Source organism: Euprymna scolopes, chromosome 33 (assembly GCF_053919585.1).
Source record: "Euprymna scolopes isolate OS-2025 chromosome 33, ASM5391958v1, whole genome shotgun sequence".
Lineage (NCBI taxonomy): Eukaryota > Metazoa > Mollusca > Cephalopoda > Sepiida > Sepiolidae > Euprymna > Euprymna scolopes.
Genome location: NC_136514.1, coordinates 56,157,808 through 56,229,896, shown reverse-complemented (window position 1 = coordinate 56,229,896; position 72,089 = coordinate 56,157,808).

The window sequence follows — 72,089 nt, the reverse complement described above, 5'->3', positions numbered from 1 at the left end:
CATATATCAACCAATTTTTTTTAATCCCAGGCGTCGCCGAGTGTTCTGCTAGGAAAAATTCCATGAACTTTATCCAATCCCAGACCATACCAGGTAATCAGCTAGTATATAGTCGTGCTAGTGCTATGTAATACAATTCCGGGCGACGCTGGGTATTTTGCTAGTACATATACACCAATTTTATCCAATATGCATCTTTTTTTTACATGGTCTTTTGGCTTAGATCAAAGTGTAATATCTGTTCTTAGAAATAAAGCGGTTTCATCTTTCGTCCCCTCCCACTAACTTATATTATGCCTCCCACCTTCCCCCCTCTAAATAGAATATACGAAAAATATATAATACGCATCCTTTTTTTTATTTGGTCTTTTGGCTAAGATCAAAGTGCAGTATCTGTTCTTAGAAATAAAGCGGTTTCATATTTCGCCCCCCTCCAACTAACTAATATTATGCCTGCCACCTTCCTCCCTCTAAATAGAGTTAGTTAATATACGAAAAATATATAACACGCATCATTTGTTTTACTTGGTCTTTTGACTAAGATCAAAGTGCAATATCTGTTCTTAGAAAAAAAGCGGTTTCATCTTTCACCCCCCACTCCCACTAACTCATATTAGCCTGCCACCTTCCTCCCTCTAAATAGAATTAGTTAATATACGAAAAATATATAATACGCATCTTTTTTTACTTGGTCTTTTGGCTAAGCTCAAAGTGTAGTATCTGGTGTTAGAATTAAAGCGGTTTCATCTTAGGAAACATTCAATGTATTTCCACCTACATCGGCTAATTATATCAACCATTTTTTTCCAATCCCAGGCGACGCTGAGTGTTCTGCTAGGAAAGATTCCATGAATTTTATCTAATTCAGGCTGGAATATGACATCTTGTCTTAATTTAATATACGAAAAATATATAATATGCATCTTTTTTTTACTTGGTCTTTTGGCTAAGATCAAAGTGTAGTATCTATTATTAGAATTAAAGCGGATTCATCTTTCGCCCCCTCCCCCACTAAGAAAATAAGGAGGAGGTCATACCTGAGATCTCAAGCTGTAGAGAAAAAAAACGTTACTCGAAAATAAGGAGGATTTATGCCTGGGATGTCACCAAATCTATTAACTCTCATTTCGTATTAAAAGTAAACAAACGCTGATTAACTCATATTATGCCTCCCACATACCTCCCTGTAAATAGAACCAGGTCATAATGTAACTAATATAAAAAAAGAAAATGACCGGTTGTTTTTGTTTTGTTTTATTATGAAAACAGACATCGGTCGTCTCATGCTAAATTTTTTTAAGCGTAGTTTTTTTATTTACTTATTTTTGCTTATTGTTTTTAGTTTAAGTCTCGGATTTTACTATTTTTAACCTGCTAATAACTTTGGTAACGTTTACATAACGTAAAAGTTCATAGTTTAATTTGTATGATTGTTCCCTTTTTTAACCGATAAAAAACCAATATATGCAATGTTTTTATATACAGACTGCCATTACAGCTTGCTGACGTCAAGATCACGTGACATGATTCAACGGTTTTTGAATACAGGGTGACTAAAAAAACGGGCCCCGTGTACACTTTATGTGGTAGAGTTGTGGCCCTTTTTTGGGGGCACTTATAAATCGAATTTAAAATACGTAATGTTTAACATTAAAATGTCACTTTTTTGCCCCTCCCCCTGCAGAAAATCGGTGAGCTGACCCACTTCTAGTTGTCCTTTTGGGCCAAAATCTCGATATTTGTCGTCCGGAGAGTAGAGCTTCAATATGATACCAAGTTTGTTAATTTTTGTTTTGTCTGTCGAAAGCTTTTAGCGTACACAAAAACATACACACATACATACATTTTCGCTTTTATATATATAGATACCCGCATATACTAGTTCCTCATGTTTACACAATAATCAATGTAGAAAATGACAATTCCTGTCGATCGAGAGATTCGAACCAAGTCACGAAGCGATCTCTGACTCCAGTTTCTAAACCTTTACCTCCGGCCATGAAAGAATTGCAACCAGAGTGAATGGAATTAACAACTAGTAAACGCACAATTCGAGCGTAGACATTAGATAATCACAGAGTGGTCAAACGAGCGAATATATATATATATATATATATATATATATATATATATATATATATATATATATATATGTATGTATGTATATATATATATATATTGTATTAGCAAAAGACAGGCACTGTTTCAAGAAGTATAATCAAATAAACACCGAACAGAGTTGAACAAGTGCTTTTCTTACCACGGCTAAAAAATATTTTTGGCTACATATTATTTGGTTTGGGCGAAAGGTGGCAAAAACGGCTCCTTTTATATCTTCGATAAACCATTAATTATTCCAAGAGTTATTTCTGGTGCATTAACGCCAAAACTTGCACTGCAATCTGACACTAAAAAGAGAAACAAAAACAAAAACAAAAAAAGATAAATAAATAAACTAAAATACACAATAAAAAAAAGTGTAAGGTGAGAAACTAAATTCAAATTCTCATACAATGACTGCTTTTCAACATTACTAGTGGACGTATTCACACCTGTTACATATATTGTATTTTCTGGGAGTCTCTGCGACTTTTTCTCATTTTACTTCGCTTTGATCTGTTTTATTCATCCGTTATATAATTTTACGGTCGATGTATCCGTCGACCTTCTTAAATTGCGTTTTCTTGGACCCGGAGCGCAGTGGATAATGTGATTGATAAATTTATTTGTAAATTTCAACTCTTCTGAAGGTTTAAAATTTAACCCTCACTGCGGGCGATAACTAAAAATAAACAATTGCGAATTACGTAGAACTTCTACTCAGTCATGGCGGACGGAACGAGAGAATGCAACCCCCGTGGTTTGACTAATAGGTTCTGCTCTAAATTCCGTGCAGATTGCTATGTTCAGCATAAAGATTCTCGAGGTTGATAAGATACATGTGAAGAAGGTCGGAGAATTCATCGACCAAAATGTTGTGAAAATAACATCCAAGAAGAAAACAATAGTCCGACGAATACAAATAATACAGATGATCAATCCTCATCTAAAAAAAAATCAAAGACGCAATATACTTGAAGGGTTCAAATGCAAAGGGAAATATATTTAAATTGTGAAATTAAAAAATAATATCAATTCAATACTTTAACCAATTCAAAGCAGAAAAATATGACAATACCACATTCTGCATAACATGATTTAGGGATGTGGCAGAATTTTCGATAGGATTGAGGTTTGGAGATTCAATTAAAAGTAAAATATGAACAGGGAAAATTATAGAGGAATAAAATACGAATCAAATGAGGTTGTCTAAACATTTGCATTCGATTTAGATTAACTTTGCGGTTTTGGAAAAAATAACAAGTGCAGACTTTCTTTTGGCGGCACTAGTTTCTGTTTCTGCCCCCCCATTTATTTATCAATTAATTAGTCCTTGGTCTCGTTCCCCTCTCAGTCATTGATTCTATCACCCTTAATCTTTCTCGTTGTTTATCTCTTAGTCTAATACTGCCTATCTGTCTCTCTGTTTCTGTCTTCCCCAATCTCTCTCTCTTGTAATGTCTTTATTCAGTGTATGTTCGTTTACGATTTTCTAGACAGAATCTATTGTCCTGCACTACATGTAATAAAACAGGTATCATTTGTACTTCAGTGTCATCAAATTCAGACTGTGAAATTGGAACCGGCCAAATGACCGAGGTCAGTGCTTTAACATTCTTTCTGTAACTGTCAGTTCAGCTGTGCAAAACGGTCGCTCCGTGATAATTAAATCTGATTCCAACGATTGCAGAAATAGGTTCAGACAGTCGCACAAAAGGGCAAATAATAAATATCCCGGCTAAAAAAGAAACGTAATCTTCTGTCCATTATATAAATCACGTGAAAACTAACGAAATTATGGCCTCTAGTACTATATATATATATATATATATATATATATATATATATATATATATATATATATATATATATATAACTACTTAATTTACTCACATAAAATTAATATACGAAAGTATAAATTCATGCGTAACTTATTTACTTCAAAAGTGCTCAATACGTAGGTAGAGCTAGTTAGTAATTTATAAAATATGTATGGCGATTAAGCTACACTGAATATTCGGCGTTTCATCCACCCTAGGACTCTTCAGGCTTATGCGCTGAAGAGTCCTATAGTGGATGAAACGCGGAATATTCAGTGTAGCTTAATCGCCATATGTATTTTATAACTTACTATATATATATATATATATATATATATATATATATATATATATATATAACACACTCTCTCTCTCTCTTTCACACACACACACATGCTTACACACACACATACACACACGCGGCGCGCGCGCCTTACATTTCCCATCCTGTCATCGCTTACTTACTTCCATAATCAGAATCTTTAGCGTCGGTTACTATTTAAAAAAATTGAAATTCTGTTAAAACGCCCTTTTAACTTTTTTTTCTCTGTTTACAAATACAAACCAGCGGAACTGAAATGTTTACCCGATATAATCAAAGGTAAACTTCAATTTAATATGATTATCAATATTAATATATTAATGAATTAGCAGGCCGCCTGGCGATGCTCGGTCATAAGAGACGCTTAAATATGATAGTTTGATTAATGCAGATTTCGTATTTATTATTATACTAGTCTGGATGCCCGACGTTTCCCGGGTGTGTGGAGGTGTGTTGGGCTAAAAAAAAAAGTTGTAGTAGGCAAGCAGGCTCGAACCTGTACCGCGAAGGAGGAAAAGAACATGAAAAGAAAACATGACATCTTTGCGTCCAACATGAGGAGTTTGGAAGGCAAAATCTTTTAAACAATGATATATACGTATACATAAATATATATGGAAACAATTTTGTGTTTACTATAAACTTTATACGCAAATATTATGCAAGTATAAAGCATGTACAACATCTGCATTAATATAATTACACGTAATAGTTAACTAAAGATGATCATCCTATAAGAAAACCGGAGAAACTAAATGGGGAATTAATTAAAATGAATGTTTAAAAGAATAAGCAAATTAGCTAGATCTTCTGCTAGTGAATGCAATTCCACGTTCCATACATGACAAAATATTATTATCTTTTTAAATAAATGGAGAAAGGGATTTTAATATGAATATGAATACGCACGCTTAAAAAACGAATTTATAGGAGTATAGATAGATAGATAGATGTGTGTGCGTGTGTGTGTGTGTGTGTGTGATATAAGTCTGATCTGTAATTATATGCATACAGTGTGTGTATTGGTTTCTTAGATGGTGATTCAGGAAAACTTTTATTGTTTATAAAATAGAGCTGCATCACTGAATATGTTATTTATTTATCCAAACAGTATTGGCTGCACAAATGCATACATGTATCGGCTGTGAATTCTTTTTTTAAATCCAACGTCATCAGACCACTAGTCTCAACAAGGTAAAAATGAACCAACTATGATTAGTAGCCTGATGTATACGTTGTTATACGCATAGTAGCCTGATGTTTACGCATATTTTTTTGTTTAAAAAAATTTGCCTACCAAACTCCTCCTAGAGTTTTTAGTCTACAGACATGAAACTTCATATATAAGGTATTTGAATACATGCGAAACTTTATATTTGGGTTTTAGCCCGGAAAAATCGGCGCAAAAGTGCGAAAAAAAATGAAATTTGCCAGGTGATGGTCGAACGGCATCATTACGAAAGCATAACGAAGTAGCTATTAGTTCGTGTTTTAATTTTTAGCCTTGCAGTAAATGTCTTCATGGCCCAGTCATAGGCGCGGAGGGAAAAATAAGTTGTAAGCTGTGTTTTGGTTTCTATTCTCGGTGGTGGCGCACGAGTCTTTATTTTTTTAAAAACTTTTTAAATCACTACTATATATTGGGTCCAATATAATATATCTATCTATCTATCTATCTATCTATCTCTCTCTCTCTCTCTCTCTCTCTCTCTATATATATATATATATATATATATATATATATATATATAAAAGTGAAAGTGTCTGTCTGTCTGTCTGTGTGTATCTGTGTGTCTGTGTGTGTACATTTCCCTACGCAATAACTGTAAATTTTAAGTCTACAGACTCGAAATTTGATATACTGATATACTGAGATTTGGCAAAATCGATGTGATCGGTTTTCACCCAGCGATTAAGGGGTCAAAGTTCAACGATTTGACCTTTGAGAACTCTACCAAACTCCTCCGACAGTTTTCGGTCTAAACACTTGAAATTTTAGTTATAGGTTCATTGCTTAATAACTTGTTTTGACCCCAAAACAATAAATTTTAAGGGGTCATAATAGGGGTCAAATAAAAAAAAAAATTACCACTTGTTTTTGCTCAACATACATCTCCAAACACCCGGACAACACCGGGCACCCATGTTAGTATATCTATAAAAGTGAACGTGTGTATGTGTGTGTGTATGTGTCTGTCTATCTGTGTGTCTGTGCACATTTTCCTTCGCAATAACTCTGTTAATTTTCAGTCTACAGGCTCGAAATTTGATATACAGAGTACTGAGATTTGGGAAAATCGATGTGATCGGTTTTCGGCCAGAAATTTGACTGTTAAGGGGTCAAAGTTCAACGATTTGACATTTGAGAACTCTACCAAACTCCTCCACCAATTTTGGGTATAAACACTTGAAATTTTAGAAATAGGTTCCTTGGACTTGTACCTAACTTAATAACTTGGTTTGAGCCCAAAACAATAAATATTAAGGGCTCATAATAGGGGTCAATGTTTAAATAATTTGACCGCTGCGGTCTCTGCCAAATTACTCAGACAATTTCTAGTTTAAACATTTGAAATTTTACATGAAGGGTATTCAGACATAGGGCAAGCTTTTTAATATGTTTGGGTCGAATATTTGAGCTACAAATATATAAATCTATGTATGTCTCTTTGCATGTCTGCCTAAAACTTTCGACAGAGGCGACGGATTTTCACAAGATCAGTATCGTTTTTAAGCTCGACCTTTCAGACGACAAATATCGAAACATTGGCGAAAAACATTAACTTCTTCACCTTCAATTTGCCACTTTTCTACAGGGAGGGGTCGTGTTTTTCGCCGATATTGTCGAAAGTCATCCCCTCTTTACGATTGTCTAGCCTTAATTTAAATCTACGTCCCTTACAGTTTGGCGGTGGTCGTAACAGCAAAGACGTCACGTTTTTCCCGTTCTTTTCCTTCTTCGCGGTACGGGTTCGAGCCAGCCTTCTTACTACCACTTTTTTTTGTTCAACACACACCTCCAAACACCCGGGCAACGCCGGGTTGAAATGCTAGTATATATATATATATATATATATATATATATATATATATATATATATATATATATATATATATATATAAGTTTTTCGAGTGATGAAAGAAAGACTAGTGTGAGAAAGTGAATGTCTAAACGTGTTAAGATTTGCTGAGGTTGAAGCGTTAAGCAGCAACGTTGGATGAATAATGCATCGCAGACATAAGTGTCTCGTTCGAACAATAGCGCCCGCTTCAAGATGGTATGTTTGCTCACAAAACAAGAGAAAGTTAATTTGATTGAAAACCCACGTGGAGACATTCTTATACATATGCACGCATAGTCACGCAATCTACACAAAGGATTCACATTTCAAACGCCCACACACACACACACACGCACACACACACACGCACACACACACATATGGTAGGTAATGAAAATATATTTATGTAAATCAAGCTGTACAGGAGCTTCCACATTTCATCTACGTAGGCGATCGTCAGGCTAAAAGGAATTGAATTCGTGCTACTTTGTTTTTTCCTATATACACGCGGTGTGTATTATACTGAATTAATCAATCAGATTTATTGTTATTCCCTGTCACGGGTTAATATTTCTATTAGTCAATGGCAGGTTTTCTGTGAAACAAATTTGTGGCTAAGTTGTATTTTACTTCTTTGTTCTTTTTTTATGTAGGCATGACGTATCATTTTTGTGGTGTAAATGAAGAAAAAAAGAAACAAGAACGACCGACCGCGTTTTTGTGTGGCTTACCTCGTGTTCATAATGAAGAAGAAAGAAACAAAAATGGCTGCCCTGTTTCTTTATATGCCTACAGGGTGACCACGAGGTATGCAAATGAGATGCCCCTGATTGGAGATAAAAGAGGAGTGATTTGGGGAAGGAAGGCATTCTGAAGTTAGATTGCGAGCAGAGAAGTTGTATTTGTAGAAGAGAAAAGTCGGATTCGGGGAGAGAAAAGCTAAAGTTGCAGAAGTTTGTTTTGGAGTGGAGAGAAGACGCGTCAAGTGGTAACCAGAAAGTGAAAAGTTCGGACAGCAGTGTCACGCAAACGACAAGCTATTTCGGCGCATCAAGCGAATTAACATGGCTGAGTGGAGACTGAGCACTCAGATGTTGAGACTATTTACTGGGGAGGGTGACCTGATTAAGTGGCTGGAGAAATTAAAAATGGAGGCGAAGCTGCAAAAGATAGAAGATGTGGTCACGCTGCTGCCACTATACTTAGAGGGGGAAGCCCTCACGATTTACCAGCAGATGCGAGATGAAGACAAGGAAGACCTTGCCTTAGTAGAGCAAAGGCTGAAATTTGCCTTCGCTGAGGGCCCATTTGAAGCACTTGGCAAGCTGTCAAGTTTGAGGTGGACCGGCGAGTCCGTTGACGTCTTTGCGGCAGAGATCAGGAGACTGGCAAGGTTGGCTGGTTACGTGGGGAGGAGCCTGGAGATGACGGTAAAGCTGTACCTAGTGAACGGCTTCCCAGAGGAAATCTCTGCAAACATGCAGAGAATCACGGGGATCCATTCTATGGAAGTGGACGATCTCTTGGTCCACGCCAGAGTCCTAGTGAAAAATGTTAAAAGCCCAATCGTGGCTGCAGCTGTGAGTGGAAATATGTGCATGAGGCCTCACTTGAATGAGAGGCAGCCGGCGAGGCGACAGGAGGGGAGACCTGCCATCAAGTGTTTCCGGTGCCAGGGTCCTCATCTGATCAAGGACTGCAAAGAGCCGAGACCGGGGATCACGTGCTACCGATGTGGAAAAGTGGGGCATATTAGCCGCTATTGTGTTGCTGCACGGGACCAGGGAAACGAGTGAAGGGGAGCTATTGCGCTAGTGGTTACCCCTTCTGTGTGGAAATGGCGCATGATGGAACATTGCCTCGGTTACCGGTGGTAGTCAATGAGAAGAGAGCCATAGCCATTGTCGACACAGGCTGCACTACAACGTTGTTATCGAGGAATGTCGCGAGGTCATGGAGCGGAACCAGGATTATTAGGACCGTGGATGGCAGAGATGTGAAATGCCTAGGAGAGACGACAGCGGAAGTAATGGTGCAAGGGGTGCCCATTGGACTGCAAGCCCTAGTGTTGAATCATCTGATCGGTGGTGTCGACGTGATTATAGGTATGAGTGCAATTAACCGACTGGGGGGCGCTACGTTAAGAGGGGGCCAAGTGACGATGGCAGGAGTGGAAGATGATAGAACCGTCAGAACCCCAAAACCGGAGGTTTGCTGCATTGAGGACAAAGATTTCCTGGCGAAGTTTGATGGCGTGAGGTGGACGGTGGAATGGAAATGGATCTCCGGGCCCCCAGAACTACAGAATAAGGTGGGCTGCTACGAAAAAACCCTGCGAGGAGAAATAAGAAAAGGATTCGAGGAAGAAGTGGAGAGGTGGATAAAAGAAGGAATTCTGAAACCGTGGACAGGGGAAGAAAAAGGAGTGTTGCCACTACTGGCGGTTGTTCAGCCTACCAAAAACAAGATTAGGCCCGTGCTGGATTTTAGGGAATTGAACAGACACGTAGCCTGCCACACTGGAACGGAGATCGACGTATGCGAGAAGGTCATGAGGAAATGGAGAAGAATGGGGCGGCCCACTAAGATTGTCGATCTGAAATCGGCATATCTGCAGATCCATGTAGATGAAAAACTCTTGCAGTACCAACTGGTCCGGTACAAGGGGCGGGTGTATTGTCTGACGAGGTTAGGCTTTGGGCTGAGTTCAGCCCCCAAAATTATGACTGCCGTGCTGAAGACAGTTCTGAGCAAAGACTGTACAGTGGAGGAGGCCACTAGTTCGTACATTGACGACATCCTGGTGGAGGAGGCAGAGGTGACAGCAGAGAAAGTAAGAAGCCATGTCGAGAAGTATGGGTTAACTGCAAAACCGGCGGAGACCCTAGATTGAGGAGCGGTGCTGGGGTTGAAACTAAGGCGAGATGGAAAAGAAAGCCTTGTCTTCGAACGAGGGAATGCAATACCCGAAGTCGGATCTGAGCTGACGAGGCGAGAACTCTTGTCAGTCTGCGGGAGGCTGGTCGGGCACTATCCTATCGCTGGCTGGCTCAGGATAGCATGCAGATTTATTAAACGACAAACAGGCACTGATGGCTGGGAGGGCCGTATGACGAAGGAGGTCATGAACATGCTGCAAGAAGTCATTGCGAGAGTGAGGAATGAGGACCCAGTGAAAGGGAAATGGTATGTCAGCGGCGAAGACACGGGTGTAGTTTGGTGCGATGCCAGTAACCTGGCGTTGGGCGTCGTACTAGAGATAGGAGGTGTAACTGTGGAGGATGCGGCGTGGCTAAGAAAAAACAACGACTTCTCCCATATCAACGTAGCAGAACTAGATGCCGCTATAAAAGGAATCAATCTGGCCCTGAAATGGGGATTGAAAATAATTGAAGTCAAAACCGATTCGGCAACGGTAGCGTCGTGGATTCGGTCGGCAGTAACTGGCGATAAGAGAGTTAAGACCAGGAGTGCTGCGGAAATGCTGATCAAGCGCAGACTCGGAGCGCTCACCGACCTGATAGCGGAATTCCAGTTGAGAGTATCTGTTGTGTTGGTCCCGTCAGAAAAAAACAAGGCGGATTCGATGACACGCGTGAAGAAGGCCTGGCTGCAGGAGGGAAAGGAGGTCTCCTCGGTATGCTGTGCAAGGGAAGAAGTCAAAGAGTCACACGAAATGCACCACTTTGGTCGAGAACGAACGTTATTCCTAGCCAGAGAGGTTTACCCGGAGACCACCGAGGAGGAGGTTAGGGGGGTGGTGGAGAACTGTCGAGAGTGCCAATCAATTGACCCTGGACCGTCCAGACACGAAGCAGGAGAGCTACACGTTGCGGAGGACTGGAAGCGATTGGCCATTGATGTGACACACTATCGCCACAAATTGTATCTGTCGATGGTCGACTGTGGACCGGGAAGGTTTGCCATCTGGAGAGAGATCAGGGCAGAAGCTGCATGGGCGATCGGAGGGGTCATCGAGGAGATATTTTTGGAGAGAGGGCCGGTTGAGGAACTCTTAATGGACAATGGCCCCGCTTTCCGATCAGAAGCCTTTAAAGGGGTGTGCGATAAGTGGGGAGTAAGGCAATTTTTCAGAGCAGCGTATCGGCTGTGTGGCAACGGAATAGTGGAGAGGAATCATCGCACCATTAAAGCCGCTGCGGAAAAAAAGCAATGTATCACCCATAGAGGCGGTGTTTTGGTATAACATCTCGCCGAAGACCAAACAAGATGAGACAACTGTGCCTCATAGGGCCGTTTTCACATATAAGTGGCGGAATCCGTGCAACAAAACAGCAGGAATTGAGAGTGAAGAAGCCACTATCAAAGTAGGTGAAGAGGTGTGGGTGAAACCCCCCAATGCACAGTGTACCACTCGTTGGAAAAGAGGGGTCGTAACAGGATTACAGTCGAAGAACAATGTGATGGTAAATGGCGTTCCCCGGCATATCTTAGACCTGCGTCGCGTGACATTGCCGGTATGCAGTGAGGGCAGTGAAGAAGAGGAAATCAAGGGCCACCGAGAAGCAAATGATGCTGCTCGACCTGACTTAGGCCCGCGTTGTAGTGAACCTGAAAACGTTAACCCCCGAGAAGTTGTCCCCAGAGGCCTCGACGTGAGAGGAGGCGGCCTGCTTGGATGGAGGATTACGAAGTATCCTATTGATCTCGAAGATCAGGGGGGCGTGTGGTGTAAATGAAGAAAAAAAGAAACAAGAACGACCGACCGCGTTTTTGTGTGGCTTACCTCGTGTTCATAATGAAGAAGAAAGAAACAAAAATGGCTGCCCTGTTTCTTTATATGCCTACAGGGTGACCACGAGGTATGCAAATGAGATGCTCCTGATTGGAGATAAAAGAGGAGTGATTTGGGGAAATAAGGCATTCTGAAGTTAGATTGCGAGCAGAGAAGTTGTATTTGTAGAAGAGAAAAGTCGGATTCGGGGAGAGAAAAGCTAAAGTTGCAGAAGTTTGTTTTGGAGTGGAGAGAAGACGCGTCAAGTGGTAACCAGAAAGTGAAAAGTTCGGACAGCAGTGTCACGCAAACGACAATTTTTTATGAATGTGTCAAATTAATAGGTCAGCCTGTTTTAACACATGCGTGCTTAAATTACTTTGTAAATCTCTATCTTCTGCGCAGGTTTCGGTTAGATTTTATTTAATCATTTTATTTTCTCAGATAATTTATGTGTTTATTCTCTGTATATAGTTGTTTGCTTTTTCCCTACAACCTTTTGTGAGTCTTTAAAATTTAGAATTTCCCATTTCTCATTTAGGCATTATATACAAAGGTTGTCTCAATTTCTACATGTACTGAGCTGTTCCACGCGATTTTTTTATTATTTTTATAAGCTCCCAGCCACGGGTCGGTAGTGCTGCTTTTATCCGCCTTTATTTGTTACTGAATATGATTTTACGGCCGTAAAATCTAGTTTTAAAATCTAGCGTAGTCATACCACATAGTATTTCTTGTTATTCCGGGTTTCTCTGGCATATAGTATGCTCTAGTAAGTAATGATTTTTGTAAGGAATTTATTTTTCTGAAGAAAAACTGCACGAGATCTACAGTCACAGCTTTTCTCTTCATTATTAAATTTCATATTTCTATTTGAGTTTTGCTCTATTCCTATTTTTGATTTATTTTTGCTTTCTTACTGTTATTTTTATTGTTGACAAAGTTTTTACTTTTGTAATTATTTTTCTCTACTGTTCTCATTTAGTATTTTTCATATTGCATGCTTTCATTAGCATTTGTGAGTTTTTTTTTACACAGGCATCACCACATCATCAAGGCCAAGAGGCCACTCAAGGATAAGGGTTAAAGAGTGTACAGTAGAAATTGGACAATATAGTAATCATTAGTAATGAAAATTCGGTAAATTTGTTAACTTATATGGAACGGCTCATCAAGAACTTATTTACGTCAGACTTGGAGACAACCATATTGTATTCAGCCGGAAAGCAGGAAAACGGAAGACAATTTCACAGGCGCGCAGTTCCAAGAAAGAAGCTTTGTTCATGGAATCTACGTTTAGCGAAACGCTTTAATTGCCATCATATATATTTTCATGATTAGCAATAAACTAATACCTGTTCAAAGAGAAGGCAAATCCTGTGAGTGTTGACTTTCTTGAACTGCACAGAAACAGCATTAAACCGCAACCGATAGGGACCAGATCATTCCAGAAAGTATCTGATCCCCGTTGATTTGGAAGGCCGAGGACAAAGATCCTTAGTCGGCATAACGATGTAGTAAAATAACTGTCAGCTACGTCCAGGAATCGTATTAATTATTCTGAAGGTCGCAATAAAAAACATATTTACTCTGTTTCGGAATTATTCATATGTGCATTGATAACAAGAATTATTTGCTTTATTCGGACTACTGTTCACATGTTGGTCATTACGACCAGTGCATTTTTTATCAATTATAACGTATCAAAGTTCAACAATGTACAACTGCAGGCCAGGTCCGCATCAACCGAACGTTTCGGCTTATATAACCTCCCACCTTCTTCAGGGAACCTTTCTATCGAACTCCGGAACTTTTTTTGTTTAACTCTAGAATCTGCACAGAATTCAAACGGAACCATTTATTTGATCGACGGAGGTGGTATGCTATTGTTCCCCCATCCATAACCGAATATTAATCTCTCGTTACATTGAACGAAACGCGTTGTCAGAATAACACTCAAGATGTAAACAGTTGTTCAAATGGTCTAAATAGTCCAAATGGTCAAAATATCTAATTGTTTAATATATAAGTCCTTAAAGTAAAGGCTTCAAACGATGTTTTGCGGTCAGATGTTATTAATTTTCTTAGCTTGGTCCCATTTCTAATATTAATATGATCCTCTGTTTAATGGGAGTTCCACTCTCCCAGGCTTTGTCTTCTGTCTTTGAGAAGAAGTTAGTTTATTGTTAATCGATTGCGGCGACCCTAACGTGAATGCCGACAAAAGTGCTCAGCCATTTTTTCTAGCCAAAAAGTGCTCTTCCTTTTGGGCGACGGCTCCTCAAATCTCCCTTTCCAACACTTGTGTCACATCATCTTGTCGTAAGAATGAGATAAATAACTCCTAGTACTCTCATACTTACTTGTATTATGTTTTTAGTTTCAGGTTGCTTTCAGCTCTATGAAGCTCCATGCATTTTCCACGTATTTTATGCATATTTCAATTTCACCCATGACCTGTTGGAACTGAAAAATCTATGATTGTGCAGATTTTTACATTATTGTGGAATATATAACACAGTCACGTTGACACACCAGTCCTCGTCAGATCACCGAAGTTATGGGGCTACTATCAGGGACATAAGTTCCAAAGATACTATGTTGGGAGTTGAGCAGCAAGATATCTGTTCACATTACATTTGAACTTCTGCATGTGAGTGCAGTTGGGGAAGCAGGAATCCGGAAGGAAATTACAAAGTCTATCAGTTCTGGAGAAGAAACTATTAGAGTAGAAGACTTTCTTAGGTCTAGGGATCTCTACTGTGGGGTGGGATTTTGCTGCTAGGGATCTCTACTGTATAGGGGTGGGATTTTGCTGCTTGTCGGGTTTGTCAGCGCTGGACCTGGTCAGTACAAAATAAGTGCCTATTTGGGATTTCCCAGGTTCTGCATGTAAGTGAATGGCCAGGTCTGTCCTGTCCTCCTTTCTAATGTAGTTGCATCGTGCGCACACATCAACAGCCATATAAAAAGGCTATGAAGTTTACCGAACTCCATCATCTCGACTGTGATTGCAAAATAATATTGACATTCTTATTGATCAATCATTGTATAAATAAAACGATATTAATAATCATATTTTGCGTGTCCATGTGTATTTCTCACCTGTACATACCATATAGATTAATTAAAAAAAGATTACTTCATATTAATTAAAATAAATAATAAAATAAGGGAAAACTAAACAAATATTTAAAAACATATGAATGGTTATTTAGAATCAAATCTATTTTAAAAATTAAAAAGATAGAAAAATCTGAAAAAAATATTTATGATATACATACCTATTACGAAAAAGATGTCATATTCCAAAAATTAAGTAAATTGATCAAATAATTTTTTAAAAACTAATCAAGAGTTAACTGCCCCTGGAATTTGTCCACTTGTACACTCATATCTCAGAAGGATTTAACGATTTTGGTTTCACTATCAAGTTCGGTACGTGGCCGCATCATCTTTTCTATATTCAGAGTTCAGTCGTTGGATCTGCCTTCCCAACACACTCGTCTATATATATATATTATTCCTTAATTGGAATTTTTTTTTATTTTTTTTTTTTATTAAGGAATAATATATATATATACCAATCGGTACGGACCCGACTATGGAAGATCAGATAATGAATAAATGTGGATTTATAAGATCAAAGAATCCAACCTTGATCGCCCTTCGGGGCCCGTGGCGCAGTTGATAGAGACGTTGAATCTCTACGGTTCCAGATGAACATTGTCTGAAGATAGCGGTTTCAATCCCACCCAAAGCGTGCCAGAGGTAATTGGTCAAAAATGTGGTGAGACGACGACAACTACGGATGGCAGTGATGGCTGAGAATGCAGTTAGGAGATTCGAAGTTCCTATCCGTCGCGGTTACCACCTGACGAAGGCCAGAGGAAATTGGCCGAAACGTTGTGAACCAATAAAAACAAACAAACAACAACTAATAAAGATGAGACTAATAGTCCGAAATAAAAATAAAAAAATAACACACTCGTCTATGTTGTTTTTATTCAAGCATGAAGATTTATGGATTATTATTTTTCTATGCAGACATTCAACATTTACTGCTTTCCTGTGTTTTGACAATTCGTTTTTAATGCGTTGATTTATGAGTCTGTCTTTACTGATTCGGTTTTTAGGTTCGTTTTTTTTGCGCTCATGTGTAGGTATTGGCGTTTATCTTTTTCACCTTTTGTTCCTAGTTTCAATGTTTTGTTTGTTTATTTTGTGATATGTTTTGCAGCAGTAATTATATATATATATATATATATATATATATATATATATATATATATATATATATAGCAGGGACACCCGACGTTACCTGGGATTCAACGAGGATTAACGAATGTATCACACTTTTAATACTTTTATTGTCATCGAAATAAGTGAGCTCTCTCATTTTCAGTCAAATCGGTTGATTGCCAGCTCTAGTCTGGGGTCCGCCTTAGTGCATCGGGTAAAAGCTTCATATGTCTATTCGCAGTGACTTAGTCCACAATAAATTGTAATCTACAATGCACTGTAGATAACCTACTGTTGACTTAAATTAAAATTCGAAATGAAAAAGTCAGGTATCATGGTTCGTTTGTGCGCTAAACAGAAACATTTATTTCGAACGCGCCCGTCTTATCAAAACACATATCGTTCATTTAATATTCCGGGATCTTCTGCTTGTGCGGCAATAAAACTTCTTAAATGCACTTGCAATGTAGGGCTGCATGAGAGTGTTAACTTTGGTTAAAATCGGACTGTGCAATCCTTAATCAGATGTTTCCTTTTTTCGATACTTATCAGAGGCATTCCAACATAAAAATAAGTTATCTAAGAACACTTTCAGACATATAAAATACATTTGTGTGAAATTTCCAAAAAATCGGCGCAACCATTTCGGATTCAATAGGGAATGAACTCGCACAAACCCACACATACACCCAGACACAGAAAGTGCCATGTATATATATATATATATATATATATATATATATATATATATATATATATATATATATATATATATACTAGCATTTCAGCCCGGCGTTACCCGGGTGTTTGGAGGTGTATGCTGAGCAAAAAAAAAAAAAAAAGAGTAATTTTTTTTTAATTTGACCCCTATTATGACCCCTTAAAATTTATAGTTTCGGGCTCAAATCACTTTATTAAATTAGATCCAGGTTCAAGGAACCTATATCTAAAACTTCAAGTGTCTAGACCCAAAATTGTCGGAGGAGTTTTGTAGAGTTCTTAAAGGTCAAATCGTTGAAATTTGACCCCTTAACAGCCAAATTTCTGGCTGACACCCGTCACATCGATTTTCCCAAATCTCAGTACCCGGTATTTCAAATTTCGAGTCTATAGACTAAAAATTGACAGAGTTATTGCGTATGGAAATGTACACAAACAGACAAACAGACAGACACGTTCACTTTTATAGATATATAGATAGATAGATAGACAGATAGATGAAACAAAAATATATACGTATACATAAATATATATGGAAACGATTTTGTGTTCATTGTAAGCTTTTTACGCAAATATTTCGCAAGTATAAATCATGTAGAATATCTGCATGAATATAATTACCCGTAATAGTTAACTAAAAGTGATCACCCTATAAGAAAACTGAAAAAAAACTAATAAGGAATTAATTAAAAATAAATGTTTAAAAGAATATGCAAATTAGTTAGATCTTTTGCTAATGAATGCAATTCGATAACTCATATATAAGAAAATTGTATTTTCTTTTGAAATAAATAGAAAAATAGGGTTTTAATATGAATATCACTACACACCAAAGGAATACGTAATTATAGGTATATATATATATATATATATATATATATATATATATATATATACGTTATCGTGTAGGTTGATCTATTTCAAGAATAAATGTCCTTATTCAGACGCAAAAATTATAGCTACATCTCAAGACAATTGGTGTCGATTTATAATTGTGGTCGCATAACGGTCATAACTGTTCCGATCTCCACAATCCCTCCGGCAGAAACTGGCTATTTTCATGTACTTTTAATTATCCGGTCGAGGCATTACTTATTAAAAATCGTAAAAGGTCCATACTCCCATGCCTTTCCTGCCTGATTTAGAGTGGAGTAAGTTTATTGTTACTGCCTGGTGCATCTCGCCGGAGAACGCCGACGGGACTGCCCAGTGCTCTTCCTTTAGAGACCTGGTTTTACTCTTCCAACTTTTCGACTTTATCTCATATCTTCCTGCGAATATGATATGAATAGGAGAAACTATAGAACTAAATCTATTAGGTCCAGACTAGATAGAGAAATTTTAACTGTGAAATTTAGCATTCTATTTTCGAGATGATAAAAACTAAATATTCCGCCGATAAATTTATAAAAGATTTGAAATAAAATTTTATACTTTTTTCAATAAGCTTGTTAGATGCAACAAAATGTTTCTGAAATTTTAGTTGTATGAAAACATTTTCATAATGAGGCGAAATGTCTCGTTCGCATCAGAAGAAAAACTCGACTTAGAACGGGATGAGCTCGAGAAAATGGAAGTATATTTTACGAATCTGCTTCTCCGACAGCATATGTAAAGAATAAAAAAAAATCGGGTATTGCAAATATTTATGATGTGAGACTCTAAGAAAACAACCCCTGTCATAGAAGTGCATCAGAAGCAGAGATGCGTGATTGAAGAACTGGTAAAAGTACCTTGAGAATGGGGGTAACTATGTATAAAATAAATTCTGGAACATAAAAGGTCGCTCGTTTTAATGGTACCACTCCCTTCCTCGTAGCAGTTTAACTTTTTTGAATTAAAAATATGAGAAAATATATGTTTCTACATATACTTTCCATTATTTCATAGACCAACATTTTCAAAGTAAAATCCCTGTGAGTTTCTGGAAAACCCATGATCTATATTTGCAGATTGGGGCCCTAGGATAGCTAGCGAGTAGGTTAGCTAGACAAATATGCAAGTTTTCACATTTACGCTTTAACGATTTGTGAATAAAATAATTTTGAAATAATAGCAAACAGTTGACAATAAAAGAATTTTAAAACAAAAACAACCGGGCCAAATCGAAAGAGTAAACGTTAAACAATAACAAACACCTCGATTGATCTGAAATGTTAAAGATGTTGCAATAGGAATATCGAAATGGGTCAGTGTAGTCAGACAAAAATAGTTTATTGTATCAAGTAAAGACTGAATCGAATAGAGGGAGTGTTGTTTCCGTTATGGAATTATTCACATATAGAATTGTCTTTTATGTCCGGAGAACTAAGGGACAATTATGGCCAAGATGAAAACTCAGAAAAAAGAACGTGGCGACACGACTCGACCTACATGTTTTTTTTATTTTTTATCACAGTGATCACCACTTATGAAGGCCCGGAAGCCACTCAGGGATAAGGGTTATTGCAAGTACATTACGTTAGTGTGGAGATTTGATGAAGTGTTTACTTAAGGGGGCGGTTAATTAGGAATTTGTTAACGTTGGAATTGAAGACATATAAGTTGTAGTCCGGTGGGAAGCAGGCAGACGGAACAGAGTTCCACAGGCGTGCAGTTCTAAGAAAGAAGCTTTGTTCATGGAATCCGCGTTTTGATTTAGGCACAGATATAGAGTGGGGAAAATTTTTCACAGTGGATTCAGCTAGACGGGTGTTTTTCGTGAAAGATTGGCGAGGGGGGACCAAAGATTGGAGTTCAGACGAGCACCTGCCATGGAAATAACGATAAAACAAGGATAGGCTCGCAACGTCTCTTCTGTGGGAGAGAGGTTGCAGGGTAGAGAAAAGGGCATCCCCCACTAAGCCACGAAGTCTATTTTGTACTCTGTCAAGGCAGGATAGGCTGTTTTTAGCAGCTCCTGCCCAGATATGGCAACAGTATTCCATCCTTGGACGTACTTGGCTTTTTTTTTGTATAAGTAGAACGGAAATAACATCTATATTTAAAGTAATAAGAAGTTGTCATTACATTAATTGCATAATTCATCGAAATTGGAAAGGCATTTTAAAATTTATTTCCAGCGTCATCAAGTCGAATGCCATCACGAAGGAAGAAGAGTACAACAAAAGGTATGGCTGTTTATTGTTGTTAAGAACTGTACTTTGTCATCCAAAACTATGGACTGTTCTTAAACATCCATTCTGCTAGATCTACAGAAGATGTGCTTACAGTTATTTCTTATAGGATTAATGAATCTCTCGACGGAGGCTTCTTTTCTATGGCAATTGTTCTTGACATATCAGCCTTTGATAGGGTATGGCATAAAGGTTTACTTCACAAGATCTCCAGCTATGTTATAGCTGGAAATGTCAAATTAAGGAAAAAAACACTATCAAATATCGATAGACATTACAGAATAATAACACGTTTAGTACTAAAGCTTTGTCTAACAGATTGTTACGGAAAATAGTAAATCGAATAAACTTTCAGCCCAAACACACCATTTATTTACAAAATGTGTAACAGAGCATGGAGACGCGTATGCATTGTTGAGCTTGGTCAGTACTTAATTGAGCAACCATTTGAGAATACCAGGTACTGTATGATATCTCTCCACTTATCTCGGTATTGTTTTAAGTAGTTCTGAACTTCTCCTTGCCACTACAATCAAGCAGTGCCGACTCCGGAAAGGAGTGTTTTGAGATTGCGTAACTATTCCTTTACAATTCATCGTGTATCATCTGATCATCCTTCTAAGATGATCAGATGGTTTTGGCCTTTCCGATCGACGAATATCTACTTAAAACTAAATGGAACTTCTATTAGCACAGATTCGTTCCAAGAACTGTTCGTCTAAAGAACAATATCACAGTTGCTTCTCATTTGATTATACCATAGTCGTTTTCAAGTTCAATGTTAGCAAATTCTTGTTGAGCTGTCCTCCTTAATAAACAATTCCTGACAAATTACAACCGTCGTAACCACTCCTCTCGGTTTTGTCTCACCGTTCACCTGGCACTGATTAAGCTTTATCGTCGGGTGGCTTTGGGCCTTGATAAGCGGTGTCTCGTTAGTACAAAAAATATATAGAGTGCCTATTTACTCGCCTGTTACGAGGGATAAGTTAGACACAAGCTCATTTTTATGCGAAGAAAATTCAGTTTCTACAAAATGAGCATTCTATATTGAAACAATTATTTTCCTCATTCTAGAAGGATTTACCCTTCGCCGACCGAGGGCTGAACAGATGAAGAAGATATATTACACTTTGAATCTATATATCTACAAAAGTGAAATTGTGTGTGTCTGTGTGTGTATATTTCCTTACCAAATTGCTCTGTCAATTTTCAGTTTACAGACTCGATCTTTGACATAAGGGGTATTGAGATTTTATAAAATTTGACTTTTGAAAATTCTACCAAACTCCTCCAGCAATTTTGGGTCAAAACTTTTGAAATTTTAGATGTATGTTAATTGGACATGGAAAAAACTTTTTAATTAGATTTGAGCCCAAAACAATAAATGTAAATGGGGATAAAATCGGAGTCAAATTTAAAAAAAATTACCTCTGCGATTTCTACCAAATTACTCAGCCAATTTTTGGTCTAAACATTTGAAAATTTACATAAAGTGTATTCAGACGTAGGGCATGTTTTTAATCGGATTTTGGCCAAAACTTTGACTGCTAAGGGATAAAAGTTTATAAGATTTGACCTTTGCGGCTTCCAGCAAACTATTCAGCCATATACTGGGTCTTAACACTTTAAATTATATATAATGGGTATTCAGACATAGGGAAAGCTTCTTAGCCAATTTTTGGGCGAACATTTGGCTGCCAAGAGGTCAAAGTTGACAGAGTTGGTCTTTGCACACTCTACCAAACTCCTCCGCTAATTTTGGGTCTTAACACTTGAAAATTTAGATGTAGGTAACCTTCACATGAGTCAAATATTTTAATATATATATATATGTATATATATATATATATATATATATATATATATATATATATATATATATATATATATGATGAAAATAATGGAAAGAGTATTCCGACAAAATAGAGAAATAAAAAGGAACAAACCGCATTATGTGTTCATCAACGTTTCGTCTTTATTTCGAGACTTCCTCTGAATGAATGAGATTAAGAAACAAAAAATACCAGTACAAAATATTTGAAAATTTTTCACGTGCACAGTGTAATGCAGTTCTATTTCAGAAAAACGGAAAAAGACGTTCTGAAATAGAACTGCATCACACTGTGCACGTGAAACATTTTCAAATATTTTGTACTGGTATTTTTTGTTTCTTAATCTCATTCATCCAGAGGAAGTCTCGAAATAAAGACGAAACGTTGATGAACACATAATACAGTTTGTTCCTTTTTATTTCTCTCTCTCTCTCTCTCTCTCTCTCTCTCTATATATATATATATATATATATATATATATATATATATATATATATATAGTCTTTGAAGTTTTTTTAACATTTGAAACTACACAAAAAATTACTTTTTATCATTCGTTAAAAAAAAAAAAACACTTAGTCAGTAAGTCATTTAATCACCTGCAATAACTGCATCAACTCTCTCGAATTTACTATAATACCAATTTTTTTTTATTTTTCAAGGGATCATCAGTTGTTTACCATGAAACACTGTTTCGGGGATTTAAAAACAAAACAGTATATTACTTCATGGCTCCCCAGCAGTGTTGATCAAACACCACCACCCTTAATCTTAGGAAGAAGACATGTTACAAATTTTTTTTTATCCAATTTCCTATTCTTAATTGCAATTACTAACCTTTTCATAGTATAAAAATGAATTTCTTACCTGTGCGATTCATCAATTTCCACATTTAAAATGGATTATATTTATTTGCTGTCCACTCAGCAAAATGTGGCACAAGGCCGGAAAGTGGTAACCTAGCAGGCTCCCCTAAAGGAGGGGCACTCCTGCAATTTTAAAAATTGCCTGAGTAACCCCGTCGGCATTCCCCGGTCGGGGCGCCTCAGGCAGCAAGCAATAAACTTGCCCCACCGGAAAGCCCAGTGGCAAGGCCTGGGAGGGTGGACCTCCTAGGTATTACCCAGGCGGTGTACCTCAGTCCAACAGGTGCTGGGCCGGTCTCCGGCCCCTCACCTGTTGGGCTGAATGTCAAGTGACGGATCCTTGACTGGTACTATCCATTTGAAATGGATTATATTTATTTGCTGTCCACTCAGCAAAATGTGGCACAAGGCCGGAAAGTGGTAACCCAGCAGGCTCCCCTAAAGGAGGGGCACTCCTGCAATTTTAAAAATTGCCTGAGTAACCCCGTCGGCATTCCCCGGTCGGGGCGCCTCAGGCAACAAGCAATAAACTTGCCCCACCGGAAAGCCCGGTGGCAAGGCCTGGGAGGGTGGACCTCCTAGGTATTACCCAGGCGGTGTACCTCAGTCCAACAGGTGCTGGGCCGGTCTCCGGCCCCTCACCTGTTGGGCTGAGTGTCAAGTGACGGATCCTTGACTGGTACTATCCATTTGAAATGGATTATATTTATTTGCTGTCCACTCAGCAAAATGTGGCACAAGGCCGGAAAGTGGTAACCCAGCAGGCTCCCCTAAAGGAGGGGCACTCCTGCAATTTTAAAAATTGCCTGAGTAACCCCGTCGGCATTCCCCGGTCGGGGCGCCTCAGGCAGCAAGCAATAAACTTGCCCCACCGGAAAGCCCAGTGGCAAGGCCTGGGAGGGTGGACCTCCTAGGTATTACCCAGGCGGTGTACCTCAGTCCAACAGGTGCTGGGCCGGTCCCCGGCCCCTCACCTGTTGGGCTGAGTGTCAAGTGACGGATCCTTGACTGGTACTATCCATTTGAGATGGATACATTTAATTTTTCAGTCTTGTATTTATAAGCTTTGAATTAATCCATTTAACTACTTATCACCCCCACTATAATTAGTAGTTTTTATATTTACATTCTTATTTATTTAAAATTAGATATATAAAGGTTAAAAATATTTTATTTTTACATATATACATTTTTTTTTTATTATATGTAATTATAAATACATTTTATACATTACTAATATAGTTTTGGATTTCCTTTATTAATATAGTCTGGTTTATCTTAAACGATTCAAAAGCATCAGGATAACGAACAAATGCTTTATTTAACTGTTTATATATTTTATTTTTATCCCCACCTTGTTTTATCATCCTTATTACTAAGCTAGAAACTGGTGGTATAAAATCTGTTAATTTTAGAGTAACGCGAGCTATTCTCAAAAACTCTGACATAATGGTTCCATAAAACACAAAAACAGGGCAGGTGCTATCCTTATGGGGCATACGTACTATTTTAAAGGGGAATGCATATATTAATATATACACATATGCACATAAAAGTATGAATAGTACATAAGGCCCGAGCAAATCCGGACTGGACTGCTAGTTATTTATATGTCAAAACGTCCATCAAAAGTGATCGGAAATGAGTATTATTGGTTATCCTTTGTCCGCTACTACGTATTTTATCCTACTCATGGGTAGAATCATGCAGTTACCACAATATTAGATTTACCCTAAGGGACATCCTACTTGAATTATCCCTGAAGTGTATTAGTACTTTGAAGAACTTATTTATTTCAATAATCGTCAAATAAGTGAAATAAATTAGGCAAAAGTGTGAGGAGGGGGTCTATGGTCATATTTGTCACTTTACTAAAGATTTACTTACAGGTTTCCTAGCTGGAATCCTCAATCACCATAATCCTACATTTACTCAAGGGGTAGTCATACTTAAATTACTCCAAATCGACGTTATTTTTTTTTTACACTTTGATGTTTGGTAGAATGCCAAGGAAAAATGATGCATTGAAATGTGATTATTACCATCTCTAATTGGAAACGACTTAAAGGGTTTTGCCAACTTTAAGTATCACTTTTTTGTTTGAAAGTTTTAAATAGTTAATGACATTTTTTCGCAAGTTTTCAATTTTAGTTTTACATGACTGATGATGTGTCAGGTGCTTGTTATTAATATGCAATGAGATGACATCCTTAATTACTGCTCATCCATCAATATTTTTAAATGTCAATAATTCTTTCCTGAGATAAGAAGAAGGAATTTTGAATCACAAAGGGCATTGAAAAATCAAAGGTTTCCAAATTTTCACTTAAACTTGCGGTTAGGTTTTTACATGAAAAGTTTTACTGTGGCACATTTGTTTGTCTAACAAAGTAGCTTAATTGCCATATACATACACACACACACATATATATATAGATATATAATAAGAATTACAGCTAAGTTTTCCCAAATGATCCAAGATGGCAAAACTAAAGTATATCATAAACATTAAAGAATTAATATTTATAAAGTAATCTCAACCAGATGTAATAGCTCGATAAAACCAAATAGGAGATAGAGCTTATAATAAGAACAAGTAGTTAATAAAACATGTTAAAAAAAAACTTTGAAAAAGAGTTAAAAACATATTTAATTTTAAAAAGGAAACACTAAATAAATGGATAGTCTGTACTGCGCGAAGTTTCGAAGAAATACTTTCCTTCTCATCAGAGGGTAGGATTTAGCAAAATGCGGAATCAGATTTTATTCACCCTATTCCCTCTGCTTCACTTTTTGTTATCAAGTAATATCTATTACTTACTTGTAATTTGATTTAATACTTTTGCAAGCAAAATCTGATCTCGCATTTTGCTAAATTTACTGTTGTGAACCTAACAACTCAACACTAAAATGGCCTTTCAAACTAAAAATCTTAACTTATCATTTAAAACGATTCCAAACTAAATACCTTTCTATGTATCAGCAGCATTCATAACTAATTTTTGCATCGGAATTAATTGATTAGTCTAAACGTATTCTCTTTATTATTTGTATGTAAAAATAGAACTTTAAAAGCTTACTCTAATATAAGAAATGCGTAAAATAGCGTACGTATAAGTATAAATAAGCTAATGTTAGTTTGCGCACTTACTGGCAAAAAAGTGAAAGGTTGTTAACTCACATCAAAATTCACGTTTAATATTTAATATCGCGTTTCTTCAAAACATTATAATACCCATCAGCGAAGTACTAAGGACTCAGACCACTATTCTGTGAAATATAACCTTTCTTTCACTATTGTGCCACCAAATATAAGAGCCAAGAACTATTCGACGATAAAGGTTAATGAGACGAAATGCTGTCAGATGAAACTGCTAATATTAATCAATACCACGAGTTCCCTACTTATCGTTTATCCTTTTCCTACGAAGTTAGACACAAGGTTAAGCGTGGATTTGATTAAAATGTTTCCATGGAACGAATTGGATTTAAACAAGGCACAACCATGTTTTCAGCCGTGTCGTTAACGACTTATCCATGATCATCCTCATTTAATTACTCAGGGAACGGGTTATAAAAATGTGTAGACATTGAAGATGGCCACATTGTAATCGACAGTGAAACAGTTCTGCTGTAACGTGTTCCACACGTGAGAAGAATTTGCAAAGAAGTTTATCTCATGTAAAGTCCGACTGACACTAGGTACATCAAAGTAATTTTTGTTGTGGTAGATAGACAAGTTCTGTCTTTGAATGTTTAACGAGAGTAAATCAAGGATTAGATCTCAGTAGTCTGACGTTGCTAAATAAACCCAGACAAGAAGTTTTTAAATTTGGTATTATATGTGTAACAATATACGGCATAATCACATTGACACACCGGTTCCCACTGGATCATCGAAGTTAAGCAACGCTGAACGTGGTCAGTACTAAATGGGTGACCATTTGGGACTTCCAGGTGCTGTATTTGCTCTCCGCTTATATCAGCATTGTTTCACATCGTCCTGGACTTCTCCTTGCCACGGGACTCAAACAGTGCCTATTCAGGAGATATGCTGTTAGATATTTGCGCAACCCCTGCCTTACGATTACACGCGCAGCTTATCCTACAAGGGTACAAGGGCATCCTTTGTGTTTCGAGACTGAACGGAGGCATCGAATATGTGTACCCCATTAATTTTGACATGCCTATCAGTTGCAACAATTCGTTCATATGTGTCTTGTTTATCAACTTCCGGTTCACACACTTTATCAATTACATTTTCAAGGTGTATGGAAATCATGGCTATTATAATTTTCAAAAGCGGGAAACTTGTACTGTGAAAAAGATTGTGAAACTAAAAATTTTTACTAAATATCAGATTCCCGTTTTTTTTTTTTTTTTTTTAAATATAATGCATAGATCTGATTTTCTTTGAGAACAGCAACAACCATTCAAAATTTCAGACTGATCAACTAAGACCATTCTAAGTTTTAATTTTTTTCTATGGCATAACTACATGAGTACGTCGAACAATATGGAAAATTAACACTCAGATAAGACTTTGACCAAATCTTACGTTTTTTAGTCGGAGGTATACAGTTTCATAACTGAGTTTTTTTTTAGTGCTTGATTTTGGTTGTTTTTGTTTGTTAAAGACTGATCTTAAGCTGATAAGACATAAACAGTTTTAAACCCATTTTTTTAACCGGAAGTGTGACACAAACTAGTAAATATGTGGGAAATTAGATGCGATTCGAACGGATACTAAAAACAAAACAATTGGTTATGTAATATAGTACTGGGAACCAACACGTTGTAACAGAGTACGTCGCAGGGAACATAAGACTCTGTTTTTGTAACAACGACATTTATTTCCTCATTATTCCACCACGCGTGACTTCTCATTACGGCCGTGACGTCACCCACATCTCTAACATGCTCTCTCTCTATTTTATAGTGTTTTTTTTATTTTTCGTTATACCGTGACTTCATTTGGCATTTCTTATACATTGGCATACGCACGTCCGCGCCCTGTTACATCTCTTCATATCCTAAAAGGTTCATTGCAAGAATTTAATAAAACCAATTCCGATGTAAATAAAAAAACAAGAAAAAAATAAATGTAAATCTCACACAAAACGTGAAAATATAAAAAATATAATAGTGTCCGTTCAAACCTTTCACTTTATCATTTTTCCTTTATCCTGTTAGTCATATCCTTCCTTTATTTACTTATTTACTAATGTTTTAATTGTAAAAACGGAATTCCAATATCATGACGTCACTTCCGTTGGTGACTTCACTTCCGGTAACGAGACCGGTGCCACGCTGGACGTGTGCAAACGTCCTACTGTTGAGGAATGGATATACTCAACTCACTTTTCCTGTAATTTATGTGAATACATGCTTCGTTCCTAAAAATTCCTGTGTTTCTTCGTTTATTACCATTTAACCCCATAACAATATCTAAAGAAAGGGGAAAAACTTAGTTTACTGTTTCAATAGTTTTTTTTTAATTGTCTGAACAAATGTCGAGTTATTTCAGTTTTGTTCTCCAAAATTAAAGTTTTAAATATTAACAATATGTTACAAATCCAGGCAAATCTATGCAAATTAAACCAACGTGCCATTGGATGGTCTTTGGTGTTTACTAATATTGCGTTTTTAAATTCACCAAACTGAAACTGGATATTCTTATTTTAGCAATAAACTGACTTTATTGCTTTAGACAGTTTTCATGGGAGATATTCTTATATTATTCATTGTATGCTCAAATTCGTTTGTTACTTTTTTCGTTGTGCGAGTTTTTGTCTCATGCATTCTTTTCTCATTTTCTTAAACAACCTTCAAATTTCCTTTACCTATATTATCAGTCATATTTATATTTCCCTCTTTGTGCTCGATAGATTTCTACAGTGACTGACTAAAAAGTTTATTTTAAAATATCATTTCCAACATTTTTTGACTAAACTACTTAGCGTAACCTCTTTCCAAGCTCTACGACTTATTTGGCTTTTAATTGCTCGGCTCCACATGGCGAGATTATTCGAAACATTTTTTTAGTGTAGAGCCCCTTTTTGTCTTTTAACAAAAGTGGTTCTTTTGATGGAATGACGTGAGGCAATTGCGACATATTTTGTCTCTTAACTGCTCAACCACTTTTGGAAAGATTATTCGAGACACTTATGATTGACATCTAGTCCAAAAGGCCAGAGACATTATCCGTACCCCCGACTTAGGGTTAGGGTTAGGGTTATCCGTTTCCCCGACTTAATATAGATATTTTATGCAACAATTACCACAATATCCCTTTTTGTCAAAATACAGTTTTACCTCATCATTTATTTTGAGCCTTTTCACCCAACGCGAACACTATTATTACTTCTCTACTCCTCGGTATTTTCTACGCTACTTTGTTAACCGATTTACCATTTAGATATCAGGATACTAACTTCTGATAGCTAAGTTACCTTCCATACGAAGGAAATTTGATTCGTTGCTCAAACTTTTCGGACTGTCTACGGACAAATTCTTGGTACGATGCATCCTCCATTTATAAATCGGTGGATTGTAAGTATTTTAAATTTTTAGTCGACACTTAACTTTCTACTACAGCGTCTACAACTGCGTCTTTTTTTCCATAAAGAGCTTTTTTTTCTAGTCTGAGGATCCGCGGATAACATTCCATTACAGCCAAGTGTCTTACTTGATCTCCAAGCAATTTCCTTTGCCATCAGATTTATAATAAAAGGGAACTTTAAATATTACTACTTCTGTGTTTGTTGTTAGATTTATATGAATTCATGTAACAAAATACAAAAAAAAACAAAGAAACAAAATACAAATAAAAACAAAACAAAAAAAAACACTAGACAAAGTTTAAAAACTTAGAAATAGAATCAATTGATAAGTCTCTCACCGTAGCCCGTTTTAAGAATTCGAATGTCTTTTTAAACCTTAATAACCCTAAGAAAACTGGAGATATTTAGTATTCTCGACCGAGAATCGATCTTTGACAGCTCGAATACCAATATACAAGAATAAAAAAATTGTTCTGCATGATTAATCCTAACTTCTTACTTTAAACCTAATAATCTATTTCCTCCATTAACTAAGCATAGAACTCTGTCCCCTATAATATTAAATAACCAAGTCATAATGCTAGAACTTGTGCCTAACGTAGTATATTTACGCTGACGTAAGGTCCTAACAAAAACTCTATGGCGTCTAAAAATATTACATAAAGGAGAAGAAATTCAACAATGAAGGAACGAGAGAAAAAAAAACCCTAAAACTATTACGTACAGCCAAGTGCAATTCTTATTTTTCCAAGTCATCCCTCTGTTTGGCTAGTTTTTTCTTGCCTTCTCAGAGTTTACTTCTCAGCTTGGTCTGTTTTTGTCTCCTTTCTTTGCGACTGCTTTATTTCATTGCGATTTTTTTCTACATTTTTTATTTTAATCCTTTTTGAAAAAAGCCTAGACAACGATAATTTTTGTAACACCTTGCAGCAGAGTACGTTGTAAGGAACAGAAGACAAAGACTCAACTCTTTTTTATATAACATCGACATCTATTTCATCATTCTCCCGCCACACGTGATTTCTTGTTACTCCTGTTACGTCACCCACGTCTCTCAAGTGATCGTCTTCTCTAACGTGCTCTCTCTTCTTTTTATAGTCTTTCCTGACCCTGACGTCATTTCGTATTCCGTAGACATTTGAATATGCTCGTCCGCGTCTTGTAACAATTCCAATTATTTATCCTCTTTTTTTCGGTTCGCTTCAATACACTCTCTTAGTCATTTCTTAACGTCTCCGACATGGAAGAGTTGACTCAGAGAATTTTCAACCTATGGAAATCTCTCCAAACTCCAAAAATTGACACGTATACATGAAGTAAGCTAGTGTGAAATTGGAAATTCTTATAGGACGTGATCAAAAAATCAGTTTAAAAAGATTCCACCATCCAGCAGAATGTAAGAAACCCAAGAAAGTATTATCTACAAACAACCATGTACCCTTTTGAGGCAAAACATGGCAAAGTGAATGAACCTAGTGAATCACATATCAGCTTCAACTCATGCATTAACAAGAAAAATCTAAAGGCACACATACACAATGTCACGCTGTCAAATACTCACATAATAACACAATTAAGATTTTGAAACGTAACTAATATTCACTCGACTACTTTACCCGGCATCTTTACTATGAGAATTTACTAACCTGGGAGTACCTTTTATATTCTTACTTCTTATATAAAATATTTTCTAATAAAATTTCGTATTTTTACATTTTCATTCATAAAACTATGTATTTTAGGTAATACTTTTTACCTGCTGACTTTTCTATTATTTTACTGTTTTATTTCATATAATATATATATTTTAATTTCGTACTTTGCTAAAACAGTAACTTTTAATCTCCTAATTTATATTGCATATCAGAATAGTTTTGACTATCTGTTAATTTGATTCCTCAGGATAGCATGGTTGAAAACTAGTTCGATTTTTAATGTCGGGCAACGACAGCTCCGAAAATGGTAGTCTCTGGGCTGAGACAACAATGTAATCGAGAATGATTTTTTTTAATTGATTAGGGGCAGAAATCACAAGAATATAAGTATAGAAAGTTACACCCTTCTGCAGGTTTAATGTTCAATTCTCACTGCGGGCGACATCTAAAATATAATTCTGAATTATTCTACCCAATCATGGCTGACGAAAAGAAAGAATAATATCAGCGTTGATTAAATAAAAGTTCCGTTCAATGTTCCGTGCAAGTTCGATGGAAGTTTCCTGAGTTCAACAAAATTCCCCTGAAAGAGGATTTACATCCACCGAAACGTGAAAATAATACTGAAAATGAGAATAGTAGTCCGAAAAATGCTTTATCAGAACATATAATAAATTTGTCTGCAAGCAAGAGACCAATTTTTAAAAATATTTATCTGCGTTTATCTGACGCCTGACGACTCCATATAGGTCAACTAGTTGGTTTCAGTTATTTTCCTTTAATCACGCGCAAATGTTTTGTGACAAAAACGAAAAAAAAAAAAAACGTAAAAAAAGAAAAATAAATAAAATAAGGTGTTTTTTTTTTTTAAATCCTTTTTTGCTATTAGTAGTTCTTTGAAAACTGATTTCTTCAAAGCGGACACAAAACAATTGGAAATGTTCGCCATGTTTCGTAGCAGGTGTTGCGTACTTAATTGAAGCCAAAAGCTAAGGCACCGACGTTTTTTAGTGGATGTTCGCACGCCTTTGGCCATAAAATTTGTTTAAAAACAAGCATCGATCGATAAATAAAAGGATGACAAATAAGAAGAACGTAAGGAATGGATGTAGGAGGTTGCTTAGTGGCAACATACTTTACATGTTGAGAAAAATGAGGACATTTGTCGGAATACAAAAAAAAAATAGATTTAGAAGAGAAAGAAAGAAAATTGTGAAACGTTAATATTAGTGTTGGGACGATTAATCGGAATTGGAAAAAATTTTCCGATATCAAAAACGATTTTTTTTATTTCTTTCTTTTTTGATTAAAACTTTTTCCATTGTTCGTACTAGTCATAAAACCTTTATTTCTTTTAATATTGATTTTACCAAAATATATGAACGTGTTACATGGTTTTTGTCTTTATGGTAATTCGAAAATTAAGAAAAAGTAACTAAATAAATATATATTTTTATTTGTTAGCATTTCACACCGCAGAATCTACGAAAACACGTCATAATTAGCGATATTACAAGAGCATATTCTTTTCATTATGTTGACTCGAGTATTTATCAGTTAATATCTTATATGTTTTATATAGAGTGATGCGGTTCTCGATTGATTAACTCTGTCTGTGTCGGATATATACTCGAGAGTCAAAACAATGAAAAGAATATTCTCTTGTCATAATTAACATAAACACGGATTAATTGTAAGCGATCTCTGGTTCGAATCTTTCAAACGGAAAAAAATGTAAAAAAAAATGTAAAAAAACAACGATGAAAAAGACAGACAAAACAGCCCGTGTAGTAGCGGAAGACAATATCAAATTTGAAGGTGAACTAAGGCTAACCCGTAACATTAAATTACGTCACAGGGAAATCAAAAGCTTTCGTCCATAAGAATTCTCAAAATTATGTGGATGTTAAATAAAGCTGTGTGGGACCAGTCAATAAATATTTTTTTGTTAAAAGATGGAGAATACAAAAACGGATGCTCAAGACATGAAAGACGAATTACCGTAGAACTCCGGGATACGGCAATAAAAATTAATAACGAAATACAGTACAGTATATAATACACATATATATATAATCTAACAACATTATAAATAATACTGTCTGGCGGGGAAAATACCGTAACCAGGGTCCGGAAAAACGTATTCCACATCGTAACCTGAAAAAAAAAAACGTATATTAGGGTTACCGTATCCCGGGGTTCTGCAGGGCATTAAAAAACATCACTGTTCCAAACCGCGAAAGGACCATCGACTGGCTAAACGAAGGCGAAAACAAACAGATCCTATTCTATACCGATCAAAACGAAAATGACGCCTGACCAGGAACCGAGAAACCAACAACAGTCCAGTTACACCACAACATATACCGATCGCAACTCAGTTTTACCTAGATAGTTGGACATTATCTACCTATATCTAACGTCGCTCAAGGTTATTTACGTTCAACAAATTAATACAACTCGATATTAAGTTCTGCAAATAAATAGTATCCAAACTGAAGTATTTAGCAGAGAATCCAACAAACGACTACAACGACAAAATAAAAAAATAAGTATATACAAGAAATAAACGTTACTGTAGTCAATAAAAGTTAATTTTATACCTACCTGGCTCATTTATTCTGTTTTTTAAGTAGATTTTATTACTCTTTAATTAATCTAAAAATTCAGTTTTACCGAGCGGATTTGGAAAAAAATTGCAGCATCTTCTTCTTTGGAAGAAGCAGGCCTCGTTTTGACGTCGTTTTGTAGCACGCACATTCAGTATTGTTTCCATATCTGGGTGTGTGCATCAACCACTATCCTCTCTTTTTTGGGTCAGAGTGAAATAAGGAATTCTAATATAATTATCCACGCACTCTCTGCTCTGCTCCACTCCCTGACGCATCACAGCATTGTTGAATTCATGTACTTGTTTTACAAGTATTTCCACGGAATGTACTCCAATAGAACTTTACAGCACACGTACCTTCTCAACGACTATCTGTTCGATGCACCTGACTAATAACACGTGATAGGTCTCTAAATTCCGGAAGATTTTCTATTTTCCATTGGGATTCTCTCTCTGCTTCCTGTTTCTCCGACTGTTTCAACACGTATAAATTTAAATGTAATATAAGCAAATATCTTGTTGTCTATATCTCCATCCAGATTGCCTTTCTAAATCTGGCCCTTATAACATCAGCCTTTTACACTTCAGTGGCAATATACCTTGCTTGTTCAAGGTCGAATCGAAACATCTGAATATATTTTGCCTTCTTTTTGAGTTTAACTATGGTAATTTAGAATCCACAATGAAATCCCCCAATTCACGTACGCTTTATTACGACGAGCGTACTCTGGCCGATGAGTCGTGCAATCTGACGCCATAAGTTTTGAAAATCTAATGCAGGTGGATCTTTAAAAAGCACGCAGAATTTGTAAATATTTTGTAAACATAATATAAAACTATTAGAAAACTAACAGGGTGACCCGACGTTGGCCGAGATTGAATGAGTATCAATGAATCTTTTGCACTTTCAATACGTTTATTGTCATCAAATCGGTGAAATCGCCCATTCGTCCATTAAATCGATTGATTGCCTGCCCTAGTCGGGAACTCACCGTGGTGCACAGAGAGAAAGCTCACATGCCTCTCCGCAGTGACTTAGTTCACAATACATTGTAGTTTATATGGCACTGTAGAGAACCTACTGATGATTTTATGAATATTTTTTATATAATGTCTTAAATCAAAGTTTAAAAGGCCCAAGCCACATAGTATGGTTCAGTTATGCTCTAAACAGAAACATTCATTTCGAACTTGCCCTTGTCTTATCAAAGAACCTACTGTTGATATTATACGCCAGGCTATTCTGCTTGTGCGGAGATAAGACTTATCAAATGCACTTGTGATATTAGGCTGTATAAAGTATTAACTCTAGTAAACATCGAAGTGCTTATTCTTTTAATGCGATTGTTTCGATTATTTATTTTCGATACTTATCTGAGGTAATCCGATACAAAACCTATGTAAGAACACTCCCATACACATAAAGTACATTTTTGTGAAATTTTATAAAAATCGTCCCAAACGTTCATAGGGAACGAACTCACACACTAAGTTATATATATATATAAATATATATATATATATATATATATATATATATATATGATGAAAATAATGGAAATAATATTCCGACAAAATAGAGAAATAAAAAGGAACAAACCGTATTATGTGTTCATCAACGTTTCGTCTTTATTTCATCCAGAGGAAGTCTCGAAATAAAGACGAAACGTTGATGAACACATAATATGGTTTGTTCCTTTTTATTTCTCTCTCTCTCTCTCTCTCTCTCTCTCTCTCTCTCTATATATATATATATATATATATATATATATATAGTCATCCACATACAGTACTGTTTCGCCGTTTCACAGCTCATCAGTGCGGGTAGACAAGCAGCTACTTTAAGCCAGGATCGGAACACTTGCAGTTCAATACAAATACCTCAAGTGAGTGTACGACTCATTTAACGAAATTTATTTTAGTCAATATCCATTGAATTCCACCCAATTAATGCTTATTTTAATTAAGAAATTGCAATAAATAGAAATGAAAGCATGGTAATAATATTTCGGCTGAATCGAGAAGAATATAAATTCATTAACTACCAGACAATGACGGGAATAAAAGAGTTCAAAATCTAGTAGGACCCGCACTGCCGGCGAAGCTACAATCTCTGTCATATCGCCATAATGCACTGCATTATGGCGATATGACATTATTAATGCACTATCTTTGGTGCAGGTTTTACAAGTATTGTAATGGATTGTGTTCTGATGAACTCATCGCAGTTGTCCCCCACCCGGCGATCATACCCCAACTAACCTGACAACTTGTAAAATCCCACCGGGAAAGCTGTCTACTCTGCCAGACCTTGGAATTATCTCCGTTCCCTTATTCCCTAATTATACTAACCTGCTAAAGATCAAATGCAATTTGAACAAACATCTCGCTGCTCAACCGCAAACAGCATCCTGTTAGACGCGATCCCAAATAATAACCCCTTACGTTAGAAAATGTTAATTGTTTCGTGTGCAATGAGTAAAAACAATAGGAAGAAATATGACATGGAAGGCGTTTTCTATAAATTCGGTAGACCTTGAAAAGTGCGCTGTGCGTGGGTACTTTTATTTCTGATTATCTTGACATATTTCAGACTCATTAAATTACTATTCCTCATTCAATCTCATGTGTACAGAAGCGCGCTTTTATCACGCATGCGCATACGCATTCACGCATGCGCACACCGTCACTTTTATTTTTACGCTGACATTTTTTTTTTATAGTTCGCTTGAAAATATCAATAAATCACAGTATTGGGTTATTTGATTAACTGTGTCATATTGCATTATTCTTCTATTTTCATAATCCTTTTCATTTATTTATTTTTATTTTATTATATAATTTATTTCGATCTCGTTTTTTTATGTCGACATAAATCTTTCTCCCTCTCTTTTATTCATAGCTAAACATTTTATTTGATTTTACGTTTCTTTTTAATTCTTTCTGTTTTCTGATTTATTTTCGGAACCCCTTTACTCGAATTGCGAGTCTTGTTTTATGAAGAAATAAATCTATAACGCATTTTTTCTGCCATTTTCAGATGCATTTTGTCTTATTTTCTTGCCATTTAGTTGTAAGAGGCTACTGCGATGATGGTCGTATTTGGATAGGTAATAAGAGTGGAGTGTTGAACACTAAGCTATTTAATTTTTATTTAATTATTTGGACTATTATCCTCATCTGCTAGTTGTTGTTTTCATGACGTTTCGGCCAATTATTCTCCTGGTCTTCGTCAGCTTAACCGTGACGGGATAGGAATGTGGGTATGGTTGGAGGATTCGATATTCCTATCCCGTCGCGGTTAACCTGACCAAGGTCAGAGGAATAATTGGCCGAAACGTCTTGAAACAACAACTAGAAGATGAGGAGGTCGAAATAATTAAATGAAATATCATAAAATTTACTCATCTCCAAAATAATTCCAAACTAATTCAATAATACTAAGATGTTTGTTTACCTCACATTTAAATTTCTGAATGTTGAAACGATCAGGGAAATCGGAAGCAAAAAAGGGAATTCTAAAGGGAAGCTTTCAGGATAAAGTAACCGAAGTAGAAAATCTTCCGGCCTCTCTACAATAAAGAGAAAGCACTACTACTCGAATAAATCGAGGATATTTTTGATGAGGGGCTACAAGTAATTTCCCTGGAAGTATTTGTAAAACAAACACAGGAATGCAACAATACAGTAATGCGACAAGGTCTTGAGCAAAATTTATAGTGCGTGAACCATTAGGTTAGAAATTCTTTATCATGTGTTTATTTAACTAGTAAGTCACCATTTATCAATGCTAAAAGCCACCCGAGGATAAAAGATAATGCGTTTGTCAGTTAGACAAAGAACAAAACCCCAAGGAAACTGGTAAACTATGGGCTAAGTTTGAAGGATTTGATCATATAAGAAGACGGCTTAACAAAAATTTGTTAACATTGGACTTGAAAAACAACCATGTTGTAATTAATCAGAAAGCAATCTTATGGCATTGTGTTTTACAGAAGATAAATTTTTGGAAAGGAACTGTGTTCATTAGATTTAGGTACGCATTGGAATTATTTAAAGTTATTTATGTGGTGGTCATTATGCGAGGTTTTGCTGTAAAAAATTTTTCCGGGGAAGTGAGATATTGGAGCTCAGTTGAGAACCTTCTATGAATGTAAGAATAAAACTATATAGAAACGCGTTTTTTTTTTCAAGCCGCATATATAAGAGGCTTTTGCAAACATGACCTAAAAGTTTTATCTCTCCATTGCACATATTGGCAGTTTGAGACTAAGAAAACAACCTCTGTCATGGACGTGCGTGAGAAGCAAAACATCGTTCCCGAATTCTTGCCATTGAAAATAGTGGTGACTATGTAGAAAAATCAATCCTGGAGCACAAAAGACGTTCGTTTTATTGGTACCACTCTCGTCTTCATAACTCTTCAACTTGTGTAGTTAAAAATAGATTTTACTTTTGAAACGGCCCTCGTATGACAAAGCACGCTCCAGACGCCCATGCACAGTCATCATTCATCGTTGGCAAAAGTACATTAGTTATGGAAATGACAATGCCGAAAAAATGTCTGGAGCACAAAAAGTCGCCCGTTTGAATGGTACTACGATCGTCTTCGTAGCTCTTCAACTTTATAAGTTAAAAGTATTAGGTTATTGATTCTTGCATGTCATATTGCTGTGATTGTGTGACAATATCTCGTGTGTATGTGTACTTTTGCTTTAGTTATACATGATTTTGTAAATAATATTAATCGATTATTTATTCAAATAAAAAGTCTAATAGTGGAAACTAAAAGTAGATTAAATTAAGAATTTAAGTCCAGCATAATACATTTCGGTTTCTTCGTAAACATGTACGCCGTTTCAATGTGTTGTTAATAATCACTATATCATCGCCGTTATGCTGACTTCCTGTGCATGTTTTACAAGTACTTCAACGCAATGTGCTCCGACGAACTTATTACACTTTTACCCCTCACCGTAAATACTTTCGATCGACCTGCTTAGCAGCAACATCCCGACGACTTCATTGTAGAGGTCCTCAAATATTGGAAAACATTTTATATTAACAGCTTCGTTGTATTTTTGCCTTTAAAATTCCATCTCTTCTCCAGGTTTTCCGGTAGTAAAATGTAGAAAATGTAATGTGAAAAAGTATCCTACTGCACAACTCCCGGCTTTTGATTATTATATATAATAATAATATAAATAACTTGAATAGTTATGCTAAGTATGATTTTGACTGTTGCGGGCTTCTGTACATTTCATTGTTTAAAGCTAAATGTAGAGTGAGTTAATATTTAATGTGAAAAGGTGTTTTCTATTTCTACACATACAAGTGATAAATTCTCATAGGCAGAGGTTTTTTGTTTTCTGAGAAAGTAATTCGAACAAAGACAACACGATACTTTTAACTTACTTTCATGAAAGGTTATAAATATGGGCAATCGAGTTGAGTTGTCGTTTTAAGTAATCTCTTATTCCGAAGAGTTATAATATGTAATCTAAATGTGAATAGCGAATTACTAATTTCGTTAAACCATTAAAAAACAGAGAGCGGTTGTTAATTTAATTTCAAAACCTAACGTATTATATAGTTAATATTAATATGAAACAGCTAATTAATTTTCGGTGCCGTACGTATAAAATAACGCGTTTCGCGGGTTTCGTTGGAGGACTTAATTCTATCAGAGTTTGCTACTCGATTTGTGATATTACGCATTTGAGAGAGTAAGTACAATAGGATTAAATGTAATCCTTATTAAACAGGTACGATATGTATGTATTGCTGACACGTATTAGTGTTAGAACCAATAATCTTCTAATGAACTAGATTCCAGACTAGCATATCTACAACGTACAGGGTAGAACGATATATTTGTCGCCCTAAAGAAAACAATAATACAGTTATATTTTAAAAGTTTTATTGAAAAAATCAATTCAGGTAACTCGATTATATAGTAGAGCTGGCATCTATTCAATGTAGCCGCCTTCAGCCTCAATCACCGCCTCGATATGGGCCCGGAAATGGGAGCATGTTTTTTCCAAAAGCGCTGCGAGAGCTCGGCGAATACTCGGCGGATAGAAGCGATCAGACTGGTTTTGGTGTAGTGGAAGGTCATGTTGGTGATGTTCTCGACGTATGACCAAACGAAGTGTTCAGCTATTTCAGGTGGGGGAGGAGGGGGAAACAATGAGAGTAGGGTACATAGTCGTCGTACTACTTCTGAAGTCAAGCTTGGGTCTCTTTAGACTTGTGGATGGGCACCGAGTCCTGTTGCCACACACAGAGTCTGTCAGCGGCAACCTGATTGTATCAGGGGACCAACACACTCTTCAGCACATCCAGGTACACTTTGGTGTTTAATTTTAAGCCGACTTCGAAAATGTGAGGTGACATAATTGGGCCCTCATTTGAAACCACACCAAAGACCATTACCGTGGCCGAAAATTCATTGAGCTGTGTCCTCCAGAGTTGAACCATCTGGATTTGCATTTTGAGGCCGCTGGCAACGGTCCCGTTGCAATAACTTGGATCAGTAGAGAGCATGAGTTGTAAAGCGGCGCATCACCGATCTCGTTCGTTGAATATTGTGTCAATTTCAGACATGATAGAAGGTTCCTATCGCTCTTGGGATATGTACACAAGTAGCCAACTAGTAGATGGTCTGCAATAAAAAATTAAAAAACGGTTTTCATCAAACGGAAATGGAATCATGTCTTTCCTCAAACAACAATTTTTCTTTCCACTTTGTACTAATTGCTAAATTTTACCAGCACATTTAAGATAGCTTTCAGAAAATAATTGATAATAAGAGTAATCTATGTTGGCCGTCTGATATACACACACACAGGCGCGCGCACGCGCGCGCACACACACACACACACATATATATATATACATATATATATATCGTAATGGTGAGAAAACTTGACTGTCGTACGGGCAGTCGGGTTTAGATTCTGGCTAGAGGTAGGTGCCCATCTAGCCGCAATGATGAGCTATGATACAGCGAAACAATATTGTATATATATATATATATATATATATATATATATATATATATATATATATATATATATATATATCCACGAGAATGCGGGGTGACTAGAATTTAAAGGAGATAACACCCTTAAATGTTACACAAAAATGCAATTATCGCGAGAAAAAAAAACTTAAACTCAATACACATACCTACGCATGCACAAACACATTCACAAAAACACACACACGTTTATATATATATATATATATATATATATATATATATATATATATATATATATATATATGAACATGTAATAAGTAGGGCTATGACAAGAGAATATTCTTATCATTGTTTTTTGTTTTTATTATCGAATATATATCCGACACAGTTGGACACAGTTAATCAATCGAGAACCACATCACTCTAAAACATATAAGATATTAACTTATATATACTCGAGAGTCAAAATAATGAAAAGAATATTCTCTCGTCATAGCCCTAGTAATAACCAATTCTTGATCAATTGGGTCAGTGTGAATAGCATAATAATTTCTGCTCAGTTCACAGTAGAACTTGTACTTGGCCATTATTGATCGATATGACGTAAACCGCATAAGCCAATATTACTTTATTCAAACACATTTAAAATAAAATAGACATTTTCTTTCGCATTTTATGTTACGCATTTGTGTTTTCGGTATTTAATCAAATTGTATATGAAGAACAAAGGCGAATTCTTATACTTATATAGTAACCCCAGAGTAGATATGTATTCAAGAATACTTAATACTCAACGTCACCGACGCCGCATATCTTTGAATCCATTTACAAACAATAGAAAATTTGACAATGCATTGAAAAGAAGAATGGAAAAACATTGCAAAAGTTTGGAAGATTTCCAGTCAGTCTAAGGCGAAAACCATAATGTCGGCCAAAGCATGATATGTAGAGTGTACAAAGCTATAGCGGGGGAAACACTTGTCTATACTGTTGTAAGCTGAAAATATAAAAGACACAAGTAAACAAATTATATGCATATATCACTAAAAGGAATACGTGGCGTTGTCCAGGAAAGTAGATGCCAAATTATATGCATATATCACTAACAGGAATACGTGGCGTTGTCCAGGAAAGTAGATGCCAAATTATATGCATATATCACTAACAGGAATATGTGGCGTTGTCCAGGAAAGTAGATGCCAAATTAGACAAGTTTTTATGACTTTTTTTCTATCCTTATAGACTCATTTTACTTTTTTTCCGATCGTCTCGTTTCTCTAATTCTTTCCTTCTACTCCTCTCCCTCTTTGGCAACTCGTTACATAAAATCGAACCTGGTGTTACCCGATCAGGCTGGTTGAAGATACTGGTTTTCTTGACCTAAAATGCATAAAACATTGAGGTCATTGTTTATTTCCTTTCTCTTTGAAAAACTCAAGCATACCTCATAAAATAAAAAAAAACAAGTACAACAAATTTTTCTCTACAAAACAACTAAACTAAGCACAGTTAATAAATTTTTGAAGATATAAGGAACTTGAAGCAGAAAAACTTTTCTAAAATTAATTGATTCAGAATGAATTAAACAATAAATGATTGATATGCCATAAAACAATCTGCTTTATCCCCAACAAAAACAACCAAACCAAATAAAATAAATAAATATTTGAAGATATAAAGAACGTGACGCATAAAAACTTTTTCCAAAAAGTAAGGATTCAGCATTAATTAAACCGACAATGGTTGATATGCCGTAAAATAAACCCATAAAATTAAACCAAATATCATGAATTTAAAGATATAAAAAATATTTAAGCCTCAAAACCTTTTTTCAAAAATAACTTGATTCGGCATTAAATAACCGGGGAAAGAGTGATATGCCGTAAGACAAAAATAACCAATCAATATCGTAAAAGTAAAGAAATTAAACCAAGAAAACAAGAAAAATGTTATCAGAAACTTTGTTGGTTTATATTTGGCTTTAGTTGTTTGGTGGTGGACCTCATATTGAGCAATGGCTGATGTGCAACTTGGTTGGTGGTGATAGTGTATTAATTTTACGCTGGAGTTGACGTGTCTTTACTGATTTCTTGGATAGACTCTGCACCTTTATATTCAGATCATGCCATTTTAGATCATTGCATTTGCACTAATTTTTAACCTACTTCATATAGCTATCATCATTGCTCATATAATTTTATGCTTGATCATCGAATTTAGGTATATATTGAATGGCATCGTTTTTTGGTATTTTATTACGAGCTGTTAGACGCAAAAATCTTGTGTAATTCTAATTTTAGGTAATTTTAGTGAAAGATAGACAATATTCCTTTCAACATTGAAATCCAGGCCAGCTCACTTTTTCTAAATTGAATGCCCTTCAAATTAGAACTGTGACTAGGGTGATTGCAGCATTTATTGTGATGCGAATAGGGTGGTTTTTGGTTTAGGGAAGTAACACCGGAACAAGATACTTGTTAAATCTGGTAATATTATGACGACAAACGTGATTATATTGTAACATGCTTTTCATCGTTTGCTCTTGACAAACTTTGATTATTTTGCATCATGAGCCCACTCAAGCTGATTGCTTGCATACATACTCCCACAGTTTTAGCGTATTCTCATTGAGTGTCCTGGCTGCTGAAGTGTCGATCATAATCTTTAGTTTTATAGATTATCGTAGCATTGCTTAGAAGATGAGCTGTAGACGAAAACCCGAGGAATCTCTCTAAGCACAGTCGTTAAGACTTCAATGTAATTTTCAACCATCTTTGATGGTGTATAGATAGTCTCATCTTCTGATTATCACGATGCTCCTATGTTTATCATGTGGTCTTCATATGATTTACATGAGAGCACGTATGTTTAAGTCCATTGTGGGTTTCTAGTAGGCAAATAATATCACACTGATGCTCTCTATCGATTTTGCAACAATTCCTTTTTTTAGTTGTAGATAAAACTTTAGCATGTAAAGATATAATGGTCAGAACTTGAATTAGATGCGGACGTGGTTCTCTTTTCCTAGTTCGGACTGGTAAGCTAGTGACTATCGCCTGTCTTTTATCTGTTAGGTTAGGTTTCAAGATGCTTCGCAAAGTATGTAGGTAAAAGTAGGTATTACTTGACAGAGCTCGCGACGTGAACGCTTCAACCTTGATGAACATCTGATAGAGAGTCGAACGTAGTTTCAATTTTATTTTTCGGACAATGACATATAAGAATGTATAGACTATTTTTCGACTTCATACCCAAATTCATTCCCTGATAACACAAAGGAAATTCAAATTATAGTATTTTTAACGTAACCATCTTGAGGTTCAATGAATCCGATTATGTAAGGCTTGTAACTGCATATATCGTAATGTCTGAACTTTATTCTGATGTACACATATAGAAATACGATTTACTTTTATATAGCAGGGCTACCTGCCGTTGCCCAGTATCAGAAAACACAACATAGAAGTAATTAAATAATATGTGTAGCATATTTATATTAAAACTACTAGCCGCCCCTCCATCTGTTTCTTTTTCTTTTTCTCCATTATTTTCCTATCTTGCCTCAACTCTCTCTTTCTCCTTTGTATAGAGATTCCTCTCTCTTCGTTAAATGTGTTGAACATATAATAATGTAATTCAATCATATATGTTTTAAATGTAGCACTTACGGTTTCTGGACAATGCCGAGTGAAATAAAAAACAATGGCATTTCTGATCCCAGATAGTTTTGTTTAATCATCTGCCTTTACAATAACACGAAGAGAAATTATGCTGATAATGAAAATTGCCTAAAGATATTGAAATATAATAGTGTAATTTCTATTTATCACTAAGTTGAACAGAACATTTACCAGCTATGATACAGCTATATTAATAACGACAATTTCATTTCTTCAGGATAACGCCGAGTAAAATACGAGTTTCTGTTGTAAGCCCGTTCCAGCTTCACTTACTAAAGAGAATATTGTAATGTCAGTAAAAGGCTCTTCACATCACTGCCAAATCATAGTATGAAGAGTAAGAATGTTGATAATGACAATTTATTTAATCACATACAATGCCGAACAGAACAAGAGTTCATGTTACAAACACAACTCCCTTTCCCAATAAATATAATAATCTAAAGTTAGTTCGGATGACCCAACAGAACTGCCTATTCATTTTAATTTACAAAGCAGAAAGTATCAGAGAAAACTAAACACACTTTAAAGTGACGGTTTACGTGCGCGCATGGGAGAAAAAAAAAGCAGGTGCATAGACAAATGAACATCTTCTTTGGCTATTCCTAGTTACATTATTTCCCAAGAAATCACGTGATTCTGTTGATTTTCGTTTCTTGAGTTTACTTCCGACCTCTAGGTGTCACTATATCTTTTCTGTTTAGGCTTAGAGCTGTGATGATGTAACAATGATGTTAATTGTGACGACAAAGATATTAAGGTAACTTTAGGAATTTAATGAAGGAGGTGCTGATGAAATTCTAATATAATATTGCGAGATTTGAAAAATCATATGCAGCTTGAAAGTTTTGAACAAGATAAAACTCGTATTCCGATTTTCACCATAATCGAAAAGTTCTAAAAAACAATGGTCGAACAGACTAAAAGCTGTACATCTCCAATCAATACCACTACAAACAATTACTTATGGCGAATACGTCGCTTGCAACTAATTTCATTGATGTTAGAGACGTTTGGCATCTTCTTCACAAACAGACAAATGATCCACCTTATATGAAGCTAGAAATGATGAACCATTTGTAACTCAAGAGTAGACAGTTCGAATTAGCTTTACTGCATCACACTTTTTAATATGTAAAAGTACAGTACATTGCATCGTTCATGGTTATTCTTTGCGGTTTACTTCAATCGGATTGATATTGCATATTCAAAAACAATGTAATTTTAAGATTAGATTACAAAACAAACAATAGGATATATACTATGATATTTGTAGAATAAAACACAGCGTGTGAAACTAATTTGTGACTAGATCATAAGGACGTTCTCAGTGCTTGCTCCTCCTGGACAGAACTCGGAGCTTCTACGGTACACATAATAGAAGAATATGAGAGAAAACACTATTATTTATATATTTAAGATTTACCTTAGAAAAGTTAAAGGACGAGCTGTTAAAACTGGAAAAGAAAAATACAAAGTATTCTATTAAAACTATAATACATTTCTAACTTAAAATATTGCAGTCTTATTTGTAGTTACATTCTATATTACAGTATATATGTTAAATTGAATTTTAAAAAAATATTTATGCTGCAATATTTTAAGTTATAAATTTATTCTATTTTTTACTAGAATATCTTGTCTTTTTCTTTTCCAGTTTTAAAAACTAGTCCTTTTACTTTTCTAAATTTAATCTTTATCATATTACTTTTTATAGTCGCATATTTTTATGTAATCCATGGTTTTGGAATAATATATTTTTGTGTTCAAAATCATTGTTTTATTCATTTGATTCGTAGGCATAATGAATACTGAATTATTTTTTTATGAAAAAAATTATTTATAAAAATATTATGAGAGAAAATATTTTTTCAAATATTTATTGTAAAATATTTTTCAAATCAATGAATGTTATGATGTTTAATCGCACTAAATTAGGTTTTTAGCTCAAGTAATTTTTTACCGGAAGTGAACTGTTATGAAAAAAATATACTCTCATGCACATGCCTAAGTGTCTTTCGTTTTTTGATACGATATGGTGTACAATATGAAAATCAGTAGAGGATTGGCTCTAATAATAATAAATGCGAAATTTACATAAACTAAATATATTTTTCGTATTTTTTGACCGGGCTACGTCGGTCGGCCCGCTAGTATCAAATAGAGTAACAATGGCAATTCTTTTTGTGGTTTCTTAATCTTAAATTGCAAACTAGCTAGTTAGGAAAAATACTAAAATAATTCCCCAACCGAAAGTGAAGTAATTGTTTCATCGTAGTTCTATGTAACGTAGCTTTCAGCGTAGAAAATGTGCACTTCTGCGTAAGTTTGTCGAGAACTGGACACTTGGTTCGAGAGGAAATCAATTGAAACCCAAACACGAATTATAAAAGGTGGAAAGCTGACACCGAAATTGCGAAAGCGCAAAACTAGAGAAGGAATATACAATAGAAAGATAGCTTAATGATTTTCAGCTCTTGGGAGATAGATGTTAGGGTCTGATAAAAGCTGAACCAGCTAAAATCGATGGTTAATCGTAATGAGTCAAGGTCGTTAATGAGAGGCCGGCTAAGTAAGTCAGTAAGTAGTTTATTTTTGCAGATCGATGAAATTCTTCTCTCTCTTCTTGTTTTTAAAATCTTTCTCTGTGTGTGTATGTATATATATATATATATATATATATATCGTCGTATTATATATATATATATATATATATCGTCGTATTATATATATACATATATATATATATATATATATATATATATATATATATATATATATAATACGACGTGCCTTAAATAGGTTTCTAGACTTTCTCGTATGGGCACTTTTATTGATATTATTGTTGTGGAGACGCCCACTAATTAGCATACGTGGGTGAACAAGATATAGATAAAGGTATCAAGCCAGCAAGACCGGAGAGCTGTGTTCGAACGCCGGATAGGCAAGACGCATGTGCCGGTTGCTCCATGAAAGACTTGAACACGCCCTCTGCCAGACAATCTTCCAACTGCAGTACAACTGCACCTTTGTAAATATGTATCATCTTTTCGTCTTAATATATTTGATTTACCTTTACTTTCTGCGTTCGTGTTGTAATTGATACAGACACAACAATTATACATATGAAACTTCCAAGTACTCCACTCCGACTGCAATGCACTTTTGTATCATTCAAACACCTTCTGTAAGGCCCTATGGCAGTTTTCTTGTGCGAACGTATCAATAACCCTCGTCACAGCCTATTTTCTCAATTGTCTGGACTATAGAGAGTGTGAGGAACTGTCTTGCTGCCTATCTTTGTAAAACATTCTGTGACAAGGTTGGAGTTGTGAACTGGTGCATTCGCTCAAAACTTCCACATCTTCAGTACCTCGTGAATAATTGTGTGTACAGTTCCCAAACCGTGAACTTATTTTCTTTATAGATATACGACGGTCCTTATCCATGAAATTCTTTATTTGGCCAATCAACTTCGGTGTGCTTACTTCCATACTCACACACCTCTCACCGTCCCTCACAAACTCCCTGCCTTCCTTGAATTTCTTATGCTACTTAAAATTGAGGCTTGATTTATGCAAGATGGTCCAAAATCAGTCTAAATAATTTATACGTTCCTGAGGAATTTTTCCAAGTTAAAAACGAAATTTTATTGCATATCGTTCTTCTAAAGTGCCTTCACATCCAGATTTCATTTTTTAAAATTCACCATCTATGACAACCAGGCTTTAGTAGTGGGTATTTCAACTCCTGCTGTAGCTGTTTATTTTAACTTGAAATCATAACAAATTGGTCAGTTATATCAAAAGATAGATGCCAATAGCATACTGAATTTTAAAGAGTCTACGACGATTTCAAATGCTTATACAAAAAGTCTAGAAACTTATGGAAGATACCTTGTATATGTATGTATGTATACAATGTAATTTTTTCGCAAAAATTAAGACAACAAAACACAAAATGAGAACACCATACTGCGAATTTTCGTATGCGTTACAATTGCTTCATTGGTATATGAACATTACCGGAATTTTAATATATTAAACTTTCGGTTAAACAATATTAATAAGGTATGTTTGAATACATACATACATACATACATACATACATACATATATATATATATATATGTATCTATTCAAACATACCTTATTAATATTGTTTAACCGAAAGTTTAATATATTAAAATTCCGGTAATGTTCATATACCAATGAAGCAACTGTAACGCATACGAAAATTATATATATATAGTACTAGTACTCTTCAGGCTTCAGACTGGGCATGAAGCCACTTGATGTAAGGAGCTAAAAAGAAATAATAATTCAAGGTCAAAAGCTATCCAACTATCAATGCTAGATTGATAGATTTGAAACTTCCCGCCATATTTGTCAGAAACATCGCTCATTGAATATGAGGATTAAATGACAAAATAAGGGAAATGATAGTTTCATTGCTGCTTAAAAATAAACTCAAATGACATTTTCTACTCTCTTTGGCCGTGCGTTTCCATTCCTTTTTTTCTTATTTTAGTAAATTTGTTAGAGAGATCAAGGTGAGCCTTGGAATCATCAGGACACAATGATGCCTCATCCCCGGGGATGTTGACCGATAATCATAGTGCCTGGATCAGCCAGAATAACAAGAGAAATGCGTCATGATGACGTCAATCGCTAGGGGAACTCTGACCCATATATCACCCGTATTTGATGAATGAAACAGTTGGTCAGAACAGAACCAGCCGAAAACAATAAACAAATGCTGGGTAAAAAGAAGGTTATGAGGTCATATTGACATTATAAAAAGATAAGCGACATAGTCGAACAGAGCGACAGAGACAGATTAAGAGAAAGTTCTGCAACCCACCCCGACCTCTACTCACCCCACCGCTTTCTGATGTGTGATTGTCACTTGTATTTTGATGAATGTAAAACAAACAAGCCATATTTGAAATCGCAAAAAGTGTCACGTGTATTCATTGAAAACAAAAATAACTTTTCGTCGATACGACCGAGAAAAACTGATAATCACGAACTCATTTATATATGTAACAAATTTTGTTGACCATTGTTATTCTTTCGTATTGAATGATTATTGTTCTTCCCAGATTCTTAACTATTTATTGTTATGTTTTTTAGTATATTTTCTTGTTGTAGTTTGAAAATTAAGAAAAAGAAACAACGCAGTTATCCAAGCATCGAAGCGACTGGGAACAACAACAACAACAACAACAACAACAACAACAACAACAACGACGACGACAACAACAACAACAACAACAGATTAAAAATTAAAAGAGTTTTATGGGTGAAATTAATTTGTGTATGTGGAGATCAACTAATTTTTAGAAAGGGATGACTGACAGTCGAATGCTGGTTGGTTAAAAGGGAGCTAACGAAGACTTCAGCAGACCAGTCAGAGGATCCGTCGGGAAAGATCAGTAAGGCAGAATTGGTGTGGCCAATTTGTGTGGCTTCTATTTGTCACACTTATGTATTAATTCTATGTCGTCTTATAAGATTCAGACCCCAGACCTATTCTTTTGATATTATGAAAAAGTTAGTTTATTTCATATTGCATGAGGCGCCAAGACGAGAGAACACTAATGCGGCTGGCCAGGCAATTTTTCAGAGCTCAGATTCACCCTTTCTCGCTTACTCTATGTTCCAAGCTTTATGCTACAACCTATATATTTGGGAATTATGTGAATGTTGAGAGGTTAAAGTTTTAGTTATGGTTAGAGAATTTAAGATTACTCAATATTTGTTATTATATACTTAAGAAGCTCTGCTTTTGTCTATATCCTCTCTTATTCTTTTACATTCATTTTATTGGCATTCTTCTCTATTTCTCGGTCTATTCCCTAAAAATGTATGCACACACACACACACACACACACACACACACACACACACACACACACACACACACACACACACACACACAAAACACTGGCTGTGAATTTAAACACTATTCGAGCTGATTTTCTGACTAGATAATGAGTGCGTTTTCAGTGGTTGTTTCTCTCAGGAAAGAACCGAAACCTCTACGATACAGATAATAGAAGAATATAAGAAATTTCTTTTTAATAAAATAGGCGCGATTTTTCTCTTTACACCTTATAATAATAAAAACACAGATACTATATATACAGTCCATATGGTCACATTACCTACCAGCACCTGATGCATGTTTTCCGGTTATTATCGATCGATTTATCTCAATATACTAAATTCCTACAATAATTCCGAGATGAATCGCTATCCTAAACAAGTCGTACTTACATGTGGTAGCGAGATACGTCATCACTCATTGTTATAAACTGTCATCTAATATTCATACAGTATGTAAATGATGAAAGGTCTCTTTCGTTTTTGTTTCTTTTAGTTTCCAGCACTTTGATTGGTTGCTCAGATTTGTTTCACGGTTAAAGAGACTGCATTTTCGAACACTTTCAGAATAATTTAACGGAAATTCAATATTGTTTCCTTCCTTACTAGCTTCAACAAAAACATAGAAACTTCCGCTTACGACACATAACAATACGGCACAGACTTTCTGACTGCTTACTGTAAACAATACTCACAGTTTTATTGGTTTCTTTAAAAGTCACACTGTTCATTTCCAAACGAATACATCAATGTTCACATTAACCAGATTTACTCATCCTTAATTCTCGTAATAAAAAATGAAGTTGTTTTCTAACTGGCCACTAGCCAGTTTCAAGTATGGATTTGACTTCGACACTTAATACTAAACTTATGAGTTTTGCTCACATTTCATTCAACTGGGAGGCTTTTATACTTTAACCATCTTGGGGGATTGTTATAAAGCTTTTTGCCAAGAATTTCAGTTTTTTTTCTATATCACTCTTTTCCTTAATTTTCTTATTTATATCGCAACAAATACATAATATTGGCATTGTTTTTCGAAAAATGATTACAATAATGATGTTTTATAATTTTTTCCCGATGGGGGTGTTCAATAAGATTAAGTATTAACCTCACAATCTTTCAGAAAAGTCTACATTTTAGTTAAATTTCAAAACTGGTAAAAATTAACCAGATGTGACCTTTTCATGGCATTTGTTATAAAGAGTGAACAACAGCTGACGTAAGTGTAAAGAAACACAGACGAGATTTTAATTCATGTTTCTATTCAAAAATATTTATTTTAAAAATTTTAAACTGATAGCCATTTATATTACTGAGAAATGTTTTTTATTTCCTTCAAAAACAATTTATAAATTGGTATTCCTCACATCTTTTCAAATTCATGGAAAACAACAAAACAATTGGCTGCTTACTTCAGCTTTTTAAATCATAAACATATGTTAACAAGAAAGTTCTTGCGGTTTTTAACTTTCAAATTCAGATGAACATACATCGGCTCAAACAAAAATTACATGATTGAAATTAGCACCATCAGAATCAACACATGCAAAACAAGTGCATTAATACCAGTAGCCTAAAAATCTTTGCTTCCGGTGGCGATGAAGTCGCTGAAGGCGTTTTTGATATCGCTTAGGTTTTTGAAGCGTTTCTCACGCAGAATATTGTCGAGATGCTTGCAAAAGTGACAGTCGGTAGGTAAGAGGTCTGGAGAGTATGGTTAAAGAGGCAGAGTTTCTTAGACGAATTCGTTTAACTTCTGCATGGTCGATTTAGTAACGTGTGATCGGTTATTGTCGCGGAGGAGAATTGGGTCTCTAGTCTTGACTAATGCTGGGTGTTGTTGTCGAAGTTTCTGATGCGTTTAATCTATTTCTTGACAGTACTTCTCCGTTGCAATCATTTAGCCTGCATTAAAAAAAAGCTATAATAGATGAGACTGGTTGCAGACCACCAAACAGTCAGCATGACCTTCTTTTGGTGCTACTCTGGCTTCAGGAAATGTTGTTGAGTTTCGTCGGCGTCTAACTACTGAGCTAGGCGTCACCGGTTGTCGGAAAGAACCCACTAATCATTATTGATTCCACCGTAACAGATGTACTGAGACTAAAGCCGCTTTCAGGACTGCCAGCAACCAATGTATAAAAGTAATAAAGAACGGAAGAGAGTTGTATGCTTAGTCCGTCAAGTCCAAAAGCAGCGACTTGGTCCTCACCAGTTTTGGCAAATAGCGAACAGGGTCCTGTAACAGAAGCATGTGCTCTATCCGAACTATCATCAATGCCAAGAATTTTGCATCTAATTCTACTCTATGCGACAAAGGCCGCCAACCTCAGTATTTCCTCCTCTATCATAAAACACTCTATACGACATACAAATATCTGTGCGTGATATTGCCAAGCTAATCAAAAAATTTGATTCCAGTAAAGCAAATGAACCTGACGGCATTCCCATTATAGTACTAAAAACGCTTCAGCCAGAACTAGCTCACATACTTACAAAGATGTTTAAGCGTTGTCGTAAAGAAAATTGCTTCCCAACACCATCGAAAACCTCTTCAGTCTGCCCTGTATTTAAGAATTCAAGTGATCGGTCATCTCATTCCCAGTACAGACAACTTTTGTGCGTCATGTGTAAGTTGCTGGAATCTGTGTTAACTAGAGAAGTAGTCAATCACCTCAGAAAAAAATAACCTTCTTTGTGACATGCAATATGGTTTCCGTTCTACTAGATATACAGCAGAAGTGCTTAGAAGTGCTTATATCTCATAGGATTAGCGAATCTTTTGATGGAGGTTTCCTTTTAAGGGCAGTTGCTCTTGACATATCAAAGGCCTTTGATAGAGTATGGCATAAAGGTCTATTTCACAAAATCTCCAGTTACAGTAAATATATTCTCAATTATTAAATAATTTCTCTCTGGTATGTTCATAAGAGTAGTGGTTCATAGACAGAAATCAGAAGCTCACAGTATTAATGATGGAGTCTCTCGGGAGTTCATTCTGGGCTCAACTCTCTTCCTAATCTACATCAATGATCTTCCAAATCAGACCCTTATATCATTCGTAGACATTTATGCTGACGACACTAACATCTATGGCAGTACACCAAAGACCGTAAACAACCAAGCTCTCTCTGATTCTCTCTCCACTGATCTTGAGTATGTGGTACAATGGGGAAAGAGGCGGCTTATTACATTTAATGCATCTAAAACCAAGCTTCTGTCTTTATATCATTAGTGCTCTGATCCCCATCTGGCATCAATTGAAATGAATGGCTCTCATCTTGAGGAGGTTCCATGTTTTGACAAGCTCCTGGGCTTGACCTTTACTCCTGATCTGAAATGGAACACGTACATAAAATCTGTTGGCCAGGTCGCTGGAAAAATGACAGGATCCTACTATCGATCCAGTAGATATCTTACTGCTGATCCAATTCTCTACCTATATAAGAGTCACGCACGTCCAAGGATGGAGTATACTTGCCACACTTGGGCAGGAGCTGCCAGAAAGAACTTATCCTGCCTTGATAGAGCTCAAAATGGACTTCGTAGCCTAGCGGGGGATGCCCTTTTCTGTTCCCTGCAAACTCTTTCTCACAGAAGAAACGTTGCGATCATGTCTCTGCTTTGTCGATATTTTAATGGCAAGTGCTCGTCTGATTTCCAATCTATGGTCTCGCCTCGCCAAATTTACACGAGAAACACTCGTCTAACTGAAAAAATATCAATAAATTCCACCACTCTTTATTTGTGCCTAAACCTAAACGTAGATTCCATGAACAAAATTTCTTCCTTAGAACTGCACACCTGTTGAACTTTCTTCCATTTGCCAGCTTTCTGCTGACTATAATATAGTCGTCTTCAAATCCAACATAAAAATGTTCTTGATGAGCCGTTTTCCGTAAGTAATCCAATTTACCAAATTTCCACTACTACGCCATTGCCCCATTGACCACTGTACACCTATTAACCATTATCCTCGAGTGGCCTTTGGCCTTGAATAGTGGTGACTGCTTTGGATAAAAAAATTAAATGATGAAATAGAGTGAAAAATGCCTTTAAAATGATACATAAAATAAAATATAACAACTTATTTGAAGATATATCATTTGAAATCAAAATAAAAAAATTCGCAAGAACTCAACCTAATACAATATACAGTATGACCCACTTAAAAGCATCCCAGTAAAATGTAGTAGAGAGGAGGCACATTCTTTTATTGTTTAGATTGCATGTAGTCTTATAAAAGATGCTCGAAGTGCTCCCCATTGAGATCTATGTATTTCTGGGCACATTTAACAACGTCTGCAGATACTGCCTGTAGATCTTCTCTGGTGATTCTCCTGATAGCTTTGGTAATGTTCTTCTTTAGTTGGTCTTGATTGTGAAGATTATTTGAATAAACTTTTTATTTTAAAGTGATAAAAATAACATGATGACAAGTCCGGGGAATGTGGTGGCCACAAACCTTTGCTTATTGTTCTCTCTTCTGTAAACATGTCATGAACTTGTATCAGTGATCTGTGAAACGTGTGGCATGTAGCGGCATATTGTTGGATAAAAAGAATTGTGTTTTGTCTTGTGGTGTCAGTTGCTCAATAAGAGAAAGATGAGAGATATCGGGCTACTGTTAATTGGCCGCTTGATCTGAAAAAAAAAAGATTCATTAGAAAAGATTAGAAAATGGCGCTATTTTAAATGGGTCACCCCTACTTTGTTTTCAGTTTGTAATACGTATTTTACGAAACTTGCATTTTTCATGAAAATTTCATTTTATATATAAATTCGTTTGAAGAAGGATCGAAACATTCATGAAATTCTGTCCATTTGTTGATTTTACGTACATGTGCACATGTCCCTGGAAGCTTTAAGCATGTTTTTTTAAGGAGTTTATAATATAAACCCAATATTAGTTTCGTATTTTCACTATTTTCACCATCATCTTTCGTAACTGTTTAAAAACTCCGTAAACTCCATTATATTTACAATATTTCATTTTGGATTACCCAATCCGATTTGATCTTTCTTTTTTTTATCATTTTCCACCTTTTTCTTTTTAATTCCATAGAAAACCCTATGCAAACATTATTTTTTACTGACATTATTTTACATTCTATGAGCACCATCATAAAAGGTTAGTTTTTTTCTTTTTTTTCACCACTTATCAAGGCCCGGAAGCCACTCAGGGATAAGGGTTATTGCAAGTACATTACGTTAGTGTGGAGATTTGATGAAGTGTTTACTTAAGGGGGCGGTTCATTAGGAATTTGTTAACATTGGACTTGAAGACATCCAAGTTGTAGTCCGGAGGGAAGCAGGCAGACGGAACAGAGTTCCACAGGCGTGCAGTTCTAAGAAAGAAGCTTTGTTCATGGAATCCGCGTTTTGATTTAGGCACAGATATAGAGTGGGGGAAATTTTTCACAGTGGATTCAGCTAGACGGGTGTTTTTCGTGAAAGATTGGCGAGGGGGGCCAGAGATTGGAGTTCAGACGAGCATCTGCCATGGAAATAACGATAAAACAAGGACAGGCTGGCAACGTCTCTTCAGTTTCATAAAATGCTAAAACCAGCAAATCTGCTAGATCCGCTATTTATATGATTTGGTAACTAGTTTCTTCCTCTGAAGAAAACGATCCTTCCGCGGAATAAGGATATTTTCTTTTCACTATTTTCGAGTATTCTGTCAAAAAATAAATCTTTACATGTAAATTTCCTGTTTATAGTTTTTATTTATGCTTATGGTATATATATATATATATATATATATATATATATATATATATATATATATATATATATAATCGTATGATTTAAATAAATACACACATGCGTTGTTAAAACGTTGTCTGATGCTAACTATTTTTAGTTACCTAAGTTAATTGAAAGATTGTTTGTGTTAAAAATATATTTATTTTTGTTTATCATTTATTTAAGACTAGCAGTTCAGCCCAACTTTGCTCGGGTCCTATGTATTGTCTATACCTTTATGTGCATATATATATATATATATATATATATATATATATATATATATATATATATATATATATATATATATATATATATATATATATATTAAAATGTTTGACTCATGCCCAGGTAATCTAAAATTTCAAGTGTTTAGACCTAGAATTGGCGGAGGAGTTTATTAGAGTCAGCAAAGATCAACTCTTTCAATTTTGACCTCTTGGTAGCCAAAATTTCACCGAAACTGATTAAAAGGTCTGAATACCTTTATGCAAAATTTCAAATGTTTAGACCCAAAATTTGCTGAATAGTTTGCTAGAGACCGCAAAAGTAAAATCTTTTGAACTTTGACCCCTTTGCAGCCAAATTTTCAGCTAAAACCGATTATCTGAATACATTGTATGTAAAATTTCAAATGTTTAGACCAAAAATTGGCTGAGAGGTCAATTTTTTTTAAACTTTGCCCCCAATTTTGACCCATAAACAGTTATTGTTTTGAGCTCAAATTAAATAAAAACGTTTGATACATGTTCAAGGAATCTACATCTAAAATTACAGGAATTGAGACCCAAAATTGGTAGAGGAGTTTGGTAGGGTTTTCAAAGATCAAATCGTTGAACTTTGACCCTTTTCCAGCCACATTCTGGCCGAAAACGGATTAAAATGATTTTCCAAAATCTCAATATTCCTTATGTCAAATCTCGAGTCTTTTGACTGAAAATTCATAGAGTAATTTGGTAGGGAAATATGCACAAACAGACAGACATATATACAGACAATTTCACTTTTATAGATATATAGATTTTCTGCGACAACACTCTATTTATCTCTCTTTCTATCTATCAGCAAAAGAGAAGTAACTACATGATAAGAAATCAGAGTTACTCCCCTTTAGTATAATAAATCAAATCATTACAAGTAAAAAAAGCAATAAAAAAAACAAACAAAAAACAAAGCTCTTTACCCTTGACAAAATATATGCGGATGGTTTTTTTTTTAAATTTTAGATATTATTCGTTTAGGGCAACGCCGATCAAGAGTATACAAACTTTGTGGCATTTAAAAAAAAATAATTGTTGACTTCTCGATGGACATATACACATACACATAGACAACTGCCCATTTATATAATAAACGAGTAGGTTTACTGGCGTTGTCTGTTCGAAAATGTACCATGTTTATATTAAAACTTCTCTCTCTCCGTTTCCCACTCTCTGCACAGCTCCCTTTTTCTTCCGTCCAGCCTAGTTTTTTTCTAGGCATACACATATACTTCTTTATATCGATTCATCAAAAATTAATCGGCGTAAAGAAATTAACTATTAAAAAATCAGTGGCTGGGAAATCCACTCCGCCATCCATGAAAGAAAATCTGTGTATAATCTTTTGTTTAACATGGATTAAAAAAAAATATTTTTTTTTACATATTATTACTGCGGAGCAACGCCGATGGATAAATAGAAACTTTATTGGTGATAGTTTTATAGTTTTCGAGTTTTTGTTTGATATGGTAACTTCCTTCAGTCTTGACAGTCTTGACAGGCCACTTTTATGAGATTTTTGTGGCAAGAGTTGCACAATCTCCAACTAGACCTCTCCTGAGTGGGCGTTGTTAAATACCACTTGGAAGTGGAGGTTCAGGGCGGCTGGAAATAATACCAAGATAAGCACAGAGCACATACAGCGCATAGAATTCTCAAATAGTCACTCACCTGGTACTAACCAGGCTCAACGTTGCTTTGGTGATCTGGCGAGAATCGGTGTGTCAACGTGATTATGTCGTATATTTGACATACACACATACAACTGCGGTTTATATAATAGCTTGTGAGGAAATATAGTAAAAGCAAGCAAGGAATTAACAAGAAAAGTTGCCTTGAAAGTATGCATAATTTTATTCTTACTTTCCTGCGGAGAACTGTCACATTTATTATTACTATATCTACACATTTCGCTAGTTATAGTATGTTTATTACTTAGAGTCTGGGTATTTAAAGTTTAATGTCTTTGCCTCGTCCGCCTATTCATTGATTGTTACTGAAATGATGGAGCCAACATTATTTACGACACAGAGCGCAACAGTCAAGATTGGAGAGTACGAACAGAAAACATGGCTTTATATATGCATTTTATAGTCGACAGTCTACAATGTCGTCCCTTTTATGATGGAACTTTTAATTAGATATCGGATAGATTACAGTCTTCAGATCAATGCAGGCGAGAGGAACATATTATATTAGGTTGGTTGTTCTATACCGGCGGCCATTTCTGTAAACTTATTATATTCTCTATTCTTAATTATGTGATAGCTTGCTGGAAAAAAACAATGACACATATACATTGGAGCCTTTGCTTTCTTGCTGTCGAAAAATATGTAAGTGTTTAAGAAGGCTGATATCAATGTAGGACAAATGGGGTAGTGAACTTGTAACAAATTCAAGAGGCAACGATGCCACACTTCCAAGACTCTACGTTCTGCCACCAAGAACCCCCACACTGCAAGACATGACGCACAGCTGACAAAACTCGCCACTTCAATGGCCAAGTTCAAAATCCACTCACTCTGAAAAATCAGGCACTTCTTTTATATACAACCGGAAGGGTCTCATTTGTACATTAAGCAAGCATACATTTAGGTTGAAAAGAATGTTATTGGGGAATTTTTAATTTTGATATCAAATGATGTATTTCAAATAAGTTTTCGTGATACTTTACCTTGTATATCATTTTTAAGGGCGTTTTCGCTTTATCTAATCGTTTAAATTACAATCGTTTTAAAACAATTATGTCTTCTTTTCAGAATGTTGAATACAAAAAAACAAAAAACAAATTCGCACAATTTTCTTATTTCAATTCAAGTAAGGCCGAAAAGCTGCTGAAACAACTCGCGATATCAACGGAATGTTTGGCCCACCAAACAACTACTAAACGCACAACACTATGGTGGTTCAAGAAATTTTGTGGCGGCGACAAGAGTATTGAATGTAATGAGCATAGTGGTCGGCTATAGGATGTTTACAACAATCTATTACGAGCCTCAGTGGAACCAATCCACGCACAACTGTTAGAAAACTTGCTTCTGAACCAGATATAACGTATACGAAGATTTCCAAGAACTTGAAAGAGATTGGAAAGACAAAAAACTATGTTAAGTATTCGTCCAGTAATAACATAGAGAAAATCATTATGCCGTACCCTGTCATAGGACTTATATATATCTAGGGCTAACAACCTAGTATCCCATGCTTTATCCAGTGCAGTTAAGATAGCTGACGTAGAATAGGCTTTCCTAAATCCATTCTATTAGTCGGACAGAAGTTTAGCAGATGTGAAGTAGTGGACTAGAGCTTGATTAATTATGTACTCAAATACTTTAGCGAATAGAAGGAGGAGGCTAATGGGGAGATAATTCATTGGACCAATTCTTTCGCCAGAATTCTTGTAAACTGGTACGACAGATGCAGTTTTCGAGCAGCCAGGAAAACAAGATTCATTAACGCATTTGTTGAAAAGTTTAGAAAGAACTGGGGCAACCTCAGCGGAGCCGGGACGATATCAGATCCAAATGCTTTTGAGGTATCTAGGTTTATATGATATTATGTACTTGAGTGAGAAGGAGTGATTTTCAGATCATCTGGTGTGGTTTCTGTTTGCAGAAGAACATCTGGGAGAAAGTGGTTTGCTGGGTACAAAGTAGAGATGGAGGCAAACCGAAGGACAAGCAGATTAACTTTCTCGGTTGTCGTGCAAACAACTTTAAGATTGTTGGACACTGGGGTAATTGTTAATTACCTATTATTTAATACACTATTATAAAGTTTCCAGAAGTGACGAGTTTTTATTTCTGCGCTACAATGCGTTTTCTGGTGGTTTCGGTATATTCTCTATTGGCTGTGCCTATTTCCTTCTTACAATTACTTCTAACTTCTGTAAACGTTTGTCTATTTGTACTGGATTTATTTTGGATAAATCTGCGGTATGCATACTGCCTTGGAGCAATGTCAGCTGCGCAAGTAGAAGTAAACTATTGGGAAGAGTGGGGTTTGCTATAGAAATTATGTGTGGGAACATGTGCTTCAATTGCCGCGTTGAACCATTCAGTGGTCTTATTTGCGCACTGTTCAGTTGTGAGAGAAAATTTATATTTCCCCATGAAGTATTTCTGATGTGATTTCCGATGGCACCCACTTCAACCTTGCTGTAGTACCTTGTCGTTTTGAGTATTGGCTCTTCAACTTCGGGTCGAGAGTTTAACGTGATGCTTATCATTATCACAGCGTGGTCAGCATTCGCGAGAGGACAATGGGAATTCGTTACGCAATCCTCAAGAACTGTGGTCAGAAATAGATCCAGAAGTGAGGCTTGCTGGTCCCGAGGATTTTGGACACAAGTCGGGAACGCTACTGTTTGTATCAAGGAATGGGATATAGAAAAGTTATATGTGATGCTACTGAGTCTGTGTAGTTAGAGAAGCCAAGACAATTACCGTGGTGGATATTAAAGTCACCAAATGCACGTATTTGGGCGCTAGCTTTTAGGAAGAGTGCAACATCTGTACTGTCAGAGACGTGATTGATTAGAGTACAATCTTATGTCTAGGGAGGGTGATAAAGAAAATATAAGTAGCTAACGCTATGTTGTAAAATTAGTCTAAAGCACACGAAGGCTTAGTCGTCTGATTCTAGTTTAAATTCCTTAGTCATGAGAAGGGTGTTACGAATATAAACTCCGAGTCCGTGCATGTGTATGTAAGAGTCCTTACGACAAGTAAAAGATAACCAAACATGTTAAAGTGGTTAGAAGGGATGGATGAGTGCAAGTTAGTTTCACTTAGCGCTAAGAAATTATAAAAGATATTCTACTATCCCGGTTATGTTTAACAGTAAATTCATATTTACTGAATTACATATGCAAGATAAATTAATAGACGAAGATTCGTAATTAAACTGCTGTCTTTTTGTTGCTTTTGTTTTTGTTTTTTTTCATAAATTTCATCACTATACTGACTATCTTACAACATTCTTAAACACTTCCATAAGACAACATGTATTTTAAAATGTGTTCATTTAATATAAAGGCAAAAACATACTGCCTTACTAGAATGTGGTAGATTACTTGAAGAAGTTCGGGTTGGTCGCCACGCCGCCGGAAAAATTGGACAACGGGGGCAGCTTTGGGGCTAAAGCTTAGATGAAGTGCGTATGGTGGCCTTGAATTTCGAAGAGGGAACGAGGTCTTCGAAATGAAGAAAAAGTTAAAAAAGAGGGAGCTTTTTTCAATATGCGGCAGCTTGATCGGGCATTTCCTCGTTCTGACTTAGAACAGCGTGCAGTTATATCAAGATGCATGCCAGCAGAAGAGGATGAGATAAGGTGGAAGGAAGAACAACCGCCTTAATCAAAGAGGCCCTGAAATAAATGGAAAGGCAAGACCCACTTCGAGGAACACTGAACGTGCCGCGAACACTGGATGGAGTCGTATGATTTGATGCAAGCAGCACTGCAACAGGTGTATTGGAAGTGAATAAAGTGGTTACGGAAGCCGCTTACTGGCTAAGGAAAAAGGATGATGCTAGTTACATCAGTATAGCAGAATTAGATGTATATTTCTGGCGTGCGAGAGTTGCACAATCTACACCATATGGGGGTAGAGAGGACTTTATTTGTTGTAAGAGAAGTCGACCCGAGTGTCCACAAGGAACAAGTGAAGCAAGTGGTCAGGACGTGCAAGAAGTGTTAGTCAATTGACCCTGCTCCAAACGCGCACGAAGTAGAAGAACTAGGTGCAACGGGGGACCTGGGAATGACTGGCACTTGATGTCACCCATGACAGGGGGGGAGTTAGATTTATATGGCAATGATATACGGCCACGGGCGCTTTGCCCTATGAAGAAGGCTGCATGGTGGGACGGGCAATGAAATAGCGGCAGCCTTCGACGTGGTGTTTCTAGAGCGAGTTCCGGTGGAAGAGCTGCTAACTGACATTGGGATCGCATTTAGATCGGTAATAGTTGCGGATCTACAGAGGAAATGAAATGTCCGTCCATTCATCAGAGATCCAGTGGCAATGGGATTGGGAAAAGAAACCACCGGACAATAAAGGCAGTGGCGAAGAGAGAGAGAGAGAGAGAGAGAGAGAGAGAGAGAGAGAGAGAGAGAGAGAGAGAGAGAGAGAGAGACATATCGCCGGAGCAAGCTGTCTATTGGTACAATATGTCGCCTAAATAGGGCACAAATGTCAGAAACAGTTCCACACCTGTCGATATTCACGTACTCCTGGAGGCATTCCAAAGTTGAACCGGCAAGCAGGGAGTTAAAGAAGCAGGGACTATCAAACTCGGGGATGAAGTATTGGTGAAGCCCCAGGTGCTCGATGTAGCACATAGAGAAGCAGAGGACACGTGAACGGATGTAATACGAGCAACAACATTGTAGTGAATGTGGTACGGAGACATATTCTCGACATCCGGCCAGTTGAAGATGAAACGGTGGAATGTGATGTGCAACAGGAGGATGACAAGACACCTCAGAGGCCGAGTAGGAAAATGCGACCGCCACAGTGGGTGAGGAAGTACGAAATGTGATCTAGAGATAGGAGGAGGGGGAGATGTTGTCTAAACTAAGAGAGAGAGAGAGAGAGAGAGAGAGAGAGAGAAAGAGAGGGGGGAAAGTGGGGGGAAACAGAGAAGGCTTATCGCTTAAGCGTCCCTGCATATGTGCGTCGTGCGGAGTCAGGCTGAGAAAAGAAAAAGAATCAAAGATGGTGGCCTAGTTTTATAACATGTGGTTTCGCAATGTTGATCAATCGGACTATTATCATCATCTTGGGTGTTATTAGAACAACGTTTCGGTCGCTGCAACCTGCGACCTTCTTTGGGTGTTGAAAACATGCTTCTTTTTCTCTACTAATGAAAAGAGGGTTGACTCAACATTACAAGAATTCGAACAGTGGGGTTGAGGGCGGGTCCGTAGATCATAAAGTAATGCAGAACCAACCTTCTTTTCCTTAGCAGAGAAAAAGAAGCAGATTTTCAACACCCTAAGAAGGTCGCAGGTTTCAGCGACCGAAACGTTGTGCTAATAACATCCAAGATGAGAATAATAGTCCGATTAATCAGCATAACACAAGAATACTAATTATAGTTTAAAAATAATTTAAATCAAGGAACATAACTCCTGTTGAATATTACTTATCTTTAACCCCGAAATATCGCACAAGTGGGGAAAATAGAGAAGGCTTACCGCAAAAACGTACTCGTGTCTGTCTGTTGTTCGGGCTGAGAAGGAAAAACGAAAAGATTCAAGATGGCGACCGTGGTCTTTTAATGTCCACGATCTCGAACAGTTCTCGAAAAATCGCGTCTCACACATGATTTCGAGGTGTGCCCGGGCACCTTAAAAGCAGGTCACTGCCGGGAGTGGGCAGAAGCGTTCAGACCGGTGTAGAGTGAATATCATCAGACTTTTCCGAACTTGTTTACAATGAACTTGAAAACAACGTTATTGTAGTCGGCCAAGAAACAAGCCATTAGAACAGTGTTCCATAGGCAGGCAGTTCTAAGAAAGGAGCGTTTACACCTGTGTAAAGTGAACATGATCAGCCATTTCCGAACTTGTTTACATTAGACTTGAAGGCAATGATATTGTAGTTGAACATGGCGCCCGTAGGCGTATGTGGAAAAAAGTCTCCGTATGTGGAAAAAAGTCTCGTGGAATCTCGGGGAATCTCGGAGAATCTCGTACCCTGGTTCCATAAATAACGAGGAAAGAAAAGCGGGAGGACAGAGGATTTTTAGTCACTAAAGCGAACGGACGTGTGTAAAAGAAGAGGTAGAAGAAAAGAGTGTGGTGAACGAAACAAACAACGACTCGGGTGAAAGTAGAGTTGTAACGAACACAAAAAACGCCTTCAACGACTTCATTACGACCTGAACGCAAGATTTTTTTTACGTTACTTGCATGTATTGCATTGGCAAATGTGTGTTGATGCTGATGGTGCATATTTATATCGATAAATTTTGATTTGAGTCGAGATATATTCATCTGAATTTAAAAATCAAAAAACCACACGAACGTTCTTGTCAACCAGATTTGATATTGACATAATACTACTTGATTTTTTCTGCGTAACAGAATAGAACTGAAAAATGTATTGATATTGTAAGATGCTGAAATGACTGTTTGATAAAAAAAATCTTTGGAACTTGGTTCTAGTTTCACATCGTTTGATTAAGGAAGGTATGAAAATATAGTGGCGAATATGCAATGTTTCATGGAAAGAAGTATGAAACAATGCTCTTGTGCTGCACAAACAAAAGCTTCAGTACTCTTAGGCAGATACCCAGCTCTAAGTCATTGTCATGATCTTTCATCAGCCACTTCTGCTATATCCTGGAAGAACTTTCCATGCATTTTCTTCCTAGCCAGTCCCTCTGCCCTTTCTCTATCCATACGTTTCACATAATCAGCCTTGGTCTCACATATTATTATTAAAAGAGCATGTGGTTAGAAGTGAGGGGTGGATGCTTAAGGTTGTGACCAATGAACCACTTCATTGGTCACAACCTTAAGCATCCACTCCTCACTTCTAACCACATGCTCTTTTAATAATAATAATAATAATAATAATAATAATAATAATAATAATAATAATAATAATAATAATAACAATAACATAAACAACAACAATAATAATAATAATAATAATAATAATAATAATAATAATAATAACAACAACAAAAACAACAAAAAGACGTTTATTCAAATCGTTTTATTCAATATTTTCTTTCATTTACGTAACTGTTGACAGTTCGGAGTTTAACTTGAACCATGTATTCCCCTGTTGTCCGCTCCAAACGTTAAAAGTGTCAGAAAAACACAGCGGCCACAATTGAATATAAATAGAAAAAAGTTAAACAATAAAAAGAGTGGAAAAATTACACCAGAATAATAAAAAAAACACGATTTTTGTAATAAATGATAGCAATATACAAATATTATTCCATTAATATCTTCTCATACAAAATATTCAAAAGATAAAAACATTCATTATTTCCTTCTTTTAAAAACGATCTTTTTTTTTTCTTTTCTTGAAACTTTAGAAATGTGTGACTCACGGAAATAAAATTGTACATTTCAAAACCAAGTATATTTTTGGTCATATTGAAAGCTTACTTGGAAAATATTAGACCTATAATACAATGCCAATTGTTTCTGATATATCCGCATTGGTCCAGTATTTAACATTTAAAGACATAACATATTTTATAGTAAAGAGAATTAAACCAATAAGGATAATATCCGTACATGTTCTTCCATTGGTAAAGGTTTAATAAAGAAAATCAGTGTAATTGTCTTATATAACGAATCAATATTATTTTCAAAAACAGTCAATAATAATAATAATAATGATAATAATAATAATAATCACAAACCAACCTTTGCAAATTTAATGATAAAAGTAAATGCCCTTCAGGTAAAAAATGCACAAATAAAAACATGATTTACAAATGATTATTAAGATCATTAGCTATAGCTAATAAAAATAAATAAATAAATAAATAAATAATAATAATAATAATAATAATAATAATAATAATAATTCTTTATTTTTCTTTTTTATTTCAGTGGCTAACAGCTAAACGCTTGGAGATTTTGCTTGTCACAGTAAACAGAATTGCATAATTTTATTTCGGAAATTGACAGTCATTTTTCTACATTCGGAAATTGCGCCGTAATATGGAATCAGGCATCCTTCTTCACGAAATCAGCAATATTCAAAGTACTGCGTTCTGTTTAAATGTTACGCTTTCGATTACTGAAGTATATCTGCAGGTTATAGATTGTCTGTAGCCAAGACGTTTGGACGATGTTAGTTTAAAGAGAAAGTTTATTCGTATAGATAGCTGGAGCAATTCAGAAACTGAGGAAGATACAAAAACTTAAAAATGCAGACTTCCGCGTTGAAAAGAGAAAGGGAAAGAGGGGTGGACACAGAGAGAAAGACCCAACAACAACAAAATAGATAAACATAACATACAGATAACTTTTCTCATGTTTTCTCACGTTTCACATAATTACATTGTGTGACGCTCCATTTGAACCAAGGATGGTGTCTTTTATACGTTCGCACCGCTTAAAGTATAACCAGAAAGAGACCAACTGTTCTATCACCCGAAAGTCACGTAGTTTCGCCAAATTTCGTCAAGTAACGGTTAAATTCTAACTTCCCATCCATCAATCACTCTTAACTTCATCTTACGGCTTTTGTTATATGAAACTGCGTGGAGCTTTGGGAATCTTTACACAAATGCTAAAAGATTATCTAAATTTTTAATTACTAGATTTTATTAAAAACATATACGAATTATGTTTATCGAATATGAGCGTTTAGACTTTGATTATGCATCATACAAACATTGCTTACAATGCATTATTTTATATTCTTTTATTCACTCTATTATTAATGTAAATACCTATTCATAAACTCTGAATAAGAAAAAGATATTAACACGTAGAATGTTATGTCTGAGAGAGAAAGATAAAGATTGAGAGATAGATACATAGAAAGTACATAAATATTAGAACTGTTCCGCTATGTTATTACAGACGAATGATTCCTTACCTGGCACTAAAACTTTGTGGACCTTGTAATCTTGCTTGTTTGTTTGTCCGCACAAGTGATGACGTCATGAAGGATGCCGGTGTAAAAATGACGTTATCTTTTTAAACAAAGATAGAACCATGCACATTAGGTGATCTCAGAGAAAGATGACGCCATCAATTAAACCGTCACTAAAGATGACTCTATCCATTAAAATAGAGAATATAGTATTTTATCTGTATTACCCGTACCCTGGAGACATAGGTTTATTATATCTCAATTAATAAATGCAATTCTAGCTAATTAAATACTATATATTACCATAATATATATATATATAACTACTTCATTTACTCACATAAAATTATTATACGAAAGTATAGATTTATGCGTAAACTTTAAGTATTTACTTCAAAAGTGCTCAATATGTAGGTAGAGCTAGTTAGTAATTTATAAAATATATATGGCGATTAAGCTACACTGAATATTCGGCGTTTCATCCACTCTAGGATTCCTCAGGCTTACGGACAGCCTGAGGAATCCTAGAGTTGATGAAACGCCGAATATTCAGTGTAGCTTAATCGCCATATATATTTTATAAATTACTATATATATATATATATATATATATATATATATATATATATATATATATATATATATATATATAATATAGGCTTTCTCAAGAGAAATGGTCAAATGATTGAGAAAGCCAGCAAAAGACGGCCGAAACGTCGAGCCTCTAGGTTTCTCAGTCTCCATTTAAAATTTCATATCGTCGGATTTTATCCATTTTAATAATCAGACACACACACACATACATACATATATGCACTTCTATACATATAGATTTATACATATATATATATACATATACACACACGCATATATATATATACATATACACACACGCATATATATATATATATACATATACCCACACGCATATATATATATATATATATATATATATATATATATATATATATATGCACACGCATAATCAGATACCCACGTATAATCACGTTGACGCACCGGTTCGCGTTAGATCACCGAAGTTAAGCAACGTTGAGCTTGGTCAGTACTAAAATAAGAGATCAATTAGGAATTCCAGGCTCTGTACGTGCTTTCCGCTTATCTCGGCATTGTTTCCAGTCGTCCTAGAAACCTCCTTTCCACTCAGCTCAATCAGTGTCGATTCAGAAGAGGTATGGTTGGGTTTGCGCAACCTCTGCCTCACAATTTACACGCGAAGCTACCCTTACAGGGTGTACCTATTGTCTCTTGAGACTGACTGAACGGACGTATCGATAGATCGATCGATTACTATCAAGATGGCTTACTGTTATGTAAATCAACTATATAACATAGCAAATTGAAATGCTGTATACGTTGTACGAACGGCACAAAGAAACCCATTTGAATGCCTAATTTATATAACTACTTTTACACAGTTTACGGAGATTTAACAAACAAACAAAACAAAAGATAAGGTAAAAAATAGTTCTTAAAATATTTGTATGTGGAATTTTAAAGGAGGTAATTATGGGTGACGAGCATTATTCACAAAGCTCCATGTTTTTTTTTTACACAGGACTCACCACTTATCAAGGCCCGGAGGCCACTCGAGGATAAGGGTCAATGGGTATACATTAGTCAATGTGATTATAGCGTAGTAAACATAAGTAGTGGGAATTTTGTAAATTGGATTACTGAAGGGAACGGTTCATCAAGAACTTGTTTACGTTGGACTTGAAGACAATCAGATTGTAGTCAGCTGGAAAGCAAGCAATCGGAAGAGAGTTCTACAGCTTCAATGCTCTCATCGATGTTTGGCACTATGGCAAGCCCGTTTACATGACTTTATATCTTAATGCAGTTCGATTTGAAAGCTAATTTCTGGGGACCGAGAGGAAGAATTCTAGACTACAAAGCCAAGATTGACTTCGTTGACGGAGTTCGAGTCCGGCGACCAGCAGTGATTATCACTTATTAATGATGATTGCATAATTATGAAACACTAGTGCCTGTCTGTACCAAAAAATATTAATATTGATTGAAAAAATTAATAAAACTTATTGAAAAAGGTTAATATTTTTCAGAGATAAAATAACCAATGAATTTTTCAGGAAGGGCAAAATATACATTGTATTTGTTCTACATAATAATTTCTACACATGTATTGGCATGTTTCGGTCAGCAAGTTATAAGTAACTAGAGACTCATTCAGGCGAAAAAATTGCTTCTACAAAATGTATTATATATATATGTATATATATATATATAAAACTAAACTGGCAAGACAATAAGATTTCATAGAAAAAGGAAAAGAGTAACTTCTCCCCCTCTCTCTTTATCTCCCTTCCTCTCTGTCTGTCTGTCTGTCTACCGTCTGTCTATCTCTTTCTCTCTCTCTCCCTTTATATATATATATATATATATATATATATATATATATATATATATATTTAGAATGTGGCATGATATTATTATAATTGTTGACTGTGTAATATAAACATATCTGATATATTTCTGACTGTGGAAAAATATACATACATATACATATATTTATATGTATAAACTAACATCGTTGGCTCTCAATATATGTATATATATATATATATATATATAATACGTATAAAATACGTCTATAAGCCAAATGACTTATTATTATATTTATTTGGTTAAAATTAATATTTCGGCGAAAGACGCCATCCTTAGAATTTTATACATTTTTTCTTATTTTTTTTCTTGCCGTGATGAAGAAAAAAGTTCGTCTGACCTCGCTAGAATGAGTTGGTATCTTTTCTATTTTTTCATTTCTTAATGATATTATATGAAGAATATATACATTTGTATAAAAATTGCAAGTATTTTATATTTTTCTATTTGTATATACACGTTATTTGTTTGTATGGATAATTGTGAAAGTTTTCATGTCGTATTTTAAACTAACTTATGTATTGTATATTTATTTTTAAAATCGATATAATATATTTCTCTTATAAATAAAATATTCTTTGGTTTTTCATTTCTTGCCAAATGTTTATCAGATTTTATACGGGTGTACCACAACGCACATTTTGGGAAACTCCGTTAATAATAATAATAATAATAATAATAATAATAATAATAATAATAATAATAATAATAATAATAATTCTGATTTCGTTTATCAACGTCTCTTTGGAAAGTGATGATGTTCATTTTCAGGGGACTTCTCTCAATCCCGGCTCCAAACCAGGAGCTTCAAAGATCAAGGGTTTTCCTAAGGATGTTGGTAGTACCTACAATTGCAGAGGTCTGAAGGCCGCCTAAAACATCGGGGATTTGTAGTTTTTACAGTTGTCCTTCCAGACGACTTGATACCACCCCTAGTGTACCAACTACGACCGGGATTATTTGTGTTTAAACTCCATGTATACGCCTTATCTCCAAGACCAATGGAGCATAATTGCTCCACTTCTCGTTCTCTCTCACATTCCTGTCTCAGGGTACTGAAAAGTCTAAAATCTGCCAGTTTTAATAATAATAATAATAATAATAATAATAATAATAATAATAATAATAATAATAATAATAATAATAATAGTAATAATAATAATAATAATAATAATAATAATAATAATAATAATAATGGAATTTTATAATTTTAAAAAGAAATTGAGTTTGGAAACGTTAGATTCGCCGTGAAAATAATTTCTTTTGATTACAAATTATTTTCAGATTAATTATCGCAGTTTTATTAAAGACACGTTGAGAACAGCACCAGCGAGAAAAAAATGGAATCACGATATTAATTAACAAAGAAATGGCGATTTAATCACGCGAAAATAATAATATTTACCAATGACTTTTAATTGAATAATTGTTTCGCTTTTTGTTAGCATTTTTGTTCAGGCTTTTATTTGTTTTTTTTTAATCTCTTTAAATTAAAACAAATCAATTTTTAGAAAAAAAAAAAAGATGAGAATAAAAAGAGAGAGAAGTCTTGACATTTTTGTCGGAGAGAAGGATTTAATTTGATATTCGGTGGAACTGGCGCATTTGTTTGTTGATGCTTCGTGTCTGTAATCTGTTAAAGAGCGCGTGCGCCCTTTTCATCGAAGCTCATGCGCGTACCTACGACGTAGTCGCAGATCTGAAGATGCGCTCAAGCGCGTGCATACGTACAGTAACACAACTCAGCCCACGCCCACATGTACACACGCACGCATATAAAGCTAATAAACAGACACGTTCATCTAAGCGTACACACATACACGCACACACGAATGTACACGCATCTGTACACACACTCGCAAACACGCACACGTCTACACAGTCGCATATACGTGTTACATGGGCGAGTAAACGCCTGGACAGGCGAGTAAACATATGTAGATACGCACTCAAACACACATACTTTTACACACACAGATACTTACTAGTGATGGATGGAACGATTCCAATATTTTTCCCGATTCTAATACAATTACCGATTCCGTACTAAATTCCCGATTGCGATATAATTACCGATTCCGACCCCACTTCTTATAAATTTATGAATTCAAATATAATACTTATGCGTATTTTACGGCCGGGCAACGCCGTGCGTTCTGCTAGTTGTTATTTTTTCCCAATTACCGTAAAAGTATATGTTCAGTGTATTTATATTTTCTCAAGCGTAAAAACACACTTATGGGTGTGGAGCATTTACGTTTTACCGGTAGTTTAAAATTATTAAATATTTACTATTTTATTATAACTACTAGTATATTTAAAAATCAAACAAAAAAGACACTTGAAAGAATCACTTTAATACACACAATTTTTTTTCCATTCCATACTGATTTCAATACCTCAAAATATTAATGATTAATAAACACTCGCAGTTTTAAAATTTAATTGCAGTTTCACAATTTTCAACGATCATCAGATATGTGATGTTTGGTATCTAGCAATTATAAGAAGTGATCCACCCATATTTATATAGTTATTATGCATTCATATATTTATATATATGAATGTATTATGTATTCATAAATTTATCTATTTTTTGTTCCATAGTTTTTTATTATTCATTCACTATTAGAAAATCATTTTAATCTATAGCATTATTCTATTTGTTCTATATTTATTCACTTATGCCAATTTATTTAATTGGTTTAGATGTAATATTGATTGGTTAATTGTCTTTCTGCAATTTTATAAATATCCGTGCGTAGATAGCAAAGCAAGTATTTTTTAAGTGTCTGCATTTATCTATGAATTCATGTTTTTATGAAATAACTTAATGTAATTTTTTGAACATTATGATTTGGTATTTTTCATTTAA